This window comes from Coptis chinensis, chromosome 2 (assembly GCF_015680905.1).
Source record: "Coptis chinensis isolate HL-2020 chromosome 2, ASM1568090v1, whole genome shotgun sequence".
Taxonomy (NCBI): Eukaryota; Viridiplantae; Streptophyta; class Magnoliopsida; order Ranunculales; family Ranunculaceae; genus Coptis; species Coptis chinensis.
Window position 1 is genome coordinate 21103689 of NC_141457.1, and position 72089 is coordinate 21175777.

A 72089-nucleotide genomic window follows, 5' to 3' on the forward strand; every position below is an offset into this window, starting at 1 on the left:
CAGGGGAGTGAGACAGTGGCTCTAAAACACGAGATGGGTCGGTACAAGAGGGGATGGCAGGTTATGGAGGTGTATTGAGGGATAGAGATGGGGAAGTGCTATAAAGCGCACGATGGCAGTTCAAAGAAGAAATCGGTGATCTATCGAGGAACCGCTAGCTGTTAAAAAGTTTTGGAATGTGAGGAGCGGTGAGGATAAAACGAAGTTAAAGTGCAATCGGACTCTATGCGGGGGTATAGATTTTAACAAAGCAAGGTAAGCCACCGTGAAATCTTGTAGGAACACCGTAGCACGATTCAAATAGTGAGCTCAAAGTTTGACATAGTATCCTTTGTCCATGTCTTCAGGGAAGGTAATCAAGTAGCTGACTACTTATCGAAATTAAATAGAGACGAGTGTAATGGATTGGTACTCTTTATTCCCCCGATGGATCAAAAAATGCATGTACTGATCACGAGGGATAAGGAAGGCACTATGTACTTGAGAAGTTGAAGTTAATAAAGTTTGGGGGCTAACCCCTAGTTAGTTAAAAAAAAAAACTTTGGATAGACCGATAACCTTAGAAAATGCTAATTCTAAAGAACTAGGAGTGGAACGAATTCTCTACTCCAAGGCAAGGCAAAGTACGAGCACCCCCAGCGCTAAAGCGCTTGGAACTTGAGTTTCACCTGAGCGCGACCTGCGCCCTCCCAAGGCTTAACCAGAGCGCGACCCGCGCCCTATTATGAACTGCCCGATTTCCACAGGTTAGTTCAAACTACCATTACTTCAAGTTATTCAGTGTTCTAACTTTTTAAATACACAGAGCTCGCATATACAAGACGTTATTCATAAGCGAAGCAATGAGGCATTCAGGTACTTCTTTCTTCTGCTCCTCGCAACTCTTGTTAGAGGTTTATACTAGCATATCAGGATTGTTTTGAGTGTTATCGTGTTTAGTTAAGATTGGTCTTAGCCTTGCATGAGATTAAGGTCAGGCCAAAGAAAAACGCCTAACCTAATCAACCAGCAATGTCAAGAAACACACCTTTCTGGTATACCACTCACTACACCTCTAGCTAATATACCACACACCACACCTGAAATAATGGCTGAAGAAAGAGAGTCTCCTCTCTCTGACTTTTACAAAGCCTTGAACGATAGCCCAAAATCTTGCATCGTTCTATCAGACCCAATGGGGGATTTCCGAATCCCCCCAAATATATTTAATTTGTTACCCGTTTTTCAGGGGTTAAACCATGAAAAAGCTTATCAACATATGCGTAGGATTGACCAAGTCCTTATTACATTCCACCATCCTACGGTTGGTGCTGAACAAATTAAACTGAGGGTATTTCCTTTCACCTTAGCTGATAAGGCGGCGTCTTGGTTAAGCGCCCAAAGCCCTAATTTAATGCTAAATGGACTCGTGGGCCAAACTTGTTCAACTATTTATGGAACATTTTTACCTACCACTGAAGACCGATGAAATGCTTTCCAAGATTCATTTTTTTCGATAGAATCCTCATAAATCATTTTCAGAGGCTTGGAATCGTTTCACCGATCTTCTTATAGAGTGTCAACATCATAACCTCGCGCAAGACACGTTAGTTCGTGCCTTTTTCAAGGGACTGTTACACTACCACAAAGAGGTGCTTGACATAATGAATGGGGGTAGTTTCCTCAGTAAAGGAGCCTCAGAGGCTTATAAATTTTTAGAAGATCAAACAAAGCGGAATAATAACTGGGGGGTAGTGACGATATCTCCCGTTCTGCTAGTTCTTCTACAACAGTTAAGGCCGCCGGTATGTTTGAGATGAAACCCGATTCTGAACTTAAAAATTTAATCGAATCTCTCACTAAAAAGTTAGAAGCTATTTCTGTTCAACAAAAGCCTATCCCCGTCATGAATGTCAACTCTAATCCATGTAATTTTTGTTTGAGTCCAGAGCATCCTGACTCCTATTGTCCTCTCGCCTATGAACAACAAACATCACAACAAGATAACGTTTGCTCAATTAATAGTTATCCTATTCCTAACGCCCCTTGGAGAAATAATCAATAAGTAACACCTCCAAGGTTTAATAGCCAAAATGTTAGGCCATCAAACAATTATAACCAAGCTCCACTGTGGCAAGGACAAGGAGAAGAGAATTATAATAATTATAACAATAATATTTATAATGCTAATAGAGGAATCGTGCCGGTAAATAATAACTATCAAAATCCACCCATTAATAATCAACGTGACATAGTTCCTGTCACACAACCTCTAACAAACACTCTTCCACAACCGGATCGTTTCGACGCCTTTATGCAAACCCAACAACAAATTTTACAAGCCATCCAACTTTCCTTACAGCAATTAGCACAAGAGAAAGTACAACCCAAAGGTGTGTTTCCAGGTCAGGCAATCCTAAAACAACAAACACAACCTTTGAGGTCAACGGTAATAATAGTAAGGACAATGAAAACGTAGGTGAGCTAAATTCTATCACCACTCTCTGTTCTGGCAGAGTGGTTGATAACAACGTAACTATGCTTATAATTACCCCACCAGTAGTCCCTACACTTGATATTTTACTAGATACAGAACTAGAAACTGAAGATCCTACCCCTGTAAAGGTACCAGTTAAATCACAACCTAAGAAATAGAAAGCCAATGTTAAAACCACAACCTATAATCTTCTTGTTGTGTTATTTCTTCCTCTTTGTGCCCCTCGTATTCTCAAAAACATATGGGTATAGCTGATAAAGATTTTGGCTATACTCCTTGTCTGGAGTTGGGTAAAGGGTAAAGGGTTTTATGAAAGAAAATGGCTTATTATAAGGCTCAAAAGGGTTTAACATGATGGTCCTACTAGATGGGATAAAGGCTGAATGGGTTCACTACTTGACTTATCAGTATGATACTCTGTTTTGAATAGACTACAAGACCTAATGGCTATCTCCCCAGTTGATGTCACTTCGTGATTAACCAAATCAATGAATAATGAGACTATATTATAACGACATAAAGAACTGAAAGATGTTGAGTCATTAAGACTCGAATTTTTCGTAAGACTCTCCAAAGAATGGGTATAAAGCTCAAGTCTCACGGGCTAAGTCTAAAAATTCTACTTCCAGTTTACTAGGGGTTTAAATCTCTCTTATAGCAAAAGTACACAAAACCGACCAAGTATTATGGTGGTGCCTTGATAAAGAATTCTATCAACAAGAACTATGTCCGAGCATAATAAATAGTCTAAGCGGTAATGAAATCAATAATATCAACTATCTATCAAACTCAACATTAAGCAATATAGAATATATATCCCATACTCATCATTAAAATTCATTTTTCTCATGCTATTGATATAGAAACAAAAATATTTTTGTTTTTGAAAACTAATTTTTGAAATTCATTTCTCAAGTACACCCTCCCCATACTTATGCATGCATTGACCTCAATGTATAAAGAAGTAAATGAAATGGATGAGAAAAAGGTAGGATATTACCATTGATGTCGAATATCAAGAATTAGTTCAAGAAACAAATTTTTAGGTCTTTTTATGTCAGATCCCCAAGATGTCATGTGAGTCTTTTAAAGTCAGATCCTCAAGACTAGTATTCCCACCTCAAAACTGATCTCTCAACAACATGCTTACTTCCTGTAGACATTTTATACTCGGTCTACTAGAGTTATGAGACTTTGACTCCGGCACTTGCAACTCTTCTCAGTAAAGGATAAAGTTATGAAAATCTAAGGGGCTGGCTATTGGTGGCACTTATACTAATGAGATCCTAAGGAGTCAAGCTAACGACGCTTGGCTTCCTCATGCAAAAAACTTAAACTAGACAGAGTAACAGGTTCAGCAAGACATAGAATGTAATATTTAAGGCGTATAGGTAACTTACCACAATTTTCTGCTTCAACAGTGGTCTGATAAACTGGATCCTTGAGAAAAACGACCTCCACATCTCCAGTAGGTAACTCCAGAAAAGGATTCAGTCGATGAGCGTTGACTTTGAAACGAGTCTTTCTCTTTATGTCTTCTACTTCAATAGCTCCAAAAGGTGTGACATGTCTTACTACAAATGGTCCCGTCCATCTAGATCTCAACTTTCTAGGGAAAATTTCTAGACGAGAGTTGTATACCAGAACCTTCTATCCAGGTTCAAATTCTCTCTTCAGAATTCTTCTGTAATGTAATGCTTTAGTCTTATCCTTGTAAATCCTTGACTTATCATAAGCATCACTTCTCAATTCCTCTAATTCACTGATATGAAGCTTCCTCCTTTCTCCTGCTTGATCTAGGCAGAAATTCATCTCTTTCACTGCCCAGTAGGCTTTATGTTCTAACTCAACAGGTAGATGACACGCTTTTCCATATATCAAGCGATAGGGCGACATCCCTATGGGTGTTTTGAATGCTGTTATGTATGCCCATAGTGCATCTTGGAGTTTAAGAGACCAGTCTTTCCTAGAAGGATTAATTGTCTTCTCCAAAATACTCTTGATTTCCCTATTCAAAACTTCTGCTTGACCATTAGTCTGAGGATGATATGGTAAAGCTAGCTTGTGAATTACTCCATACTTTGCCATAAGATTCCCAAATACATGGTTACAGAACTGAGAACCGTTATCACTAATGATGGCCCTCGGAGTTCCAAATCTTGGTAGAATGTTCTTCTTCAGAAAGTCCACAACGACTTTATGATTGGCGGTTGATAAATGATAAAAATTGAATAGTTTACCTACGAAATGAACAATGAAACTCAAAACGTAAGTAAACTAAAACTATTTATGTGTCTATATTTATCAAAGTTTCTACTCTCAATTCTATCGAAATAGAGTGGAGTAACAAATTCGTTCCACTCCTAGTCCTTCCGCATGCTGTGTTCTCTACGTATAAGTATTCTTAACTCTAAAGTCTAATGAGAGATTTACGAAGTGGCAACTAGACTACGATGCAACTACCCACAAGATGCAACTAGTCGACTATTAGAACAACTATGGGAATGCTACGTTGATTCTATGATAAGGAGTTAGAGGGGATTGATTCCACCTTAACTTCGACTTAATCCTACTAACGGCATTTAATCGTCATAATCTGAATTAAACGCCCTCAACAAATATGGTTACTCCTAATCCCTAATTACACATGGCATTTCTACCAATTTATAACTAGTATGTGAACGATTAAACCCATTCTCATGGTGAACTAATCGTTTCTAGATTGGAAAGGAAATTACGACGACTCTACGATAATCGGAATCAAGCTTTCATCAAGGCTTCTCAACCCCCTCAATGGAGGTTTAGCCGAGAATCATCACGCTATCATTCCCAATGGAATTCAAACAAGACATGATAGAAAGATTGAAACTTTGCTTGTTTAAACCCAATTCAAAACTACTAATGCAATAATTGAATTAAACTAATAATGACAATTACTTAAATCTACAAATTGAAACTAAACAATTAATGGAAATGAAACTAACTTATGGAGAACACTATTTTATTAATCTAATGAATAATAAAACAATGATCCAAATACTAAATTAATAATCTAACTAATCTAAGTCTAGCTATCTACGTAATAAGGGAATTTAGATCTACACAATTGTAATGACAAAAATCGAAATTGATAGAAATAACTATTTTATTTATCTAATCAATCAAGAACAATGATTCAAGACTTAATCTAAAACAAGAATTGAAATTGGAACTTAAACTTAATTACTCTACTGAAACTAGATCTAGAATTATATATATCTTTTAGGTCTAACTAGCTACCATTAACTATCTACCATTAACAAAGAGTGAAGCTTTGGTTTTTATACATTCAGATCCAAAAATCGTGCATGGGCTTGGAGCCATGTTTTGGGCCAGAGAATCAGGCCCAAAACCCAATTCTTTCAGTCCAAAAAAGCCTCTTCAGCTGCAGTTGGCTTCAACAGACTTTTCGTCCACTTTTGCTCCTCTGATTGGGTCAAAGCTTGGACCATTGGAAATCTCTTTCCGAGCTGGTCGTTTTGACATAAGGTAGGCCCTATTCCGAGGTCTGAGTCCAAAGATACGGCCTTTGGAAGTTCTCACGACTTGTGTGTCAATTTTACGCTCGGCGTCGACTTTTTCAGCTTTTGACCGGGCTTTAGAAAGGCTTTATCTTCTTGAATCTTGGCCTTTAATCACGGAACTCCTTAGTAACCGACCTTTGCTCCTTTATCTCGCTAAAGTGGCACATTTTTCTGCACATAATGGACTTTGAAGCCCGAAATGCATAAAACACGAATCGATGTTAACTCTTAATTATTACTCACATAATTGGTCTAAATAGTATGACTGTTACAGGGTTAAAACTACAGTTTTGGGCTCTTATCAAACCACCCCAAACAGCATTTTGCTTGTCCTCAAGCAAAGATGAGAAATTAGAATAAGTGACCAAAATGGAGTTCTAACTACTCGTTTATTTGAAAGTGCGATTGCATTGACCATATGCAACAAGGCCTTAAACCACTAGGAATTCCCTAGTGGACGAAGTTATAGCCCTCGTGAGAGTTTTCCAAGATGAAGGTACTCACAAACTTCATCTATACTACAACGACTAAGAAATAAAACTATTGGTTCCTTATTCATGCTCTAAATTAACTATACCTCTCACTAGCAATGCATATAGAGTAATCAAGTCGAAAACCTAAGCTAATATACATAATAATCAATCATCTACAATAAACATATATACAATGAGTAATACTATGAAATGCTAGCAGTGTTCGTTTCTCAAACTCCGGGATAGCGTCTTTAAGTAGGTTCTCACAATAATAGTCAAGATAAAACACTCGATTTTTCCACTCAAGTTTCAGCATACTCCAATGCGGTGGGCACACTTTACCTTACAATCTCAATGACAACAAGGAAGCGGAGTCGATCAAACACATCTGCCACTTACTATCACACTAACCTATTCCTAATTGAGCTAGAGGTCTTTATTAGGTGTCATGGGATTAGGAGATGGTTTAAGAAGGAAAGAAATGGATATTCAAAATGGACAAGTCTGAGATAATAGAGTCTTCATATTATGTAACTTAGAGAAAACCTTGTTATTTTCTTTTACTTCTATACTTTGTTTCCATCCTAGCCTTTTTTTTTTTTTTTTTTTTTTTTTTTTTTTTGGCTTTTTGACTCTTTTTTTATTCTATTTTTTGGAGTTTTTATTTTATTTCTATTTTTATTTTTCTTTGGATGGAAACTTATTTTCTTTATTTTCTCAAGCAATTAACTAACTTTTGTATACGTGTTTTTTTCTTCTTCTTTCTTCCTCCTTCTATTCTCGGACTTATCTAAATTGGGTAGGTTGAATTTTTTATTTTGTTTTGTTTTGTAACGGGGGTAAAGGATTTGTGGTTTATGAAAGGCTAAAGAAAGGTTCAGAGGGGCTTACTAGCGAAAAATAATTCATAGGTTTGAATTTCTGGCTATATCGATCCAAAGAGGGCCTAAATTCTCGCTTTTTAGGATATGGCATAGTGATCAAGCAAGTGCACGCGTGTGATTTCTCTATCCCGATTTTACTTTCCCTTGTGTCATTTCTCAAATGTTTCGGGCTTCATATAAGGCTTTAGGCTATATTCTCACAGGATTTTGTAGAATAAGTACTCTAGCCTAGAGTTCATAAACTTACTGCTAACAATCATAGATACTCATGTAATATATTTATAGATAGATGCAAAGATTATTACCTACATATTAACCTAAGTTTCTAAGAATTATTCTAATGCAAAAGCTACGTGAGACTTCTAGATTATTAAGAGCATAGAGAAGGAAAACAATACCACTATTCCTAAGTGTATAGCATGAACTTATTTATTTATATTTTTGAAATTTTAACTAGAAAACAAATGCATATTATACATATCTATATCCTAACAGATGCCTTAATTACACGTGTTTCTATGCCCCCAAACAAGAAGCATACTTTGTCCTCAAAGTATTGTAAATAAAGAGGGTAGAAAAAATACCATTGAAACGTGTGAAATTCAGGAACATCTGCAAAACAAAGTTAGAACGTACTAATATAGGAAATAAAACCGACGCTAACTCTATAATGAAGTTCTACCCATTATGGAGTTAACAAGAATGAAATTGCTTGGGACATAAGCGCACACTAACTAGAATGAAAACTTACCTTATCTCCCCGATTACTTATCATCTTCCTCATCCTCTTCTTCCATAAAGAAGTGAGGTTCCTTCAAGGCCCCCGCCATGCCATGATAATTTGCCGGGCTTCCCGCCATTTATCATCTATTATTGCTAACCTATTAAGAGCCACTTTGGTCCGACGGGTGTAGGGTGCAACCGATGAGGTTGTATCCTCCACCCTTGCCAAGTCATTACACGGAAAGATCGAATAATACTATTGGTGGGTCGCATGCGATGTAATCGAAGCCGTAATCCAATCCGTGAACGCGTGTACAAAAAATAGGAAAGAAACATAGCATAATACGGGAAATTAGAACAGGCATAAGAAGGTACTTATGCTTCATGCTATGGGATCGAGCTAAACTAGACATCAAGGTTCGAGGAAGGTCATGACACATACGTCCCGTGGCTAAAGCAAGGAAAATACTGCAAGTGGCATCATTAACAGAAGAAAAACGCCATTCCCCTAAAATGTTTAGCATGATCCAAAACATAACAGTTCCTATGTTCATGGACAGGCTACCAAAGGCGACGTTATAGTCCCCTTGGTCCTCGATACGGAAAATGTCTGCCCCATAGGACTCATGCAAAAACTCATAAGTGTAGACATACATATTATCTACCCATAGCACCATGGGTCTTGTATTTCAGCGGGCATAGCAAGTCCAAGAACAAATGCTAGCAAGAACCTGGTAATTTCCATTGGTTCATTATCAATGTTGATGGAGAACACTTGTTCTCCATCTGGTCTTTCAAAGAAAATGCAGTTATCGTAAAAATAAGATGCTAGTGTTGGAGAATAAAGTGCATCAGGTCTTACCATAAGCGGTTCCCAACCTACATATGTGATCGCTTCGCGAAACCAAGCACCGTAAGTAGTGCTTTGGAACAAATCTTCGAAAGACTGTTCCGGTATCAATGTAGGAGATGTCATCTCAAAATTATGCTCTGAAATAGCTGCGAATGATCAGGAACACCCCACGTAAAAACTGGAATTTTTTCTGGTCCACGGAAGTCGTAGCTGAAAGCGCTCTGCTTGAAGCCATGCTGGCGCTCAAGATTTTGGAATTCCAGTGTTTGTTTGGTGGTCGTCACCTTGGCTGAAGCGCTCTAACAAAAAATCTGAAAATTGCAGAAGCTGAAAAGCTCCTCTTGCAGCTTCGACTCTGAGGTGTCGAATCTTGAAACTCGGAAATTGAGACGAAACGTGGGAATCGTGGGAGTGAAAGGTGAGTGATGGATGTTAGGTGTAGTGTGAGTTGTGAGTGTAGAATGTATGAAGTTTATATAGGTTTTAAGTTGCTAAAACGGATCGGGAAGTTGCCAAAAAGTTTTTACGGCAGTTTCCGGAAATACCAAGATTTCCAAACCCGAAAACGTAAACAACTCATTTTCTTGATTCTAAAACAAACCTAGTATCTTTTAGGTTGAATTTATGATAGAATCTACCTATTTAATCGATATTTCATCCTACCATGATACTTATTCATAGATATGCCTAAACGGCCATATTTTCACCTTGACTCCAAGAATAAATTCTAAGACGAGGGTCATATAAAAATCATCTTTGGAATAGATAACACCACCCCAAACAATTTGGGAAGGTGGGATCAATATTAAACAACCACGCACAATGAAAATAACCTCATTTTATTAAAATTTTCATTCAAGTACATTTCACTACAAAATTCAAATTACGTAAATAAAACTTACATTAAAATAAATGGCAATAATGAAACTACAAATAAAAAAATAGAAACATCAAACGATACTATCCCTAACCACTCTGGGTATTGGTAGAGGAGGGCACACGGTCGGAGATGGCTCCCCGAGCTCTCCGATGGGCCAGCACCATTCGCTTTTTCGGCGACGCCACGCCTCGATGGTGTGTCCTCGGAAGGAGAATCCCCGTGAGGTGGGAATCGTGCAAGCATGCCGCCCGAATCGGGCGCCGAAGCTTCTAGCTCGCCCTCATCTCTTCCCACTTTCGTCCTCCGCTGGGATCGGATCTCGGTTATGATGGATAGTAGCCTGTCGAGTCCGGAGGTCTTCGCAGAGATAGTGTTGAGTGAACGATGCCACGATGAATTACGGCCATGCATTCTCATCGATCCGACCAACACCGCCGTGGCATCCGTGATCAAAACAAGTCAAGTCCTCCTCATCCTCCGAGGCATTCTCATTTCCCCATCCTCCTTGTCTTCTTCTCTATCCTCGGGCAACCTCCAAACTCGTTGGACACAATCCTTATAGATCCGGAGGATTTCGTGCAGTGGTGATGTAAGACCTAGCAGACCCGGAGTCGCTCCTCAACTTCAAAGATGATCTTGGTTATTAAAAACAGGAGAGGTGCCATCGACTTTCCCACTCCCCTAATCATGCTAAGCAAAACTCCAAGATACGTAACTCGCACTTACGCTCCTCGAGTATCCATAAAATGTGGAGGCAGATTCGGACCAATGTCGCCGACCTTCTCCTTCCCCGGGACGCCCGACCAATCCATCGAGCCGCGGCACCTGGTTGGTTCGAGGGATGCTGGCGAACACAACGCGATCTCAAGATTATAGTTCCTTTTCGTAATCGCCACGCATCAACAGCTCTACCCCATTATATTGGGACTCCCGCAACGCGTGACATCGGATGGATTCTAGGCGGAATGCCTAGAATCTCAGCCAACAACCCAGTAGTTACTTCTTTCCTCCTCTTCGCCACCATAACAAAAATTCTAGTCCCCTAGCCTCCACCTCCTTCGTGTTGTAAAACCGTCGAACTAAGTCTTCGTGGTAAAAGGCTTCAGTCGAGTACCACAAACTATTCCGGTCTCTACTGATCATTTCGTCACCATAAAACGGCGCGAAGTGGTCGCCAGTAAAAGCTTGCTCTGGCAAAATTCGACGTTGTTGAGCCATTTTAGTGTTTGGAATGTAGTGGGGGTTTAAATAGGATGTGGTGTTGGAATTTGAATCGACGGACTGAAACAAACTGTGGTGGTGGCGCGGCAGTTCAAAATTTGAAATTTTTGGTGGTTTTTGGTCATTTAATTTGGTGGAGGTGGTGGTGGAAAACTTTTAGATTAGATTGGAAGTAGATTTGAACTGTGGGCGTGGGTTAATTTGGTTTTCTTTTTCTTTTTATTTTTTTTAGGTTTTTGGAGCTTTGGTGGGCGTTAATGGCGGTTTTGAGAAGATGAACGCGACTGTTGGGCAAAGGCAAGGGTGCGGGTCTTGTTTGTCGGTGGTGAAGCGGGCCCAAGCCAAGCCCAATTCGAAATTTTGAATTTTTCGATTTTTCACGAAACTTCAAATCACAATTGCCGCTTCGTTACCGGTCCGATTTTTGGGAATGAGATATGGAAATGATCAGGAGAGAATTTCCAATCCAATGATCCATAAAACACTCTATTCCGACCGTGGATGACATATAAGATAGTGGAAAACGCCTCGAAGTGCGTGCATGACGTACGTTATGCGAAGGACTGAACTTTAAATTCATGATTATGTCAACCCGGATCGAAATACAATTAAACGGCCTAAGCAACTGTAATGGGACATAAACATTCTAGGACGGAAACACGAACACCCCACCCCCAAACAAATTTTTTTTACAACGAAGCTTAGAAAATTTGTTTTTTAGTAAAATGGGTCTTTTTAAAGTCGATTCGAGACTTCCTAGATTACTATGTTTATTCATTAATATATATATATATATATATATATATATATATATATATATATATATTTCTTTTTAATGAAAAACAATAAACAAGAAAGACATAATTCACCCCCCATAGAGAAACATGACTCAAAAATCCGAGAAAACATGCAAGAGTGGAAAACATGAATTATGTTAAATGTGAACTTAGGATCCGTACTTACAGCCACACACTCGTAGGAGGAGGGCCCGGTTACCTTAATGGTGCACTCACCAATATATGGAAATGAAAGGAAATGCACCAAACACAAAAGTTGAGTCGTTTATCGCCGATACTCGGAGACTTTATCTAAACATATGTATGAACATGCAGGTTTATCATATATCAACAACGAAATAGTTGTGGATCATTCCATAAATAAATATCACAGAAAACATATCCAAACACAATCAAGCACCAAGATTACCTATGACGCAACCTAGTGAAATGAAGCGAAAGATCGGATATATATATATATATATATATATATATATATATATATATATATATATATATATATATATATTTTTTTTTTTTTTTTTTTGAAAAACAATAAACAAAGAAAGACATAATTCACCCCATAGAGAAACATGACTCAAAAATCCGAGAAAACATGCAAGAGTGGAAAACACGAATTATGTTAAATGTGAACTTAGGATCCGGTACTTACAGCCACACACCCGTAGGGGGCCCGTTACCTTAATGGTGCACTCACCAATATATGGAAATGAAAGAAAATGTACCAAACACAAAAGTTGAGTCGTTTATCGTCAGATACTCGAGACTTTATCTAAACATATGTATGAACATGCAGTTTATCATATATCAACAACCGAAATAGTTGTGGATTATTCCATAAATAAATATCACAGAAAACATATCCAAACACAATCAAGCACCAAGATTTCCTATGACGCAACCTAGTGAAATGAAAGCGAAGTCGGATAACCCTATTACGTAACCTAGCATGCACCTTCTTTTTCATTTTTGAACGAGTGGGTGTTCTAGTAAATAAGTGTGGAAAAGTGAATGGTTGTGGAGAATATGGTGGATATGGATAAGTTGTAGAAGGACAGCATGTAAACAATGAGGATGTGGGTTTAGCACAAAACTCATTCATGGTGTGTGTAGGGACTGTTTCAAGTCTGAAAATGAAGGTGTCAAATGCTTTTGTCTTCTTCAGTATTTGTTTACTAAGTGGATTTAAAAAATTATGAAACACAGAAGAAACAAAAGGATCGAGTGCAAACTCGAGATTCCTTTGAAAGGGTGGAAGGAGAGAAGTCGAGGTGGATGTTGTGGAAAGTAGTTCTTGATAGGGTGAATCATCACCTGCTCTAAGAAACTCATCCAATTGCTCATCTAGATTGGTCATATCCTCATTACTATGATAGTCCTCTACATCTTTGAGAAAGTCATCTATCTCATCCTCATCCGTAATATGTGTATCTACTAGTGTAGGGATGGAAATGTTGGAGTCTGAACTTCCAAAGGAAAGAAATTTGGGCATATGATTATCAGGGAACGTGTTGTTGAAATAATCTCGAGCAAAGCTCTCGATCATGCTAACCTCTCCATCCATAATTTAATTGGGTAACTCAGATCTTTGTTTTAAAACATTGACTTCAACAAACAAGATGGCCAAAAGACATGGACATTGAACCATCGCGCGCAATTAATGAGCGCATTAGCAGTTGCCGGAAAGGACGCCTTTAAGATGATCGGACAGAGTCGTTAATCGACTTTCAGATCGAGGATGACAAAATCAGCCCGGATAGTAAAAAAATCTTGAACTTTTACCGTAATATTTTCGACCACACCCTTAGGATACTTAATAGACCGATCCGCTAATTGCAACGTCATTTTAGTAGGTTGCATCTCGTCTAGACCTATTTGTCTATACAAATAAAACGGGAGTAAGTTAACACTAGCCCCCAAGTCTAATAACGCAGTCGTCGTATAAGAATCTCCTAAGGTGCATTATGCAAGAGGATCGACCGTGGTCCTTGTACTTAACAATTCCATTATGTTCGGATAGAGTTGGGAATTGTTCTGTTAAAAAGGCGTCTTTTGGTATATTTGTCTTACGCCTAGTAGTACACAACTCCTTAAGAAACTTAGCATGGTGTGGTAGCTTTTTAATAGCTTCGAGGAAGGGAAGGTTTATAGTTAGATTCTTGAAAACGTCCTTAATCTCCTCATAATTAGTATCCCTAGTTAACACGGCTAATTTTTATGGAAATGGTGGTTTCTATCTATATTTATGAATGGTATCACCTAGATGTTTAACCGTGGCTTTCTGTTTCTTAGGTTGTGTTGTAACTGGTACATCTACAGTGATAGGCTCTTCAGTTTCTTTTTCGGTATCTAGTAAAATAACAGGTGTAGGGGCTACTGGTGGGGTAACTATAGGCATAGTTACTTTGTTATCAACCACTCTGCCCGGAATGGAAGTGGTGATGGCCTTTAGCTCACCTACATTTTCATATTCATTACTAGTATTATCGGTTACCTCAAAGGCTGTATTTGTTGTTTTAGGATTAGGTATTTCGTGACCTGGAAACACACCTTTGGGTTGGGTTTTATCTTGAGCCAACTGTTGGGTTAAATTATTAACGGATTGTAGAAGCTGTTGGTTAGATTGAGCCATGGTTTGGAAAAGTTTTTGGCTCACTTGTATGAAGGTGTCAAGACGATCCGGTTGTGTGGTTGTAGTAGTCACGGGTGGTGTGACTGGAACTATTTCACGTGAATTATTTATGGGTGGATTTTGATAATTATTATTTACCGGAACGATACCTCTATTAGCATTATAATTATTATAACTACCTTGACCTTGTGCTTGACCTTGTCGAGGTTGCACTTGGTTGTTATAATTATTAAAATTACCCTGACCCTATCCTTGACATGGTGGAGCTTGGTTAAAACTGTGCGTTGGCCTAACATATTGATTATTGTACCCTAGAGGTGTGACGTGTTGGTTATTTCTCCAACCGAAGTTGGGATTTTGTCTCCAAGGGGCGTTAGGTTCACTATTAATGGAACAAGCTTGTTCATAGGCTTTTGTTGAACAGAAATGGCCTCTACCTTTTTAGTGAGTGATTCGATTAGAGTTTTCAGCTCGGGATCGTGTTTAATTTCAAACATACTGGCGACCTTAACTGTATTAGAAGAACTAGCTGAGCGGTGGATAACGTCACTACCCCCCCCAGTTGTTATTACGCTTAGTTTGATCCTCTAAAAATTTATAAGCCTCCGATGCTCCTTTGCTTAAGAAACTACCCCCATTCATTATGTCTAGGACTTCTTTTTGGTGGTGTAGAAGTCCTTTGAAAAAGGCACGAACTAACGTGTCTTTCGCTAAGTTATGATGTGGACACTCTATAAGGAGATCGGTGAAACGATTCCAAGCCTCGAAAATGATTCATGAGGATTTGTCGAAAAGAAATGAATCTTGGAAAGCATCTCATCCGTCTTTAAGGGTGGGTAAAAATGTTCCATAAACAAGGTGAACAAGTTTAGCCCACGAGTCCACGTAATTTAGGCTTTGGGCGCTTAACAAGAAGCCGCCTTTATCGGCTAAGGTGAAAGGAAATACCCTTAGTTTAATTTGTTCCGCACCAACCGTAGGATGGTGGAATGTTGTTAGGACTTGTTCAATCCTACGTGTAGCCGATAAGGTTTTTCATGGTCTAATCCATGAAAAACAGGTAACAAATTAAAAATATTTGGGGGGATTCGAAAATCCCCCACAGAGTCTGCTAGAACGATGCAAGATTTGGGGCTATCACTCAAAGCTTTATACAAGTCCGTGAGAGGAGTCTCTCCTTCGTCGGGCATTGTGTCAAGTGGTGTGTGTGAAATAGTAGCTAGAGGTGGAGTGGGTGGTATACTAGATAGAATTGTTTGTTGACGTTGTTGTGTGATTACGTTTGGTGTTTTTGTTCGACCAGACCTTAATCTCATACAAGGCTAAGACCAAATTTAGCTAAACACATCAACACTCCAAACAATTCTGATATACTAGTATAAACCTCTAACAGGAGATGCGAGGTGTGGAAGAAAGGAATACCTGATTAAGGCCCTTGCTTCGCTTTATGAATAGCGTCTTGTTTACGGCGTGTTCAGTGTATATAACAAGTTAGAACACTGAAAAACTTGAAAAATCAAAGTTCGAATCAAACCGTGAAAAATCCGGAAAAATCTAGCTTTAGGCGCTGCGCAGGCTAGGCGCGTCGCTCCGTGTAATCATGAAATTACAGTGTTTTAGAGGGTCGCTCCACATGGGGCTGGTCGCTAGTGTTACAATCTTTTTGGCTGGTCGCCAGCCTTTAAGGTAGCGAGTGTAAAGTGCGCTTCCACTTTCATCGAAGTCGCCCGCGGCAAATTTTTTTCGGAAGTTTTCAATGCTGAAATGGACAATTACAGTATGAATCAAACAAGGGTGGGTGGGTGAAATGGGACTTTAAGAAAAGTACTTACACTACGAAAACAATGCGAAAGTGAAACTAAGATGGCAGCGGCGCCATTTGATAAATGATAAAATTTGAATAGTTTACCTACGAAATGAACGATGAAACTCAAAACGTAAGTAAACTAAAACTATTTATATGTCTATATTTATCAAAGTTTCTACTCTCAATTCTATCGAAATAGAGTGGAGTAACAAATTCGTTCTACTCCTAGTCCTTCCGCATGCTGTGTTCTCTACGTATAAGTATTCTTAACTCTAAAGTCTAATGAGAGATTTACGAAGTGGCAACTAGACTACGATGCAACTACCCACAAGATGCAACTAGTCGACTATTAGAACAACTATGGGAATGCTACGTTGATTCTATGATAAGGAGTTAGAGGGGGATTGATTCCACCTTAACTCGACTTAATCCTACTAACGATGAATCGTCATAATCGGAATTGAACTGCTTCGCAGAACAATATGGTTACTCCTAATCCCTAATTACACATGGCATTTCTACCAATTCATAACTAGTATGTGAACGATTAAACTCATTCTCATGGTGAACTAATCGTTTCTAGATTGGAAAGGAAATTACGACGACTCTACGATAATCGGAATCAAGCTTTCATCAAGGCTTCTCAACCCCCTCAATGGAGGTTTAGCCGAGAATCATCACGCTATCATTCCCAATGGAATTCAAACAAGACATGATAGAAAGATTGAAACTTTGCTTGTTTAAACCCAATTCAAAACTACTAATGCAATAATTGAATTAAACTAATAATGACAATTACTTAAATCTACGAATTGAAACTAAACAATTAATGGAAATGAAACTAACTTATGGAGAACACTATTTTATTAATCTAATGAATAATAAAACAATGATCCAAATACTAAATTAATAATCTAACTAATCTAAGTCTAGCTATCTACGTAATAAGGGAATTTAGATCTACATAATTGTAATGACAAAAATCGAAATTGATAGAAATAACTATTTTATTTATCTAATCAATCAAGAACAATGATTCAAGACTTAATCTAAAACAAGAATTGAAATTGGAACTTAAACTTAATTACTCTACTGAAACTAGATCTAGAATTATATATATTTTTTAGGTCTAACTAGCTACCATTAACTATCTACCATTAACAAAGAGTAAAGCATTGGTTTTTATACATTCAGATCCAAAAATCGTGCATGGGCTTGGAGCCATGTTTTGGGCCAGAGAATCAGGCCCAAAACCCAATTCTTTCAGTCCAAAAAGGCCTCTTCAGCTGCAGTTGGTTTCAACTGACTTTTCGTCCACTTCTGCTCCTCTGATTGGGTCAAGTCTTAGACCATTGGAAAGCTCTTTCCAAGCCGGTCGTTTTGACATAAGGTAGGCCCCATTCTGAGGTCTGAGTCCAAAGATACGGCCTTCGGAAGTTCTCACGACTTGTGTCTTTGTTTACGCCCGGCGTCGACTTTTCAGCTTTTGACTGGGCTTTAGAAAGGCTTTATCTTCTTGAATCTTGGCCTTTAATCACGGAACTCCTTAGTAACCGACCTTTTCTCCTTTATCTCGCTAAAGTGGCACATTTCTGCACATAATGGACTTTGAAGCCTGAAATGCATAAAAACACGTAATCAGTGTTAACTCTTAATTATTACTCACATAATTGGTCTAATAGTATGACTGTTATAGGGTTAAAACTACAGTTTTGGGCTCTTATCAGCGGTCTTTGTAGGAATTGCTTCAATCCACTTTGAAACATAGTCCACAGCCAGTAGAATGTAGGTGTAACCAAAAGAAGGTGGAAATGGTCCCATGAAATCTATACCCCATACATCAAAGATTTCTGAGATAAGGATTGGTTGTTGAGGCCACTCGAACCTTTTCGAGGTCTTACCCAAAAATTGGTATCTCGGACATGCTTTGCAATAAACATTTGCATATTTAAAAAGAGTAGGCCAATAGAATCCAGCTTGTAATACCATGTCTACAGTACGTTGCAGGCCAAAGTGTCCTCCATAAGGCTGATCGTGACAGAATGATAAAATGGATTCCTGTTCCGATTCTGGGATGCATCTTCGAATAATTTGATCCGAACACTTCTTGAATAAGTATGGATCATCCCAAAAATAATATCTAGCCTTTGAGTAGAATAAATCTTTTTCTTGCTTGCTCCAATGTGATGGTATCTTGTTGGTCACAAGATAATTTGCGATGTGGCCGTACCATGGTACTTCTGATATACTAAACAATTGTTCATCAAGAAAAGTCTCACAGATTTTTAAGCTGTCTTCCGCATTCTCCACTAGCAATCTAGAAAGGTGATCAGCAACGACATTCTCTGTTCCTTTCTTATCATGTATCTCCAAATCAAATTCTTGTAAAAGTAGTATCCATTGGATCAACCTAGGCTTGGCATCCTACTTAGCGAGTAAATGACGCAAGGCAGCATGGTCAGTATAGACAATCACCTTTGAACCTATCAGATATTGTCGGAATTTGTCAAGAGAATAGACGACGGCTAAGAGTTCCTTCTCAGTGGTAGAATAATTAATCTGAGCTCCATTTAGAGTCTTGCTAGTGTAATAGATTGCGTACGACACTTTCTTGTCTCTTTGTCCTAGAATGGCTCTTATAGCATAATTAGATGCATCACACATGATCTCAAATGGCTGGCTCAAGTCGGGAGCACGAATGATTGGTGCTGAAGTGAGTGCTTCATTTAACTTCATAAAAGCTTCGACACATGAGGTATCAAAATCAAAGACAATATCTTTCCCTAACAGATGTGACAGCGGTCTTGCAATTCTGCTAAAATCCTTGATAAATCGACGGTAGAATCCCGTGCGACCTAGGAAGGCACGGATATCTTTGACATTTCTCGGTTTGGGTAGATCCTTTATAATATCAATCTTCGCTCGATCTACTAGAATTCCTTCCTTTGAAACTTGGTGACCCAGCACTATCCCTTCCTTTACCATGAAGTGACACTTTTCCCAGTTCAGAACTAAGTTGGTATCGCAACAACGTTTAAGGACTAAGGAGAGATGGTGTAGGCAATCCTCAAAAACATGATCCAAAAACTGAAAAATCATCCATAAAAACTTCCATGTATTTCTCCACCATGTCGTAAAAAATATTCATCATGCATCGCTGAAAAGTGGTCGTTGCATTGCATAGACCAAAAGGCATACGACGGTAGGCGAATGTTCCGAACGGACATGTGAATGTGATCTTCTCTTGGTCCTCAGGGTGAATATGGATTTGAAAATATCCTGAGTAACCATCAAGAAAGCAGTAGTAAGCTTGTCCAGCTAATCTTTCTAACATCTGATCGATGAATGGTAATGGAAAATGGTCTTTCCTTGATGCGCTATTCAGCTTCCTGTAATCGATGCAAACTCTCCATCTAGTCTGAATCCTGGTTGGAATCAACTCATTGTTCTTGTTCTCGATCACTGTGGTTCTGGACTTCTTCGGCACAACTTGAATTGGACTAACCTATTGACTATCAGAAATAGGGTAGATAATGTCGGCGTCAAGGAGTTTGACGACCTCTTCTCGAACTACTTCCTTCATCTTTGGATTAAGCCTCCTCTATGGTTGCTTAGAAGTCTTTGAATCCTCTTCCAAATGAATCCAATGTTGAACTATCATAGGGCTGATCCCCTTGATATCATCAATTGTCCAACCTATAGCTAACTTGTGTTCCATTAAAGTGCTACTAACCTGGATTCCTGCTCCTCAGTCAAATCTAATGCAATGACTACTAGGTAGGTTCCCAAATCTCCCAAGAAAACATATTTGAGTGTAGACAGCAAAGGTTTCAATTCTAGCTTAGGCGCCTCCTTCTTAAGCTTTTTAGATGGTCCATCAGGCATAGGCGATTCAAACTTTTCCCTGAACTTGTTGTCATCCATGACAGGTGATGAATCCAAATTGCATTGATTGCCTTGACACTAAGTTCCTCACAATCTGAGTCTGTCAGAGCTTTTAACAACTCGTCAGCAGGATATGAATGAGTTAGATAATCCTGTGCTAACACTTCAATCATGCATACCTCATTCACAGCACACACCTCATGTGGTTGCTGTAACATGTGGAAAACATTGGTCTCGACTCTCATATTACCAAAGGATAACGTCATATTACCATTTCGACAGTTGATGAGTGCATTTGCAATGGCCAAGAATGGTCTGCCTAGAATGATTGGTATCTGCCTACCAGATGTAGGTTCTGTGTCGAGTACTATGAAATCAACAGGATAATATAAATCTTTGACCTTGACTATGACGTCTTCAATGATTCCTCTAGGTATCTTCACTGATCTATCTGCCAACTATAAAGTAACATCAGTCGGTTTTAGATCCTTCGAGCCTAACTTCTCGTAGACGAAATATGGTAGAAGATTCACACTGGCACCCAAATCTAATAAAACTTGCTCCTCCAAAGAATCTCCAATTCTGCATGTAGCAATTGGACTTCCAGGATCTTTCAGTTTCACAACCGCTAGATTCTGTAGGTACGATGAACATCTTTGAGTGATAAAAGCTTCTTTCAAAATGTTGGTCTTCTTCTTCAATAGATCTTTCACGAACTTGGCATACGAGGGAACTTGCTTGATGGCGGTCAGAAATGGGATATTAATATGCAAATTCTGAAATACGTCGCAAATCTCCTTGTACTGGTCATCCTTTATGGTATTCACTAGTTTCAAAGGAAACGGTGCTGGCAGATTCTTCAATATCGGTTCTCTTCTCTCGGCTTCGGTTGGCTTGGTAACAAATAGTGGAGTGACAGGTGGAGTCACTCATGATGGCTTATTCTTACTTACTTCCACAGTAGTTCCTTCAACTTTTTTTGCAACAGTTTCTTCCGCAAGTGGCACAACACTAGATATATCTGGAATGTTAGAACTGGGTGGGATGGTGCGGACATAAGTTACCTTAGGCTCCGCAGAATCTTTTCTTGGTTCATAGACAATCTTGTTATCAACTTTCTTGCCTGACCTCAAAGTGGTAACAGAATTAACTTGGGTATTCAACTGAGTAATCTCCAGGTTATCCACCTGCAGGACACCTCTTCCTTTCGGATTTGGCTCCAGCTGGCTTGGTAATACTCCTTTTGATCTTTTCGTCAAGGCGGCAGCGATTTGCCCTATTTGGCCTTGAATGACACTAAAGTTATTCTCCAACTTCTGGGCTCTTTGATTTGTCTGTTTTAGCTCATTGACAAGGGTGGTGATAGCTTCTTCCAGATGTAGGATAACTACTTTGCACGACTGAGGCGTAGGGGTAATATATCCACTCATAAGATCTGGTACTAACTCTCTATTTGTGGTGGCTTGGTATTGTTGGTTCTGGTATGACTGTTGATTTCTATATGGTTGCTGGAGGTTTTGGAACTGATACTGGTTATTCTGGAACTGATTTGACTGATTTTGGAATCTTGGAGGAAAATTCCTCTGATTTGTATTTTGTGGCTTCCAATAATTCTGTCCCTGATTGAACTGGTTATTTTTTCCTAAAGAGTTGATGCTACATGCCTCTACATTAGTATCCAGATAGTACGAACACTCTTCAATGGTGTGTCCTTCATCAGAACATAGCTCACAAATGGCATAACAAGGCTTGGTTAGCTGAGGTTTAGCTTGGAAATTGTTTGCTTTTGGAGGATTCATGGAGAGCTTATCAAACTTCTTGTTCAGAGTTTCAAGTCCTGTTGATAGGCTTGCAATAATTGATAGCATTGCTTGATTTGGGTCTTCTTGAATTTGGTTGCCAAATTGCTACTGCACCCCCTCCACTCTTGCTACGTCCTCGTTGCTAGTACTTCATTGTTGAGTGTCTTCAGCTAAATTCTCGAGAAAGTTGTAAGCTTCCTCTCTATCCAATGATGTAAACTTACCTTGATGAATTGACTGTATCATCTGCTTGTTCATAGTAGAAAGTCCTCGAAAGAAAAAATGAGCCAGTGTGCTCTATCATAACCATGATGTGGGCATGAGACTAGCATATTATTGAATTTCTCCCAGCTTTGATGATATTCTTCATCCACCTTCCCTTTGAAATTGTTGATGGCTGCTGGCGCATGGCATCTGTCTTACGGGGGTGGGTAGAACTTGTTCATAAACTTTGTTCTCAACTTCTCCCGGTTATTGATTGAATTGATCTACCGCGGCAGCGGTTAACCACTTGAATGCTTTACCTTCGGTGAGAGTGAAAAAGAATTAACTTGATACTCTCATCCCCGATATTTTGGTTCTTGAAAGTTCGAGGATCGATAGAAATTTGTTCATTTGAACATAAAGGTGAACATTAATCGAACCATTGAACTTTGGAAGCATAGAGATTATCGATGCTCTAAGTTCAAACCGGGTTAGCTTCGTTTTCGGAAAAACAATCTTGCTTGGTGGGTCTCCAATGATTAGTGAATAAAAATCACTCAGCTTCTTCCTCTGTTGTGCTTGCATGGGTGGGATAGCTTCAGGATTATTGGTGTCCACAACACCTCCATCATTACGTGCGACCATTGTATCAATCTTGTCTAGTATTCTTGTGAGTCAGTTGTTGAACCTTGTCCACTGTTGTGTTCTTACCAAACGATGATATGGACGACGGGGCATACACTAGAAAATGTTATGCAAAAATAACGAAAAACTATCCTACTATGCTTGAATGCAATTAAACTAATATGCAAATATTCTAAATTATACTAAAATGCAAAACTACTTTCCTTCAACTGGGTTGGGCTTTGCAACTAGTATCTCGCCCGTTGTCTAAAGTTGTCTCTTCTAGGGTTATGGTGAATCACTTGGATTGCTTATAGTTAATCGACCACGCACGATAGTCTGTTTGTCAAGATTCAGACAAGAAACACTAGAGTTTGATGTTTCGCTGTGTTGTCTTACAACTTCAATTGTTGAAAAGGTCCTAAATGCAATTATACTAGAAAGCAATAAAACTAAACTACGATGCAATTATACTAAGAATGAAATAAAAAGAATGAAGATTCGACTAACCTGGATGGTAGATCTTATCTTCGAGATGTCCTTCAAGCTTCTCTCTTTCTCAAAAGGATGGATGATGCGGCTAAAACTACCTCAAGATCCAAACTTCTAATCTTGAAAGAAAACGATAAACATAAACAACTTAAAACGGCAGCGGCGCCATTTTGACCTTACCTCTTTTTGTGTATGTAGATGGTATATGGATGATGTAGATAGATAATGTAGATGGATGATGGTCATTGAACAAAATAGAAGCGTATCAAAATCTAATTATCCCTCAATAAGTAAAGGATGAGTAGGGTATCGTTCCACTTTTAAGTGTATGTTATGTGAAGGACAGGACTGGAAAGGGGGTTTAAGGGATTAAAAACTATGATTGTAGATATTTTAGATTCTAATCCTAAACTAAACTAAATTAACTAAACTAATGAAAATTTATAAGAGAGGGAATTCAAGAGATTAGAATCCACCAATACTTATAATCTATGACCTTCTGCTTCATGGTTGTTCTTATAAGTAGACTACAATTAGGCAATCGAGCGAGTGGCAATGCCTTCTTGGACAAAACATCGTTAACAATTAACTCTACTTAAGGTTGTTCCAATGTTTATGCTATTAATATCTTCTTTCCTTTTATGTAAGCTCGGGTAGCCATTCAATGTATTACCGAGAGCAACATCAAGGAGTACTTCCTAATAGGGCGGCCATTCAATGAATCACCACTTAAGGCAAACACAAAGAATACTTCCCCTAGGTAGCCACTCCCTGAGCTACCCCTTCTAAGGGAACACAACGAATACTTCCCTAACTCTAAAAAACTATACTACTAGAAGAAAAGTAAAGAACACTAGCATGATATTAATATTGCAAAACATAAACCTTATTCTATACTTCCATCCCCTGGTGTGGGCAATGGAACTAATAACTAAAAACATAAAGAACTAACCTGATTGGAGAACACCATGAACCAGAAGAATCATTAAACCTTAAGCACTGGCTTCATCTCCTCCCTTGAAAGAGAAGATTAGCCTTCCATAAAGAAGGAAGAACACGAAGAACGAGAAGAAGAAGAGTCAAAGAACATAAGACTAGAAAGACTAATTTATTAAGACTCAGCTAGTTAAAACCAAATCTTTTATTATTAATCTCTCTCTGCCTCAAGTTCTGCAGACAAGAATATAAGTGAATTGGCAAATTACATGAGGCACTTAGGTTCTCTATTTATAGGGGTTACAATGAGTTCTAGAAATATTTCAAACCGCCATTTGTTTCCTAATACAAATAGACTTCTTTCAGAGTCCAACTTCGTCTCCAAAACTGAGATGGAATTGGCTACAATGTCGTTTCATTCATCTGGACACACAATACATGCGTCTCAGACACGAGCAATGCGTCTGGACGCGCGATCCATGCATCCCAGACGCGGAAGTCTATTTCGTCTCTTCTGCTCTATCCTTCTATCCTCTTTTGTGGGCTTTGGTCCAAGCAACGAATCCTTTGGCCTTGGGCTTCCAAATAGACTTTAAAATAGGTCCAAATAGCATATTTAATAGCTATAATTCCTTGGCCTTCTCCATGATTGTCCACGGGCTTCCCATGTGATCCTTAATGCTCCGAATTGCTCCATTTTACCCCTTTTTCTCTAATATTCCACAAAACTCTCTCTTTCACCTATAGAATCATAAAACATAACTTACAAACACTATTAGTCCACTAAGATGGCTAAACAAGAGGCATAATCGAGGGTTCAATTGCACTTTTTGAGCACTTATCAGCCTTTTTAACTGAACACAATGGAATCGTTAAGTACAAGGACCCTGGTCGTCTTACTGTACAATACACCTTAGGGGATACTCACACGACCACTGCTTTATTAGACCTGGGGGCAAGTGTTAACTTACTCCCTTATTATTTATATAAACAAATTGGTCTACAGGAGATGCAACCTACAAAAATGTCGTTGCAATTAGCTGATAGGTCTATCAAGTATCCTAAGGGTATAGTGGAAAACATGCTTGTTAAGGTTCAGGATTTCTACTATCCTGCTGATTTCGTTATCCTCAATACAGAAGTCGCTAACGACTCTGTTCCGATCATTTTAGGGCGTCCCTTCTTGGCTACCGCCAACGCGCTTATAAACTGCTGCGATGGTTCGATGTCCTTGTCCTTTGGCCATCTTTCTGTTGAGGTCAATGTTTTTAAAATGATGAAATAGTTTCTTGATATGAATATCGATGGAGAAGTTCGCATGATAGAGAGCTTAGCTCAAGAGCATTTTAACAACACGTTTCCTGAGAATCAGATGCACCAATTCATTTCCTTCGGAAGTTCTAATTTCAACAAGGACTCCTTGGATGTAGATGAAATTGAGGAAGATTTCCTTCAACTCTTTTGCAACTCTTCTTTGCCACCTCAGGAGTCCCCACTTATCAACATCCATTCATCCCTCGACGCCATGCCAGAAGAAGAATTTTTCACCCTTTATCCCAGTGATTCTTCTAACCCACCTATTGAGGAATGTCTTGCATATTTAAAAGATTCTGATGATCTAGAACTGAGAGCATTAGGTGAGCGCCATTTACCTACCTCATATCATCCTGTTACTAATTCACCTTCTATCAATGTTCCCCGCCCTCCACCTTTTCAACGGAACCTTGAGTTCGCGCTTGACCCTCTTGCTTCTTTTGTGCTTAATGATTTTCTAAATCTTCTTAATACGAAAATAACTTCCAGGGGAAAAGCACTTGACACCTTCATTTTCTGAATTGAGACAGTTCCCACCTACACCATCAATTAGTTTTGTGCTAAACCCACATTCTCATTTCTTCCATTCCTTACTTCTAAAACTTATCCATATCCAACATATCTTCCACAAACATCCATTTTCTCACGATCATTCACTTGGACACCCTCTCGTTCAAAGATGAAGAAGAAGGTGCATGCTCGGTTACGTTCTAGATCTATCAGACTTCGCTTTCCTTTCACTAAGTTGCGTCGTAGAAAATCTAGGTGCTTGATTCTGTTTGGGGGTGCATTCCATGTTAATTATTTATGGAACGATCCACAACTATTTTGGTTGTTGATATATGGTAAACTGCATGTTAACTATATACATATATTTTAAATATAGTCTTGAGTATCTGACTATAAAAGACTCATTTTCTTGTTTGGTGTACTTCCTTTCACGTCCATATCTTGGTAAGTACACCATTTAGATAACCGAACCCTCCCTATAGAGTGTGTGGCTATAAGTATCAGATCCTAAGTCCACATTTAACATAATTCACGTTTTTCACTCTTGCATGTTTTGAGTCATGTTTCTCTATGGTGTGAATTATGTCTTTATTGCCTTTCTTTTTTCTTATATATTAAATATTATTCATAAAAAGTACAAAATTTTTTAAATCATAAAAATAGTAATCTAGTAAGTCTCGGGAATCTGACTTTAAAAGACCTACGTTTAAAACAAATTTTCTAAACTCAGTTGTCTAAAATTTGTGTGGGGGTGGGGTGTTGGTTTTTTCCATCCTTGATTGTTCAACTTTCCATTTTTGTTACTTATGTCGTTTAATCATAATTTGATTCGGGTTGACATTATCTATGAATTTAGTTTTTATTCGTACGCATAACTTACATCATTCAAGCATTTTGAGGTGTTTATCACCTTTCTATATGTCATCCGCAGTTAGATTAGAATGTGGTATGGATCATTGGATCGGAAATTCTCTCCTGATCGTTTTCATATCTCATTCGCAAAAATCGGACCGGTAACGAGTCGAGAATTCCAATTTTAATTTTTGCATGCATGAGGACAAAATGGGTATTTCCAAATTTGATTGGGTTTGGGCCCAAGTCAACAGTACGAACCAAGAACGTATCGCGTTCTTCTTCTTCTTCACTCCATATTCCGCCATTAACAACTCAAAACCCTAACATAAAAAAAAATAAATAAATAAATAAAGAAAACCTAAATACAACCACGCCAAAAGTTTAAACCCACCCCAAACTTTCCCCACACCATCCCTACCACCTTCTCCATCAATTTCAACCACCAAAACAGTAGAAATTTTGGAAAAAAACGCGAACCACCGTGCAACCATCGGGCCACCGCCCAAACTTTAAGTGATTTTGATTTTAACTCCACCCCCACATTGCATTTAAACCCTTCAATCGTTTCAAAGCTTCAATGGCGCAAAGACGGAGAATTTTGCCAGAACAAGCTTTTACGGCCGACCGTTTCACACTGTTTTACAGTGACGAGGTGATTAGGAGGGATTGGAGGCATTTGTGGTATTCGATGAATGATTTTTATTACGAAGATTTGGTCTGACAATTTTATAGGACGATGGAGTTAGATGAGAATAGAATTTTTGTTAAGGTGGCCGGGACGAGGAGAGAAGTATTTACAAGGTTACTGGCTGAGATTTTAGGTATTCCGCCTAGACGCCATCTTGACGCCACATTGCAAGAATCCTAATTTGGTGGGATCGAGCCTTTGATGAATGCAACGATGTTGGAGGGAAACTACAATACGAGCTCGCATTGTGTTCGCCAGTCGTCTCTGCGAACCAACCAGCTAGTTGTAGCTCAGTGGATTGGTAGGAATGTCATCGGGAAGGAGAAGGTCAGTGACATCAGTCTAAACTATCTTCACGTTCTATGGATACTCCAAGAGCATAAGTATGAATTCTGTATTCTCGAGTTTTTTTATTAATATGATTAGGGGAATTGGGAAAAGTATTGCACCTCTCCCCGTTTTGATAACAAAGATCATGATGAGTTTGAGAGCAACTCCGAAAACTGAGCGTACTATGATTAAGTTGCATACGAATGTCATAGCATATACGGACTGTGTTTAGAAGGTTTGGAGGTTGCCTGGAGAAAGGGTAGTGGAAGAGACTAACTCGGAGGATGAGGAGGACACGACATGTTTTGATGCCGATGCCTTGGAGAGGTGTACGTCTGATACAGAATGTATGTCGGTGCTTCATCATGGCATGCGTTCTCTTAATACAATTTGTGAAGACCTTCGAACTCGCCAGACTGTCATACATCATAACCATGAGACTCGTGCCCAACGCGAGGATGAGCTTTGGGAACAGATGAAGACAGAGATGGATGCACAGCGCAAGTTCCGAGAAGATATGCTTGAACGCTTCCCACCAGGGGGGTTCTTCTGAGCAGGAGGCGTCTGTGAGGCACGAGCATCGTCGCCGAAGGACGGATGGCTCGGGCCCATCTTCATCTCATGCTCCATCTTCAACCAGTAGCGAGTGGTTTAGGGAGCTTATTGATTGATATGTTTTTATTGTTTTTATTAGTTCGGATGTTAAGTTTGAATTCAGTAGTTAGATTTGAATTCAGTAGTTAATTGTATTTGAATTTGAATTTTAATACAATTTGGTTCTTTTCAAATTATGCGTTGATTTTAGTGTTAATCTCACCTTCCCGAATTGTTTGGGGGTGGTATTATTTCTTTTAGCATGGTTTTTATATGATCCAAAATTTATTATATAAGTTTGCGATAATTGTTGGGAATATTGCCGATATTGGCATGGCTATGAGTAGATATTATGGTAAGATGAAATCTCAATGAGTTAGGCAGTTACTATCCTAAATTCCACCTAAAAGATATTAGGTTTGTTTTGGAATAGAGAATATGGGTTGTTTCCGTTTTCGGTTTTGGAAATATTTTGTTTCCGACGATTGCCTTAAAAATTTTTGGCAACTTGTCGATTCATTTTGGAAACTCAAAACCTATATAAACTTCCTTCATTCTACACTCACAACCCACACTACATCTCACTTTCATCTCTCACCTTTCACTCCCAAGTTTCCCTCTTTTCTTCTTCACTTCAGCACTTCAGTTGCACGGAGCGCGCCTGCACCTCAGTTGAGCGCCACCTGCGCTTGCCCACCTATAACTTGAAATTCACCTGAGCGCGACCCGTGCCCATCCCAAGCAAAAAGTGAGCGCGCCCTGCGCCTAAGTGCTTGTCACTCAATTTAGACCAGAGCGGCGCACGCGCCCCCAAGCTAAAATTGAGAGCCTGCGCCTCTAAGTGCCTAGAACTTCGATCATAACTCGAAGCACCGCCGGCCTACCGAGCATAGTTTGAGCCCCCCAAGGCCTCGACATCCGTAGGCACGAAAAATTCTAATTTTTTATGGGTTGTTCCAGGATCGTTTGCAGCTGTTCTAGAGAGTAGTTTTGTGATGACATCACCTATAGTCATACCGGAGTAGTCTTTCGAAGACTTGTTGGGAAGCGAGACTTATGGAGGTTGGTTCCACGACAGGATCTTGCAGGTAGGATGGAGGCATCTACTGGTAAGTGATGACGACTCGTATTCACCTCAACTTACTACATTTTTTTATAATAATATTACTTTCTATTGTAACCAAGATGGAGAAGAAAAATTTTCCCTTACAATTAATAACTCGACAATGGAATTCAGTAAGTCTTTGGTAGCGTTAGTTTTGGGATTGCCTTTGCCTGATCCTATGCACACGTGGGGATATATGACCAATAATGCATACCTCTATGACTATACATATTTCCATGAGTATTATGGGGGAGGGGCGTTTCGTATAATAGACCAAAGGCATTATAACATAGCCTTTGGTAGCCTATCCCTAAATGTAGGCACCACCATGTTATTCATCCTGATGAATATCTTAGGGGAGTGGCAGTTTACTTCTGTAAATAGTACCGCTGGTGACGTTGCCGATATGACATTCCCCAAGTATTAGTGGCTAGTTTTAAGAGAGCCCAAAGCATGAGGCATAAGTATCTTCTTCTGCCTGTTTTGGTTTGTTGCATCATGTGCGGTTGTTTACCTGAATTCTGTACCAAGTTCACGGATTGGAAAAAGGTTGAAGTCATGAGACCCACCAATTGGGTGGTTCGTTTATTTCGAGTTATGACTTGGCCGGGTTGGCAGGTGCAACCTCATTTGGTTGCCCCTTACACCCCATCAAACATAGTAACACTCGACAGGTTAGCACGAGTTGATGACACACAGCGACGGGCTTGGCAAATTATCATGGCATGGCAGGACGCGAAAGAACCTCATCTCTTTGAAGAGGATGAGGATGACGATTAAATGGGAGTTAAGGTAAGTTTTTATTTCATTTAGTGTCTGCTTATGTCCCAAGCAATTTAATTCTTGTTAACCCCATTACGGGTGGAACTCATATAGAGTTGGGTCTGTTTTTCTTTTTCTATATTAGTATGTTTTAACCTTGTTTTGCAAATGTTCCAGAATTTCATGTGTTTCCATGATATTTCTACCCTCTTTATTTATATACTTTGAGGACAAAGCATGCTTCTTGTTTGGGGGGGAGCATAGAAACACGTGTAATTAAGGTATCTGTTTGGATATAGATATGTACAGTATGCACTTGTTTTCTAGTAAAAATTCAAAAATTTCAAAAATATAAATAAAAAGTTTATGCTATACACTTAGGAATATTGATATTGTTTTCTTTCTCTATGCCCTTGATAATCTAGAAATCTCACGTAGCGTTGCATTAGAATAGTTTTGAGAAACTTAGGTTAATATGTAGATAATAATCTTTGCATCTTTCTATAAATATATTGCATGAGTATTGATAAGTGCTCAAAAAGTGCTATTTAACCCTCGATTATGCCTCTTGTTTAGCCATCTTAGTGGACTAATAGTGTTTGTAAGTTATGTTTTAAGATTCTACAAGTGAAAAAGATAGTTTTGTAGAATATTAGAGAAAAAGGGATAAACTGGAGCAAAAGGATCGCATTAAGGATCACATGAATAGAAGGATAAAGCAGAAGAGACAAAATAGGCTTATGCGTCTGGGACACATGTATCGAGCGTATAGACGCATTGATTGCGTCTGAGACACATGAATAGTGCATCCAGACGCATGGATCGACACTGTAGCCAATTTCTTCTCAGTTTTGGAGACGAAATTGGACTCTAAAAGAAGTATATTTGTATTAGGAAACAAATGACGGTTTGGAATGCTTCTAGAGCTCATTGTAACCTCTATAAATAGAGGACCTAAGTGCCTCATGTAATTGGCCAATTCACTTATATTCTTGTCTCCAGAACTTGAGGCAGAGAGAGATTAATAATAAAAGATCGGTTTTAACTAGCTGAGTCTTAATTAATTAGTCTTTCTAGTCTTATGTTCTTCGACTCTTCTTCTTTTTCTCGTTCTTCGTGTTCTTCCTTCTTTATGGAAGGCTAAGGCTAATCTTCCTTCAAGGGAGGAGATGAAGCCAGTGCTTAAGGTTTAATGATTCTTTTGGTTCATGGTGTTCTCCAATCAGGTTAGTTCTTTATGTTTTTAGTTATTAGTTCCATTGCCCACACCAGGGGATGGAAGTATAGAATAGGGTTTATGTTTTGCAATATTAATATCATGCTAGTGTTCTTTACTTTTCGTCTATTAGTATAATTCTTTAGAGTTAGAGAAGTATTCTTTGTGTTGCCTTAGAAGGGGTAGCTCAGGGAGTACCTGCCTAGGGGAAGTATTCTTTGTGTTTGCCTTAAGTGGTGATTTATTGAATGGTCGCCCTATTAGGAAGTACTCATTGATGTTGCTCTTGGTAATACATTGAATGGCTGCCCGAGCTTACATAAAAGGAAAGAAGATATTAATAGCATAAACATAGGAACAACTTTAAGTAGAGTTAATTGTTAACGATGTTTTAGTCAAGAGGGCATCGGCAAGACTTTCGATTGCCTAATTGTAGTCTACTTGTGAGAACAACCATGAAGCAAAAGGTCATTAAATCAAAAGTATTGGTGGATTCTAATCTCTTGAATTCCCTTTCTTATAAATTCTCAATATTTTAGTTTAGTTTAGTTTAGCATTAGAATCTATAATATCTATAATCATAGTTTTTAATCCCTCAAACCCCCTTTCTAGTCCTGTCCTTCATATAAACATACACTTAAAAGTGGAACGATGCCCTACTCATCCTTTACTTATTGAGGGATAATTAGGTTTTGATACGCTTCTATTTTGTTCAACGACCATCATCTATCTACATCATCCATATACCATCTCACACACAAAAAGAGCTGAGGCAAGGTCAAATGGCGCCGCTGCCATTTTAAGTTGTTTATGTTTAACGTTTTCTTTCAAGATTAGAATTTTGGATCTTGAGGTAATTTTAGCCGCATCATCCATCCTTTTGAGAAAGAAAGAAGCTTGAAGGACATCTCGAAGACAAGATCTACCATCCAGGTTAGTCGAATCTTCATTCTTTTTATTTCATTCTTAGTATAGTTACATCGTAGTTTAGTTTCATTGCTTTCTTAGTATAGTTGCATCATAGTTTAGTTTTATTGTTTTCTCGTATAATTGCATTTAGGACCTTTTCAACAATTGAAGTTGTAAGCCAACACAGCGAAACATCAAACTCTAGTGTTTCTTGTCTGAATCTTGACAAACGGACAATCGTCTATGGGTCGTGGTACTTGAGCAATCCAAGTGATTCACCATAACCCTAGAGGAGACAGCTTTAGACAATGGGCGAGATACTAGCTGCAAAGCCCAACCCAGTTGAAGGAAAGTAGTTTTGCATATTAGTATAATTTAGAATAGTTTCATATTAGTTTAATTGCATTCAAGCATAGTAGGATAGTTTTTATCATCTTCGCATAGCAAGAATACTAGACAGGATTGATACAATGGCCGCACACAATGACGGAGGTGTTGTGGACCTAAATAATCCATAAGATATCCCACACATGCAAGCACAACAGAGGAAGAAGCTGAGCGATTTCTATTCGCCAATCATTGGAGACCCACCAAGCAGTATTGTTTTTCCAGAGGCAGAAGCTAACCAGTTTGAACTTAGAGCATCAGTAATCTCTATGCTTCCAAAGTTCAATGGTTTAGATAATGTTCAGCCATATGTTCACATGAACAAATTTCTATCAGTCCTCAGAACTTTCAAGAACTAGAATATCAAAGATGAGAGTATCAAGTTGATTCTTTTTCCGCTCTCACTCGAAGGTAAAGCCTCTGAATGTTTAACTGCATAGCCGATCAATTCAATAGACAACTGGGAGAAGTTGAGAGCAAAGTTCATGAACAAGTTCTACCCACCCCAGAAGATAGATGTCATGCAGCAAGCTATCAGCAATTTCAAAGGAAAACTGACTGAAGAATATCATCAAAGCTGGGAGAAATTCAATAATTTGCTAGTCTCATGTCCACATCATGGATATGACCTTAAGTAGAGTTAATTCTTAACGATGTTTCATCCAAGAAGGCATCAGCACTCGCTCGATTGCCTAATTGTAGTCTACTTGTGAGAACAACCATGAAGCAAAAGGTCATTAAATCAAAAGTATTGGTGGATTCTAATCTCTTGAATTCCCTTTCTTATAAATTCTCAATAATTTAGTTTCGTTTAGTTTAGTTTAGCCTTAGAATCTATAATATCTATAATCATAGTTTTTAATCCCTCAAACCACCTTTACAGTCATGTCCTTCATATAAGCATACACTTAAAAGTGGAACGATACCCTACTCATCCTTTACTTATTGAGGGATAATTAGGTTTTGATACGCTTCTATTTTGTTCAACGACCATCATCTATCTACATCATCCATATACCATCTCACACACAAAAAAAGGCAAGGTCAAGTATCTATGATTGTTTGGCAGTAAGTTTCTGAAATCTAGGCTAGAGTACTTATTCTACAATTCCTGTGAGAATATAGCCTAAAGCCTTATATGAGTGAAACGTTTGAGAAATGACACAAGGGAGAAGTAAAAGCCGGATAGATAAATCACACGTCCACTTGCTTGATCACTATACCATATCCTAAGTGAGAATTTAGGCCCTCTTCGGATCGATATAGCCAGAAATTCAAACCTATGAATTATTTTCCGCTAGTCACCCCTCTGAGCCTTTCTTTAGCCTTTTATAAACGACAAATTCTTTAACCTTTTACAAAAACAAAACAAAATAAACATCAACCTACCCATTATAGAATGAGTCTGAGAATTGGATGAGTGAAGAAAAGAGAAGAGAAAAATCTATGTAAACAAAAATTAGTTAGTTGCTTCAAAAAAGAAAAAGAAAAGAAGTTTCCATCCAAAGAAAAGAAAAGAAAAATAAAAATAGAAACAAAATAAAACTCCGAAAAAATAGAATAAATGAGTCAAAAAGCCAAAAATAAAAAGGCTAAGGATGGAAACAAAGTGTAGAAGCAAAAGAACAAGGGTTTCTCTAGTTACGTAATATGAAGACCCTATTAACTCAGACTTGTCCTTTTTGAATATCCATTTCCTTCCTTCTTAAACCATCTCCTAATCCCTGTAACACCTAATAAAGACCTCTAGCTCAATTAGGAATATGTTAGTGTGATAGTAAGTGGCAGATGTGTTTGATTGACTCCGGCTTCCTTGTGTGTCATTGAGATTGTAAGGTAAAGTGTGCCCACTGCACACTGGAGTAGCGAAACTTGAGCGGAAAAATTAGAGTATTTTTGTCTTGACATTTATGTGAGGACCTACTTAAGGACGCTATTCTGAGTTTTCAAAAACGGACCTGCTAGTGCATTTCATAGTAGTACTCATTGTATATATGTTTATTCATAGATGATTGATTATTATGCATATATTAGTTTAGGTTTCGACTTGATTATTCTGTATTTATTGCTAGTGAGATGTATAGATAATTGAGACATAAATAAGGAAATAATAGTTTTATTTCTTAGTCATTGTAGTATAGATGAAGTTTGTGAGTACCTTCACTGGAAAACTCTCACGAGGCTATAACTCGTCCACTAGGGAATTCCTAGTGGTTTAAGGCCTTGTTGCATATGGTCAATGTAATCGCACTCGGCGAAACGAGAGTAGTTAGAACTCTATTTTTGGTCACTTATTCTAATTTCTCATATTTGCTTGAGGATAAGCAAAATGCTGTTTGGGGGTAGTTTGATAAGAGCCCAAAACTGTAGTTTTAACCCCCTAACAATAATACTTTTAGACCAATTATGCGAGTAATAACTAAGAGTTAATGTTGATTATATGTTTTTATGTATTTCAGGCAATGGAGTCAATTATGTACAGAAATGTCACTTTGGCGAGATAAAAGAGCAAGGGTTGGTTGCTAAGAAGTTCTGTGATTAAAGGTCAATATTCAAGGAGAAAAATCATTTTTAAAGCCCGGTCAAAGCTGAAAAGTCAAAGTCAACGCGAGCAGAAATAGCGCACAAAAGTCAGTAGAACATCCGAAGACCGTATCTTTGGACTCAAACTTTGGAATTAGGCCTACCTTATGTCAAAAGGACCAGCTCGGAAAGAGCTTTCCAATGGTCTAAGCCTTGACCCAATCAAAGGAGCAAAAGTGGATGAAAAGTTTGCTGAAGTCAAATCCAACTGAAAAGAGCTCTGTGGACTGAAGAGATTAGGTTTTGGGCTCGATTTTCCGGCGCAAAACATGGCTCCTCAACCCATGCACGAAAATGTGGATCTTACCTCCTCCATTTCAACACACAAGACTTAACTCTCAAGTTTTCTAGTTTGTAGGTAGCAATTAGCATAATTTTCTAGATCTAGTTTTAGACTCCATTAAATTAGTTCAATAGCTTGTTTTAGATCTAGATTTATTTCATTCAGCTAATTAGTTTTTCAATTCCAATAGATTAGTTAGAACAAGTTGATTGTTATTTTAGAATCGAATTTAGTATACAATAAAGTATTAGTTTTTCTATTCAATTTAATTTCATTAGATCAATAAAATTAGTTACTTATTCATAATCTAGTTTCATTCCATTAAATCATTGTAGTTTCAATTCATAGATTTAGTTATTTATCATTGTTAGTTTTAATTAAATCTTGCATGAGTAGATTTCCATTTAATTCAAATAAGCAAATTTAGAATCTTTATATCATGTCTTGCTTAAATTCATATGGAAATGATAGTTTGATGAATCAAGGCTAAACCTCCATTAGAGGGGTTTGATGAAGCCTTGATGAATTGAAAACTTGATTGTGTAGTGTAAAAATAGTTGTAAGAGTCTATTCTACTCTAGAAAGTAGTTGATTCGCCATGAGAATGGGTTGAACTTCCTCACATGCTAGTCATTAGTTGGTAGAGATTGTCATGAATGATTAGGGATTAGAATAACCAATTCTTATCGTAAGAACGTAAGAATTGGATTACAACAATCTATGCTAGGCTATTAAGTTGGATTCAAGGTGGAATCAAATTCCCCTAATTCTTTATCTATATTCAAACCTTAGCATTTCGTAGTTGAATTATCATATCTTGTTAGTATAATTTGCATCGTAGTATAATTCCCATCATTACTCTCATTAACTTTGGATAGACCGATAACCTTAGAAAACGCTAATTTTAAAGAACTAGGAATGGAACGAATTCTCTACTCCAACTCTATTGCGATAGCATCGAGAGTAGAAAAACTTTGATAACATCACACGTAAAGTCCAGTTTTAGTTTTACTTGCGTTAAGTTTTCGTAACTTATTCGTAGGTAAAATTACATTTTACTTATATCATGCTAAGACACAACTTTTACGATAAGTTTACGATAAGTGGTCTGAAATACTCCTTAACCTGAAAAAGACAATAAAAGCTATGAGTTGTCTTTTTGTTAAGCATAAGAGGGACTGTAATGCAGCAATATAAGGGTAATAAAACGCACATTTGGGAGCTGATCACCACCCCCAAATAGCATCTTGCTTGTCCTCAAGCAAGGATGAGAGAAAAAACTAAGATCACAAATGGGTGATTTATTATAAGTTATACTAATCTTGTTTCGCAGAGTGCGGTTGCATTGACCATATGCAACAAGACTTTAAACCACTAGAAATTCCCTAGTGAACGAGCTTTAAGCCTCATGAGAGTTTTCCATTGAAGGTACTCACAAACTTCTTCTATTTAATACAAATGGTATTGTTTCCTTATTTATTCTCAGAAGTTCATACATCTCATTAGCGGTGAATAAGGACAAGCTCATTTGAACTTAGAATAGCATATATACAGTAATTTAATTATCTAAAGATAAATGTCCAAAACATGAGCAATGAAATCCAAAAGCAAAGTTTTTTCCGAGGCTTTTAGAGAGCTTCCTTAAAGTGGGTTCTCACAGGGGTGTGAACGTTGCAATCATAACTCTCTGATAGATTCACTCAAGGTTCATTCTCTCAAGTGCAGCAGGCACTTATGTTCCTTGCATACTCAAATGACGTCCAAAGAAACCGGGGCCGATTGATCACGCTTGCCACTTACTATCACACCATCCTATTAATAATCGAGCTAGAGGTCTTTTATTAGGAGTAACGGGGCAAGGGTGATGGTTTAGAAAGAAGAAGGAAGGGAAAAACAATATCTGATAAGTCGAGAAACTGGGTCTTCAAGATACTTGTAACTAGAGAAGAACTCGTTTTGTTCTTTTGCTTCCGAATTGTGATACATTCTTTTAGCCTTTTGGCTTTGTGACTCTATTGGATTTTGGATTTTGAATTTTGGGAGTTCTAACTTTGCTTTTGTTTCCTTTTGTTTTTGATATCATTTCCTTTTGATTTTGGAACTTTTGGGAGATTCGATTGTTTTAACTTCTTTGATTTTTTTGGAGTTTTGGTTTTTGATGGGTCTTTCTTTTCTTTTCTTTTTTAAGCAAATAATTGTTCTATTTTTGTACAAGGTCTTCTCTTCTCTTATTCTGATATCCATCAATTTCTCAACTTTTCAGTTGGGTAAGTGATAAGAGACCAAAACTATAGTTTCAACCCCTTAATAGTATTATATTTAGGCCAATTATGTTTATAATAAATAAGAGTTAGTAATATTTGCTTGTTTTTGCTAGAGAAAGGAGTCAAATTTCTTGCTAGAGAAATTATATGATTAAAGCCCAATTTTCAAGGAGAAAAAGCATTTTTAAAGCCTAGTCAAAGCTAAAAAGTCAAAGTCAACGCGGGTAGAAAAAGAGCAAAAAAGTCAACAGAACTTCTGCAGGCCGTATCTTTGGACTAAGATCTCGGAATTGGGCCTATTATATGTCAAAATAACCGACTCAGAAAGAGCTTGCTAATGGTCTAAGTTTTGACCCAATCAGAGTAGTTAAATTGGACAAAAAGGGTATTGCAATAAATTCTCGTAGAGAAACCCTTTGTAGACTTAAGTAATTAGGTTTTGGGCATTATTTAGTAGTTCAAAACACAGCTCCAAATCTCATGCATGAAATTGTAAACCTAACCCTCTCCTATATAAAGCGAATAAAGGCAAAACTCTATTCTCTCTCCCTCCCATTAGTTAGAATAATTTAGCTCTCTTTCTCTCCTTTTATTTAGTTTAGTATAGTTTAAGTAATTAGGTTTTATAATTGTAGCCTCCATAAAACCTCCATTAAAATACCTTCAAGTTATTATTATTATTAAATTCAATTACTTCTCTTTCTATTATGTATTATTTTCATTCTTTTGTTCATGATAGTCCTATAAATCAAAGCTAAACTCCCATTAGAGGGAGTTTGAATGAAGCTTTAAGAGGACTTGATTTGTTAGTATAGATTTGTTGTTTAGGGTTTCAAGTTTAGGTTTTTCTTGATTTAGAGATAAGAATAGTTTAACCTAAACTAGAGAATAGTGAGTTTGCCATGAGAATGGGAACAAGCTTTCTCTCATGCTAATTAGTTTATGACTAGAGATCGTATAAAGTAATTAGGGATCATTAAAGGTCTAGTCTTTATATTTTAACCTTGTGTGAGAATATCTAGACTAGAGTTTTCTATACAAATCTATGCTAGGATGTTAAGAAATTAAAAAGTGGATTTCAATCTCTCTTTATTCTTCTCCATATTTTATTCAAGTCATATTCAGTTGCTTTAATTAAATTAGTATAAGTTAAATTCATATATTTAGTTTCATAGTATAAATTCACATCCATAAATATTGCTCTCACCATTGTTTCCTTGTGTTTGATTAGTTGAATTCGTTTAAGTCTATAAAGTTAAAAGTGGAACGATTCCGTACTCTATATATTGCATAAATATATATATGTGATACTAGGAAATAAATAATTGATAACATAAGAATAAATTAGAGAAATCTAGTATTAGTGTGTTTTTACTGTTTATCAAATGGCGCCACTGACATCTTAAACTCTTTCAAGACAAGAATTCAATTAGTTGAATCCAATGGGCAATCCCCCATTCTCTACCCACCCACCCTTTTAATTTTTCATTCTTGTTTCTCATATTTTTATTACTGTTCAAACTTGATATTCATTGTTTTAAACTAAGAGCGCCCGCCTTCCCGTTTGCCTTGCACAGAGCACGTACGCGCTCCCTTAAGACTATGGACTCACAGTGAAAAATACTGCAGTAAAGGTATTTTAAAATTTTTGAAAATTCTGAAAATTTTCAGGCATAATCTTTGAGGTGTTGTTGATTTACTGGAAGTTTTCAGATTTTTCCTAGTTGTTTTACGTAGTGAACTAATACCATCTTTACACTGCTATATTTCATCTTTCACACCGTAAGTTTCTGGAAAAACAAACGAGTATGGTTACTTAGGCAGTTCCAAAAATTCTAAACTTTTTACAGGAGTATCTTTCATAATTCAGGAGTTTGCAATAAAACTTTGAAGAGTTTTTTATTTGTTTTGACCACCTAACTAGTGGATTGTTTGAAGTGTGTTTCTGCAGTTTTGCAACATTTCATTTCTGGAACAACAGCCGATAAGGAGGGTTTTTAGAACTCCAATTGCTCTAAAAGTTTTATAAGAACACGCATGATCTGTAAGAAGTCTCCAGTAAAATTTTGACGATTTTTGGCTCTTTTTTTATTGGTTAACCATTTGGTTGTTTGCATTGTGTCTGAAAACTGTTTCACAAACTTTGCAGGGCAGTAGAAGGAATTTCATAACTCTGATTGTTCTTAAATTCTAGAAGCTACTTATTGGACATCTTAGAAAACTACTGTAAAAATTTCAAACTTTTTGGAGCATGCACGCACCCTGCCTTCCAGTAACATTGTTTTGCGTTTTCTTTCTAGTTTCAAGGCCCAGCCCATCAGAAAATCGAGTGAAAGCCTGTTTCTAAAAAATATTTAATAGAGCGCACACGCACCCTTGTTACTTTATAATTGAGCATGCCCGCGCCCCTCTGAAGAAAGCCCAATTTACACAGGTTAGTTACAATTCCTATTTTCGTTGGAAATAATTGCTGGTTAAGTGTTCCAAGTTTCTACAAGACAGTGAGTTCATATTGAAGACGCTATTCATAAGCGTAGCAAGGTGGCATTCAAGTTCTCCTTCTTTCACTCCTCGTTTCTTCTGTCATAGGAGTTTAATTCTAGTATAATCATTCTCTTATTTGACTGCTGTTCTTGTTCTTTCATATTGGACTTAGCCTTGCATGAGATTAAGGTTTGGTAAGAAAAAACCATCTAACGTTATATATCGTAAACGTTAACGCACAAGCCTATATAGAATATCACACACCACACCTGCAACAATAGCTAAAGAACTAGAGACTCCTCTCTCTGATTTTTACAAAGCCCTGATCGATAGACCTAAGTCGTGCATCATTCTTGCAGACCCAGTGGGGGATTTTCAAATTCCCCCGAATATATTTAACTTATTACCAGTTTTCCATGGTTTAGACCACGAGAAACATTATCAACACATGTGTAGGATAGAATAAGTTCTCACTATAGTCCATCATCCTAGCGTAAGTCCGGATCAAGTTAAACTTAGGGTGTTTCCATTCACCCTAGCCGACAAGGCGGCGTCTTGGTTAACTGCCCAAACGCCAAACTTCGTGGACTCATGGGCTAAACTTGTTCAATTGTTCATGAAACAGTTTTATCCACCACTGAAGACTGATAAAATGCTTCAAAAAATTCATTTCTTCCGTCATAATCCTCATGAATCCTTTCCAAAGGCCTGGAATCATTTCACTAATTTTCTCATTGAATGCCCGCATCATAATCTTGTGAAAGAAACGCTTATTCGTTCCTTCTTCAAGGGGCTTTCACATCATCATAAGGAGTCTCTAGATATCATGAATGGGGGTAGTTTTCTTAGTAAAGGAGCCTTGGAGGCTTATAAATTCTTAGAAGATCAATCTAAGAGAAACAACAATTGGGGAGGTAACGATGTCCCCCGCTCCACTCCTTCTTCTTTTGAGGTTAAACCTTATCCTGAACTTAGAACTTTTATCAAGGCCCTCACTAAAAAGGTAGATGCCATCTCTATTCAACAACAACCCACTTCAGTCATAAACATAAACTCTACTCGTTGTAATGTATATTTTAGTCTTGAACATTCCGACTTCTAATATCCTCTTGTCTATGAACAACCACCACCACAGCCAGAAAATGTCTGCGCTTTTAATAACAACCCTAACACACAATGGAGGTTTTAATCCACAACAATTATAATCCACAGCAACAACAATTATCAGTTTATTCATGAGCTACACCTCTAGGTTTTAATAGTGATATAAACCTCTAGGTCTAAAACACTAATTATAATCTACAACAACAAGCTACACCTCTAGGTTTTAATAATCAAAATATTAGGCCCACTACAAACTTTAACCAATTTATTCTGCATCAAGGACAAGGAAACTTAGGTGACCAGAACAGAGGTTTAGTGCCTGTGACCAGAACAGAGGTTTAGTGCCTATGACCCAGAACTATCAACATCCAGACATGAACGCTCAACAAGCCTTAATTCCAGTCACTCCTCCTATGACCACTCCACCAGTCAAACCATCTACAGACGAAGTAGTAGTGACCTTGTTGGAAAAACAAAATCAAATTATACAACAAAACTCTAACTTGATGAAAGATCAGCATGATCAAAACTCTAACATGCTACAACAAATTATGCAAATGATGCAGTCTTTTTGCAAAAAGGTTATTGACATGTCTCCTAACCAAAATAATAATCAAACAGGCGTGTTTTCAGGTCAAGCAGTGCCTAATCCTAAGTTAACAAACACTGTCTTCAAAGTAAATAGTATTCACTGTAATAGTGATATAAACCAAGGGGACCTACAGGTAGTCACTACCCTTCGTTCAGGTAGATAAGTTGCTAACAAAGTGACTATGTCTAAAGATCGCCCGCAAACGAAAGCTGAAAATGAAACCATACCGAATACTGTCATAGAAACTGAAAACCATACAACTGTAAAAGTTCCAGTCCAACCACCCAAAAGGTACAACCTTACTAAATACCACCATAGAAATTGATGATCCTACACCTGTAAAAGTTCCAATATGGACACCTAGATGGAAAACGGCTAAAGATAAAGCAAAGACTAATAATATTTTTGATCCTTATGCTAAATATAGAGATAAACCACCGTATCCCCAGAGACTAGTTGTGTCTAAAAAGGACGAGAATTTTGATGAGATTAGGGAAGTGTTTAAAAATCTAATTATAAACCTATATTTTCTAGATGCTATAAAAAGTCTACATGCACACGCTAAGTTTCTAAGAGAGTTGTGCGCCAGGAAAAGGAAAACCAACATACCCAACGAAACCTTCTTAACTGAACAATATCCCTCTTTATCTGAATATAACAGAATTGTTAAGTACAAAGACCCTAGTCGTCCTATTGTACAATGCACCTTGGGAGATTACTTCATAACAACTACGCTATTAGACCTGGGGGTGAGTGTTAACTTACTCCCGTTGTATTTATGTAAACAGCTAGGTCTCCATGAACTTCAACCAACCAAAATGACTTTGCAGTTAGCCGATCGTTCTATGAAATACCCAAAAGGCATAGTTGAAAACATTCTCGTTAAAGTTCAGTACTTTTACTATCCAGCCGACTTCGTTATTCTTGACACAGAAGTTGCTCATGATTCCATTCCTATCATCTTAGGGTGTCCTTTCTTGGCAACCGCCAATGCCCAAATCAATTGTCGGGATGGCTTAATGACTCTTTCCTTTGGAAATCTTTATGTGGAAGTTAACATATTTAGACTAAAGCAGGGACAACTAGGTTTGCCTATATAAGGAGAAGTGAAGTCCATAGAGAGTTTTGTATCTCACATTAGTACGGCCGATGCTTTCGTCCCTACACTAGTAGATACCCCTCTTATGGAAGAAGACAAAGATCACAATTTTGACTCCTTGGACGAGATTGATGACTTTCTCAAAGATTCAGATGAATACCATAATTATGTGGATACGACCAAGCTAGATGAAGAATTTTATAAGTTTCTAAGAGCCTGTGATGATCCACCCTCTCAAGCACTACCTAGAGCACCACCCGACTACCATCCACCTGAGCTAATCCCTCATATAATCCAATCATTCTTCTCACCCTTTCCTTCTAACACTTATCCACATTTCAAGTATTTTCCATAAATATTCATTTTCTCACGATCATTCACTTGGACACCCTTTCGTTCAAAAAAGAAGAGAGTGCATGCTCGGTTACGTTCTAGGTTTATCATGCTTCTCTCACATTTTACTAAGTTGCGTTGTAGAAAGTCTTGGTGCTTGATTCTATTTGGTGGTGCATTCCATATTAATTATTTATGGAAAGACCCACAACTTTTTCAGTTGTTGATATATGGTAAACTGCATGTTAATAGATGTTTTAGATAAAGTCTAGGGTATCTGACTTTAAAAGACCCAAGTTTTTGTAAGATACCACCTTTCTGGAGTATAGGTCACAAAAAATTTTAAACTTAAAAAGAGTTTTCAAATTTTGTTTGGGGGTGGCGTATTTTGGTATTTCATTTCAAAACTTTTTGCCACCCTTTGCTTGTCATGTTTACTCCAGTAGAGTTTGTATTAATTAGTACGTAACAGTTTAATTGTACTTCATGTTATCATATTATCTTTATAATATTTCTGTTACAGGTACCACCAATTTTTGCCATGTTTCTATGGTAAATTCTTTCCTTATCTCTTTACACTTTGAGGACAAAGCGTTCGATTGTTTGGGGGTGGGATAGAAACATTTGCAAAAATTAGGCACTTTTAGGATGTAAATTACGTACTTTTCTTTATAAAATATTAAAAATCATAAAAATTAGTTAGTTACATAATTTAATTGTGTTATTGAATTCCCAAATTGTTTGGGGGTGGTATATTTAATTTTAGCACATTTTACGTTCACGTATTAAAATTGCATATATAAATATCAAAATATATAATCCATAGGCCTTGTTGATTTTATTGGGATGCATAATGTAATTAGGTACCTTAATTTCATGAAATTCACTATTTCACGGAATTTTGGAAGCTAATCCGATAGGAGCCACGATAGGCGCATGCTTGATTTGTGAATGTATGGTATTATTTTATTTCTGTTAGAGTTCGCTTATGTCCCAAGTGCTATTTATTATTTCATGTTATCCCCATAACGGGAGGAACTCATATAGGAGTTGCGTATATTTTTATTTATCTATATCAGTATAGATTAACTTTCTTTTTCAGGTGCTCCCATTTATAAGCATGTTTCTATGGTACTCTCTATCCTTTATTTTCATTCCATACTTTGGGGACAAAGCATGATTCTGTTTTGGGGTGGTATAGAAATATATTGTAAATGTTTAAGCACATATTAGGTTGTATATTACGTATTATTTGTCTTATAAAAACTAGAAAAAAAAATCAAATCAAAAATATAGTTTATGCTATGCACTTTGAGATAATGGTATTGTTCCCTTCTCCATAATGATATTAGTCTAGAAATCTCACGTAGTACTTGAATTAGGATTTAATTTTTGAAACTTAGATTAATATATAGGTAATAGTCATTGCATCTTTCATAAACATCTTGCATGAGCATCTATGATTGTACTTGGCAATATTTTTCTGAGACTTAGGTTAGAGTACTTAATACATATCATGTGAGCATCTAGCCAAAAAGCCCATATGACTTAATATCTGAGTGATGACACAAGGGAGAAGTCAATTTCGAGTAGAGAAATCATACATCCACTTGCTTGTTCACCATACCATATCTTAAGCAAGAATTTAGGCCCTCTTTGGATCGATATAGCCAAAAATTCACACCTATATAAAATTTATTATCCGCTAGTCGCCCCACTGAGCCTTTCAGTAATCTTTTCACAAACCACAAATCCTTTACCCAATAAAACAAAATAGAAAATAAAATCAGCCTACCTATTTGGATGAGTCTGAGAAATAGGATGAGTGAAGAAAATATAAGAGAAAAACCTATGTAAACAAAAATTAGTTAGTTGCTTCGAAACAAAAATAAATAGAAAAAGAAAAGAAAAGAAAGCTTCCAAAAGAAAAGAAAAATAAAAGTTAGAACTCCAAAAATAGGATCAAAAGGAGTCAAAAGCCAAAACAAAAGAGCTAATAATTGAAACAAAGTGTAGAAGCAAAATAAGAACAAGGTTTTCTCTAGTTACATAATATGAAGACCCTATTTTCTCAGATTTGCCTTTTTAAATATCCATTTTCTTCCTTCTTTAACCAACACCTACGCCCCATATCACATAATAAAAACCTCTAGCTCAATTAGGAATAGGTTGGTGTGATAGTAAGTGGTAGATGTGTTTGCTCGACCTCGGCTTCCTTCGATTGTTATTGAGATTATGAGGAAACGTGTGCCATCTACACACTAGAGTTAGCAAATTTTAGTGGAAAAATCAGAGTGTTATGTGTCTTGACACATTCCTTATGAGAACCTACTTAGGCACACAACCCAAAAGTTTCAGAAAAAGATCTGCCATTGCATTACATAGCATAGTTCATTGTATAGTTGTTTATCTTAAGATAATTTGATTATTATGCATGTATTAATTTAGGAGTTAGATTGATGATCCTTGTTTAAATGCTAGTTAGATGTATAGATATCTGAGAAAAAATTAAAGGACAATTACTTTTATTTCTTAGTCGTTGTAGTATAAATAAAGTTTATGAGTACCTTCTCTAGAAAACTCTTACGAAGCTATAACTCGTCTACTAGGGAATTCTTAGTGGTTTAAGGCCTTATTGCATATGGTCAATGCAGTCGGACTCAGCAAAACGAGAGTAGTTAGGAATATATTTTTGGCCACTTATTTTAATTTAACATATTTGCTGGAGGCAAGCAAAATGTATTTTTGGGGTGGTTTGATAAGAGCCCAAAACTATAGTTTCAACCCCTTAATAGTATTATATTTAGGCCAATTATGTTTATAATAAATAAGAGTTAGTAATGTTTACGTATTTTGTGTATTTCAGGTCTTGGAATCAATTATGTGAAGAAATACTTCACTTTTGCAAGAGAAAGGAGTCAAATTGCTTGCTAGAGAAATTATATGATTAAAGCCCAAGTTTCAAAGAGAAAAAACATTTTTAAAGCCTAGTCAAAGCTGAAAAGTCAAAGTCAATCGGGTAGAAAAAAAGTATAAAAGTCAATAGAATTTCGTAGGCTGTATCTTTGGACCCAGACCTCGGAATTGGGACTATTATATGTTAAAACGACCGGCTCGGAAAGAGCTTTGTCATGGTCCAAGCATTGACCCAATAAGAGTAGTAAAAGAGGACAAAAAGGGTGTTTCAGTAAATTCCCATAGAAAAATTCTTTTTGGACTTAAGTAATTAAGTTTTGGTCTTGATTTAGTGGCCCAAAACACAGCTCCAAAGCCCATTCACGAAATTGTAAACCTAACCCTCTCATATATAAAGAGGATGAAGGCAAAACTCTATTCGCTCTCCCTCCCATTAGTTAGAATAATTTAGATCTCTCCCTCCCATTAGTTAGAATAATTTAGCTCTCTCTCTCTCCTTTATTTAGTTTAGTATAGCTTAAGTAATTAGGGTTTATAATTGTTGCCTCTATAAAACCTCCATTAAAATACTTTCAAGTTATTATTATTATTGAATTCAATTACTTCTCTTTCTATTATGTCTTCTTTTCATTCTTTTGTTCATGATAGTCCCATAAATCAAAGCTAAACTCCGATTAGAGGGAGTTTGAATAAAGCTTTGAGAGGACTTGATTTGTTAGTATAGATTTGTTGTTTAGGGTTTCAAGTTTAGGTTTTTCTTGACTTAGAGATAAGAAGAGTTTAACCTAAACTAGATAATAGTGAGTTTGCCATGAGAATAGGAACAAACTTTCTCTCATGCTATTAGTTTATGACTAGAGATAATATAAAGTAATTAGGGATCATTAAAGGTCTAGTCTTTATATTTTAACCTTATGTGATAATATCTAAAATAGGGGTTTCAATACAAATCTATGCTAGCATATTAATAAATTAAAAAGTGGACTTTAATCTCTCTCTATTCTTCTCCATATTTTATTCAAGTCATATTCAATTGCTTTAATTAAATTAGTATAAGTTAAATTCATATATTTAGTTTCGTAGTATAAATTCACACTATAAATATTGCTCTCACCATTGTTTCCTTGTGTTTGATTAGTTGAATTCGTTTAAGTCTAGAAAGTTAAGAGTGGAACGATTCCGTACTCTATATATTGCATAAATATATATGTGAGAGTAGGAAATAAATAATTGATAACGTAAAAATAGGTTAGAGAGAAAAGTAATGTTGTTTTTACATTTATCAGTTAGCTTTTTATTGTGTGTTGTAACGGGTTAAGAATTTTTGGTGAAGAATAGAAAGGCTTTTAGAAAGGGTGAAGGCTCAAGAGGGGTAACTAGAGGAAAACTACCTTTTTGGGTTTTTAACTTTTATTTGGTTATATCGATCCAAAAAGGGCCTAAATTCTCTCATAGGATATGGCGTGGTGATGTAGCAAGTGAACGTGCGGTCTTTGTATCCAGACATTCTATGTGTCATCACTTAATAATCATTCAGATGAGGCTTTTGGCTAGATTCTCACAGGATATGGAACTTAATTGTCCTAACTTTGGCTTCAGAAACTCACTGCTATATACAAACAAATACTGATGCATGTCATTCATGAAAAGATGCATTAACTATTGTACGTATATTAGTCTAAGTACGAAGAACAAGTCCTTACTCTATTGCTATAATAAGACTTCTAAACTTTTTATTCATCTTAAAAAAAGGAACAAGACATTTTAATACTAAACGAAAAAATATTTTTGGTCTTTTTCGAAAAAAAAATTTAGAAAGCAAGAAATATACTATTCTATATAGTATATAGATCGAAAATGCCTAGTTTTTGCAAATTGTTACTATACCAACTCCATGATAGAACTATGCTTGTCTTCAAAGTATGAAGAGATGAGGAAAGAGATTACCATAGAAACATGAGCAAAAATGGAAATACACCTGTATTCTGTTTTTCATGATGAAAATACGCCACCCCCAAATAAGTTTGGGGCGTGGATTATTTGATATAAAACGAGAAATACATGGTTTATTATACTAGGGATATTTTTTCTACTATAAAATCTTTTTAGGTTTTTGTATTTTTTTAAAGCATGCATTAATGATAAATGGAAAATGGAAAATTTTGGCATGATGTATCTGTTTTACCATCTACTCATAACCCAAATTCCACAAGGAAAACAAAATAAAGCAAGCAGATAATATTAAACATAAAATTAAACTTATACTATGTCATACACGTGAAAAAGAAATATAAAAATAAATAGATCCAACTATACGGACACTAGGAATCCTAGTCAGAATCCGTGTGTGACTCGTCTCGACGTCTAGAAGATCTTTCTCCTTGCTGACGTCAAGGCCTGTCTATATCACTACGCGGGAGCGCGTCTTTGATGCTCTACAGTGTTCTAGTGATATTATGCTAAAAATGGCGTTGCTCCTGCTGGAAGGATCGATGCTCCTCTCTAAGGGTATGATGTTCCGCTCTGATATTCCGTTGTTCCGCTATGATGTTACCCTAAGTTTCCCTGGCCTGGTGGAGATATGAGTGCAGAATACTTTGGCCTCCATGGAGGAAGTGAGTTTCGTCCATGGGCTGAGTGAACTGTCAAGTGGCATCTTCAGCAAAGTAATCCACCTTCTCAGTCAGGCGTGCTTGCTCAGCGGCTCTGGCTTCAGGTGGAAGCCATGACTTCTGGACGCAGTGGGCATAGATAGGACCTGTGGTAGCGTCCTTGACCTCCACTAGGGCATCTGGTGCTAGGAACCCCCAGTGCTGCATGATCTTGGTGACCAACACTGGTAGAGGGGCAGACGTCTTCTTCGGTTTGCAAAGTTGCTCGAAGATAAAGGAGACGATGCAGAAGCTGTTTTTCTTCTCTTGAAGAACCCATAAAAGATGAAGCATCACCTTACCTATATCTGAAGGCTTGGCCGAGCCTAGCAGGTTGTATGATATCCACTGAGATACTGCTAGTTGGTTCCTTCGTAGCGAACTCTGGTAAGCGCAGTGAGACTTGGGGTTTTTAACCCCTTCGAGAAGTGTCTCTACCATCATCATGTCGATGCTCTTTCTGTCTGGAGACTGTTCCATCTGAACATAGGCTTTCAGAGGAATCCCCAAAACAACACTCATCACGTCGATCCTTAACAGCCGTAATGTGGTCATCCTCCCCTCGAATCATGCAATTATAAAATGAAAAAGTAAGAGAGGGAGAATATACCACATCTTCTAACATAACAAAGGGTTCCCATCCTCTTCTTCTGATCTCAGCTCTAAAGTGCACTTCAAACAGATCGAAATAGATCGAAGAGGTCTTGAAAATTTTGCTCTGGCACGATTTTGAGAACTCGAGCCATTTAAAGTAGGGATTTGAAAATTTTGGGTTTTGAGTTGGAATGGGGGTTGAAAATGGGGAAGGCTGTGAAAAAATTGAATGGCGGTGTGTTGGGGTGATGTCAAGACCGTGAGTTAGGAGAGGGCGAGCACGAGCTAAGTGGGGCGGCTAGGGTTGGGAATTTTTGGGATGGAGAAGAAGGGAAGGGGTGATCGCGTGGGCTGAAGGGTTTGATGGCACATGCCTTGCACGTGCCTCTTTTAAGAGATTGAAATTTTATCCCAAGAAATGAATCAAGAAATTCCGATCTTGTCCTCGGTGCCTTGCCAACTTCTAGAGCCAATCCATGCTTTGTTACTTGTTCGATCTTGACCCGTGAGGTACCAGAACGATAAGCATCGAAAATACAACGTAACGATATAAGATACACTCACATCCAACGGTAGATGAGAAACAAATGATGGAAAGAACTGTACAGGAACTGTAGGAAAATATGTACATATAACAGAAAGAAAATTTTAATTAATTTTTTTGGGTTTTGAATAAGTTTGACAAAATTTTTAAAAAGGCGAGTCGTTTAAAGTTAGATCCCCAAGACTTGGAAGTTTTTGAAAACTTAAATTAATCCCAACCAGATGGCTGGATTACTCTCTTAGACCGAGCATAATGCACTAGGGGGATAATACATGTAGACTTTGTAAATAGAATTATTATGAGGTTGAAGACCGGGGCAAGTTGGTGTTTGACAATTCAAGAACCATCCTTCTCTCTTAGTTTGTCTCTTACGTGCGTTTGAACTCTTACCTAAACCAAGAATGATTTTTGATATATGTGTCCATATCTTAAGCTGCAGTTCTCTAGGAAGTGCTTGCACACGATCATTGAAACTGATCCATCTAGTCTTGCTAGGTGGAGGGTTTTTGTTTGATACAGAAGACACTTTTGAAAAGTTTTTCAGAAATGAGAGAGATTATAAGGGGAAATGATTTAAACGAAAGGGGAAAGATTTTTTAGAAATGAAATTTTTGAAATTTTTTGAAATTTTTTAGTCTGTTAACGTCAGATTCTCGAGACAAAATAGAGAGGTGGAGGCAGAAAGATAGAATTAAACAGAGAATAGTACCACTTTGGGTTACTCTATTTGTTTAATTCTCGTTTAGAGATGCCTCATCTCTTTTTTTTGTTTGTTTGTTTTATTATTCAAAATATATCTCTATCCATATAGAGGCTTTGTCAAGAAGATAAAATTATACGTTAACCCAGTATCATTTTGGTTACTCCTGACGTATAACTTTCATTTTTTATATCTTCTGGTCTTGAAAACTATGGAGAGATGTTTTAAGAAACTCGTACTCAAAAGTAGTGATTCTAGGTGTTACTACTTTAAAACAAATCATAACAGATATTCTTAGGCAACTTTCGTGTCGACTCTATGGCGAACCCAATCTAGACAGACAGAGCTTCAGCTACGCGAGTTGGGGGATTTACTGCGCAAGACATTGAATGTCCTGACCCGGGCGAATAGCTCGGTGATATAGACAACCCTTAGTAAGCAAAGCTGATCTCAAACCGCCCCTAGATTGCATAGTTCTAGGGGTTGGTCTGTGTAAAATCCATTGCCCGTTTTGAAAAATCACTCAAATATCGATGTATCGAGAATCTATCATTAATAGCACAAAGAAATCAAACATTTTTGAAAAAGAAGTGTAAAATAAAGAAAAGAAAAATTGTATACTCGCTCCACGGGTTCACACTTACTCCAACGATGAGTAAAAAGTGTTTTACAAAGAATATGCGAGATATACTGTGGACTAAGGCTCAGGCACTTACAACCACACCCTCCAAGTGCAAAGGTCCAGTTACCTTATTGATGTATCCCCTTAAACAAAAGATGGAATGGAAAGGAAACGAATACATCGGAAGAGAGGATTCAATCCTTATAGATGGGATCTTAGAGAAGGATTTCTTCAACATCCGTAGACTGTAACTCATGAAAATGCTTGAGGCACTGACCATTGACTTTAAAGGTATTGTTGTCCTTATGGTTTTTTAAAGTAATAGTCCCATAAGGGGTGACTTCAGTTATATTAAAAGGACCAGTCCATCGAGTATTCAGTTTTCCTGGAAAAAAATGCAATCTATAGTTAAAAGCATAACTTTTTGACCGACTTCGAAATGTTTTCATAAAATATGCTTGTCATGAATCCTTTTCATGTTGGTTTTGTAATCTTTTGAAAGGTCATAAGCATCATTTTGAATCTCTTTGAGCTCATTTATTTGTAGTTTACGCTTTTCACCTGCCGTATCGAGATTATAATTAAGGGTTTGTATTGCCCACATGGAACAATGCCCTATTTCAACTAGCAGATGACAAGGTTTTCCAAAGACAAGCCTATAGGGGGACATCCCTATAGGTGTTTTAAAAGCGGTTATGTATGCCCATAGTGCATCATTCAGACGGAGATACCAGTCTTTCCTATTTGGATTAACTATTTTCTCCAAGATACATTTAATCTCTTGATTAGAGACTTCAACTTGCCCACTTGTTTGAAGATGGTATGGAGTTGCAACCTTGTGGGTCACTCCATATTTTTTCATGATATGCTCAAAAACTCTATTACAGAAATGTGATCCACCATCACTGATGATGGCTTTTGGGACACCAAACCTTGAAAAAATGTTTTCTTTTATCAACTCGATGACTGTTTTGTTATTATTGTTACAACATGGTATGGCCTCAATCCATTTAGATACATAGTCTATAGCTACTAGGATGTAAATGAAAATATTAGAAGTTGGGAAGGGTCCCATGAAATCGATGCCTCAGACGTCGAAAATCTCCACTATGAGAATGAGATTTAAGGGCATCATGTTACGTGTAGAAATACGACCAAAATGTTGGCAACGAGCATATGCCTTGCAATGAGGGAATGCAGCACGAAAGAGTGTTGACCAGCAGAATCCACATTATAAGACCTTAGCAGTAGTTTTATTGGCACTAAAATGCCCTCCACAAGCCTGCTCGTGGCAGAAGGAAGAACGACAGATTGTTCCCATTCTGGAATGTAACATCGGATGATCTGATCTGGGCAGTACTTGAATAGATATGGGTCATCCCAATGATAGTACTTTACTTGAGCCAGGAACTTCTTCCTCTAATTTCTATTCCACAATGATGGGATCTCTTCAGTCACCAGATAATTCACAATATCAGTATACCAGGGTGTAGAAAGGATCGTGTAAAGTTGCTCATCAGGAAAAGAATCTAAAATGGGCTCAGAATCACTGTCACTATCATCAGTTAACCTAGACAGGTGGTCAGCCACTACATTTTCAACTCCTTTTTTAATCTTTTATCTCCAAGGTGAATTCTAGCAGGAGGAGAATCCATCAGATCAACCTCTCTTTAGCATCCTTCTTCACGAGAAGGTACATAAGTGCTGCATGATCAGTGTAGATTAAGATTTTTGAACCTATTAAATATGGACAAAATTTGTTTAAAGCATAGACAATGGCTAAAAATTCCTTCTTAGTGGTCGTATAATTCCGTTGAGCCTCATTTAGAGTTTTACTTGCATAGTTTTGTACCTAGAACAGCGCCAACAGCGTAGTCACTAGTGTCACACATAAGCTTAAATGATTTTGACCAATCATGAAGTTGAATTATATGTGCAGTTATTAAGGCATCTTTCAACTTTTCTAAAGCCTGCATGCATTCCGAGTAAAACTCAAAGGGTGCATCCTTTATAAGAAGATTAGTTAAAGGTTTAGCAATTTTCGAGAAATCTTGAATGAATCTTCTAGGTGTAGCTTGTTGTTGTGGATTATAATTAGTGTTTTGCCTCCATTGTGTGTTAGGGTTGTTATTAAAAGCGCAGACATTGTCTGGCTGTGGTGGTGGTTGTTCATAGACAAAAGGACAATAGAAGTCAGAATGCTCAAGACTAAAACATAAATTACAACGAGGAGAGGTAATGTTCATGAAAGGAGTGGGTTTTGCTTCTTGTTTATTTACAGAAAGGGCATCTACCTTACGAGTAAGGGATTCAATTAAAATTCTAAGTTCAGGATCTGGTTTAACCTCAAACATACTGGCTATCTTAGCTGTAAAAGAAGGAGTATTGGAACGGGAGTAATCGTTACCTCCCCAGTTACTAATTTTCTTAGATTGATTATCTAAGAAGTTATACGTATCTGTGGCTCCTTTACCTAAGAAAGTACTTCTGTTCATTATATCTAAAGTCTCCTTATGGTGTTGGGATAGGCCTTTGAAGAAGGCACGAACTAGTGTCTCTTTACCAAGATTATGATAGGGACATTCTACTAGAAGATCAGTGAAATGATTCCAAGCCTCAAAAAAGGATTCTTGAGGCTTTTGGCAAAAGAAATGAATATGTGATAGCATCTCATCAGTCTTTTGTGGTGGGTAAAATTGTTCTATAAATAATTCAACTAGTTTTTCTCATGTGTCGACAGAGTTTGGCTTTTGTGCTGTTAGCCCTTTGTCAGCTAGGGTGAAAGGAAACACCTTTAGCTTTATTTGTTCAAGTGTTACGTTAAGATGATGGAATGTAGTAATAACTTGTTGTATCATACGTAAGTGTTGATAAGGCTTCTCATGGTCTAACCTATGGAAAACAGGTAGTATATTAAATATATTGAGGGGGGGGGGGGGGATTCTAAAATCTCCCGTAGTATCTGCAAGAATTATGCTGGACTTAGGTCCATTGTTCAAAGCCTTATAAAAATCAGAGAGGGGTCTCTCTGCTATGTCTTCACCCATTGCTACAATTGTAGTTTGGGTGGGTGTAGGTGGTATGTGTGTGGTGATGTGTGAATTTCTAGATAGGAGATTATTTTTGCGTCTATGGTAAACTAATAAGACAGATTTATGCATACTAGATCTTAATCTCATGCAAGTTTTAAGTATAATATGCAATTCCTAATGAGCATGCAAAAATTAGCCTGATTATTACTAGAAATAGAATCCTCTGACAGTAAATTCGAGGATGTAAAGGTGTTACCTAGAGCGTCCTTGCTACGCGTACGAATAGCGCCTTCAACAGCCTTGAAGCACGTCTACTAAAAACTTTTCAAACTAATGGCCAGGTCACTTAAGAATTGAGGGAGGTTGTCCGTGCGTGTACATTTTTTAATTAGATAACCCCAATTCTTTGAGTTTTCTAGACACCGTAAACTATAAAAACAAATTTTATGCAATTACAGGAGCGGTTGGGCATACGAGTACTGTACTGTACTCGTGAGGTAATATTGCAATTAATATAAAAAAAATAAATTTAGTCTACTTAACCTAGGGCACGCGCGCTAAAAAATAGGCTAAAGTGGGAGCGGGTTGCGCTTTTATACTTTTTTTTTTGTAAATTTAAATGAGTGCGGGGGGCGCTTTAGAATAGGTCAAGTTGGGTACGGGTTGCGTGTAGGGTGTAATGCTCGGGGCACATTGTGTAAGGGCAAAATAAGGGCGTGTGCGCGCTCTCAAGTAAATATCGAAGGTTGAATTTTTTAGGGTCAGGTCACAGGAGTGTAGGGAGTTGGTTTCACAACTCGTATGCAGTCAAACAGTAGCATAAAAATTTGAAGAAATTGCGAACAATGTTTTCAATGTTTGTGTTTGTGAATAGTGAAAACATTTTTGCTAATCTAAACACGCAATATGTAACAAAGCAATATGGCAAGCGGCGCCATTTGATAACTGTGATTTGATAGGTATAAAAATAGTGTTTCTACAGTACTAAATCATGCTAATCAATCAATATATTATACTCTCAAATTCATAGAATATTGTGAGTAATCGTGTTTTCCACTCTTGCTTGCACGTATTTGACACTGATTTAAAGTAAACTAACTATTAACTAATGAGAGTAATAATATAATATGATAAAAACAGTAAATTTATTATGCTAAAATAGTATATATAATGATGATAAAAAGAAAATAGATAGGGGCAATCCACCACACGATTTGATTGGCTATTAGTCATTGAATCGCTTGTTTTGATCCCTAGTTAACAACCTACATCTCTATAGTCATTGTTATACTAGTATGAGAGTTTAGCTCCACCACAAATCTCTTTGATGGTAATACTAACAAATCACTCTCACTTGGCTTCATAAACCCCCTCTAATAGAGGTTTAGCCTTGTGTCATCGGATTCATATTAAATAAATAATAATAATAAGACATAATTTAAAAGGCAATTGAATTGAATTGAAAAACTAAGGCTTTTTAATTAATAGGTTCTAATGGAGGCTACAATTTTAAAACTACTTCTAAACCTAAACTAATCTATACTAAAGAAATGGAAAGAGATACCTAAATTAAACTAAACTAAAGAAGGAGAAGCCAAGTTTTGTTTAGCCTTAACCCTCTTTATATAGGAGAGGGTTAGGGTTAAATTTTTGCGCATGAGCCAAAAATGGGGACTTTGGGCCTTTAATGTGATCCCAAAGTCCATTAGGTTAAGTCTAAAGAGGCCACAACTGCTGAAAATTACTTCAGTACTTTTTTGTCTACTTTTACAGCTTTTATTGGGAAAATTCTAGATCCATTGGAAATATTATTCCGAGCCGGTCATTTTGACATAAAGTAGGTCCAATTCTGAAGCTCGAATCCAAAGATACACCCATTTGAAGTTTTATTGACTTTTCTGTTCTTTTTCTACCCGAATTGACTTTGACTTCCTAGCTTTGACTGGGCTTGAAAAAGCTTTTTCTTCTTAATTTTTGGCCTTTAAATATAGAACTCTTCTAGCGATCTTCTTAACTCGTTTTCCATGCAAAATGGCGCATTTAAGTACATAAACAGCTTCAAGACCTGAAATACACAAAAATACATAAACAATACTAACTCTTATTTATTATAAACATAATTGGCATAAATGTAATACTATTAAGGGGTTTAAACTAATCTTTTGGGTGTTTATCACCTCCTAAAGTTGCAAAATCCTTGTTTCTCCTAGCATAAGGATTCCCTAGATTAGCATGTAGACCACTCTGAACAATTTGCACTAACTGAGTTAATATTGTTCCCAAATCAATGGGTATGGTATTATTTCCAGTACTAGTAATGTCATTGTCATCTCCAGCAATCACCTTAAAACAAAATAAACTTCTATTAGAACTTCAAACATCCTAAACTCAAACACACCCAATCACCACATTTCAGACTTTCCAAATCTAGGCTAACCTAAGCTCTGATACCAAACTGTCTTGCCCCAATTTTCAGACAATTGAATATTCAGATAAAAGAGCTCGATCCGAATATTTAACAATCTAATAAACCAAGATGCGAGCGGGTTTGACTCACATGAGTTCAAACTAGAACTAAAATATAAAACAACCTTTGAACATCGCATTCTAAAAAAATTCGGCAGAGTTTCCTCTGTATTTCCAACATTTCATAAATTTAAAACCTGTCATAACCTGAAAATCAAATAATATACTTCTATTCAATATATTAAAACCTCGGCCATAAACCCAACTACTAAAAGATATACTAATTCGTGGAACCAGCTACTTAACCATCTTGACAAATGTTAGGTAAATCAAGTAGCCAATCCTCGAATCAAAAGAAACGATTTATATATGAACAACATCCCATATACCCTAATACATGTCTTATACAATACAAATAGAATCATAAACAATAAACCATTGTTCAAACAGAATATAACTTTCTCCATGTCCACTTTGGAAACCCGTAGTTTCTCTGGGTATCACCACCACTAGCAATATATAAACATTTTATGCTATGAAATGCAATGGCAAGTCCGTTTCTGAAACTTTTGGGTAGCGTGCTGATAAGAGCCCAAAACTGTAGTTTTAACCCCTTAATAATATTACATTTAGACCAATTGTGTTTATAATAAATAAGAGTTAGTACTGTTTACGTACTTTTGTGTATTTCAGGTTTTGGAGTCAACTATGTGAAGAAATATGTCACTTTTGCAAGAGAAAATAGCAAAATTGGTTGCGAAAGAAGTTCTATTGTTAAAGCCTAAGTTTCAAGGAGAAAAAGCCTTTTTAAATCCCAGTCAAAGCAGAAAAGTCAAAGTCAACGCGGGCAGAAAAGTCAACAGAGCTTCCACAGGCTGTATCTTTGGACTCAGACCTTGGAATTAGGCCTATTGTATGTCAAAACGACCGACTCGAAAAGAGCTTTCTAATCGTCCTAGCCTCAACCCAATCAGGATAGTAAAATTAGATGAAAAGGGTGTTGTAGTAATTTCCAATAGAGAAACCTTTTTTGGACTTAAGTAATTAGGTTTTGGGGGGCTTGATTTAGTGGCCCAAAACATAGCTCCAAAGCCCATGCACAAAATTATAAACCTAGCCCTCTTCTATATAAAGAGGACTAAGGCAAAACTCTAAAACTCTCCTACGTCTTCTCTTTAGTTCAATATAGTTTTTAGGGTTTATGTTTATTAGCCTAGCCACCATTAAAACAATTCAAGTTATTTTTAATACGATTATTCATTTAATTATAGCTTCTTCTTCTCATTATTTATTTCATGTTAGTCTAATGAATCATAGCTAAAGCTCCATTAGAAGGGTTTGATTGAAGCTTTGATGAAGACTTGATGTTTTAGTATAAAGTAGTTGTATTAAAGAGCTTCAAGTCTAAGGTTTTCTATTTAGCAATAAGTAAAATAAACCTAAACTAGAGGGTACTTCATTCCCCATGAGAATGGGTTTCAACTTCCTCTCATGCTACTTATTAGTTGGCTAGAGATACCATGAATAATTAGGGATAATAAATACCTAACCTTTATGTTGAACTTTATGTAAAAACATAAAGATTAGGGTTGCAACAAACTCTATACTAGCATGTTATGGATTAATCAGGGTAGATTTTAAATCTCCCTATTTCCTTCTTCATATTCATATCTTAATATTTAATTGCCCTAGTTTAATTTAGAATATATTCAATATTAATTTTCACCATATTAGTTATATTTAGAATCATTACTCTCATGCTGTTTAATTGTTCATTATTAGTGGAATTAGTTAAATATCTAAGCAATTAGGAGTGGAACGAATTCTTACTCTAGTTTTATTACATGATAATTTGAGAGTACAACTTTGATATAAAAAGATAGAAATTATAATTTACTTCTTCCTTGTCTCTTTAGCTAAGTAGGAGTAAAAGTATATTTTTCATCTTATCACGTGCCTGGATAGGTTCTCACAAGGAATGTGTCAAGACACATAACACACTGATTTTTCCACTCAAGTTTGCTAACTCGAGTGTGCAGTGGCCACACATTTCCTCACAATCTCAATGACAATCCAAGGAAGCCGAAGTTGATCAAACACATCTACCACTTACTATCTGATAGAGATTTAACTAAGCTAAATTACTATGCTAATTAGATCCTATTTTAATTATAATAATACTCGCAAGCGCACGAGGCCTATTATAGTAGGTGTGCAAATACGAGGTCGGTTCCACAGAGAATGCGTGTTGGGTACAATTGAATATTAAAATACTACTTAACCTAATCCGAACAATGTTGTTTCAATGGAATATTAATTATTAACTAAAGCTAGTTAAACTATAGAAATAATAAAACTTATATTAAACCTATTAATGGAGAGAATACTAAAGCATTCGAATCCATCCTAGACCGTTGTAGATTATCTTAGTTCAACTAATTTAAAGTTCTCTTTTAATTATGAGTAGCACGAGGGAAAGGTAACCCTAGCTTGCTCGAAGATGTGAATGTTAAGCTCTTAAATAAATCTAGATATTGGTTTGATTGAATTTCAGCAAACGAGAATATAAACTCCTAGCAAAAATCGTCTTCTTACAGCACGACTTCTCACAAGTTTACGTAAACGATAAAATCAATGCTTTGATAAGAACGAAATATTTATCTAACGATTAACTAGTCAAGTCATGAACTTTTCACATGCAAGATATAATCAATGAATGTATTCTACTAATATCAGAGAAATCAATCAGTTATTCATTAAGTTGGAGAACAATAAACTCTTTAAACAGTAAAAACCTATGCAAGTCTAGGGCTTCATCTAAGCCCTAGCTTGGAACTTAGCTAAACATAATCATAAGTAAACATAAACTAGAGGAATGGATAGATGGACTCATGTAAACAGTGGGTTCGGTTCTTCCTTTCTTCCATTTTCTGTCTTCTTCTCTTGCTCCTGCACTGTTCCACTATTTCAACTCCCTAAGATATAACCTGTTCAAGCATGTGGTCTCTCTCTAGTTCTCTCCTTCTCTCACTCTCGAGCTCTCTCTACTCTTTTTCTCTTTCTTACTTCTCTTTTCTCGACTATTTCTTTTCTGCATTCATGTGTTATGTGTTCTGGAGAGGCTCCCTTTCAACTCTCTATCTCCTGTTCATATATCGGTTTTTCTTCCTTATGTGAGTATTCGGTTTTGATTTGAATGAAAAGTTCTAATTCAGTTTAGCACGCGCAAGATTTGAAATTCGATCGAAATTAGAAACCATTGTAAAGTGTCGGTCTCTTGTTTCCCTTCTTCGTTCCTGTTCGTGATAGGAGAGTTGAGATTGTGTTCAGGTGGTCTTGGGAGTATGAATAGGTAATAGGTTGTGTGGTTTGTGTTACAACCCAGTCACTATTTGTGAGCACTATTCACTAACTCTCACTGTTGGAAGTGTCACCACTTTCTTCCTCCTACCAGCCTCCTCCTCTCCTTGGACACTCTCCTTTCTTTTTTCCTCCTTTCTTTTCTCTTCCCTCCTTTCTCTTTTATCTCTCCCCTCTTCTTCATCTCAACCCTCCACCTGTCCCCTATCTCGCGGTCCCCTTCTTTCCATATGTAGGGTTTCCGTACCGCGACCACACGCTGTCACCCCGATCCGGTGGATCGCGGCCTTATATGTTATGCTGACCCAGCACATCTCACCATTGATATCCCGGTGCTGCATCCTGCCACTACATATGCCCCCTCTCGAGTCCGCGATAGTTTCTCGATTGGGGAGTCGAGAGTTCTCCACATTAAACTTTCCAACTGTAGTCTTCCGTCTTCCGTCTTCCTTTCACCGCTGGATTCACGAGTTTCCACGTGAGTACAACTAGCGCCCCCTCGTTTCTTGTGCATCCACGTGTCCTTCACTGTCTGGTTCCTTTTGGTGTCCCCTCGATTTCAGCTCCCCTCAAATTACTCTTTTACCCCCCCTCTTATAAAAAGCCCGCTCGATTTTTCCTCTCTCACTTAGCTTTTCTTTTGCCTTTCAGTTCCTCTCAACCTCTCCCTCTACCTTTCTTCTGGTTTTCCAGCACCGGTCGCTCACACGGTCGTCTTCTCCGGTTTCTTCTGCGGAAATTCTTGCTCCGGCTGCTTTCCTTTTACCTCAGGTTGGTCTCCTCTTCTCTCTAGCCCCATTTAATTGCTATATTGCGCATTTCTCCTTTGTCCATTGTGTTAGAATCTGTTCGTCTCCCCTTCTTTCTCCACCTTGTCGTGGCTGTGTGTCTTCCACCCTGAGCACGATGTCGGCTCCGAGATCCACCACCTCTTCCTCTTCCCCATCCCGTAGCCTTGCTTCCCCACCTCTCCCCGACCAGACCGAGGCCCCTTCAATCTCAGGGCAAGCTTTTGCCCTCCCGCCGCCCCCACCGCGCAGCCGTAGACCTAACCTTGAGGCTGTTAAAGCGGCTTACGGGATACCCGCTGATGTCATCTTAGAACATGTGCCTGACCTAACTCACTTCCCGCATCTGGTTCCCTACAGGTCGGGGTGCCTCGTAGCCACGGTAGGATAGATTGTTGCCGGCCTGTGTTTGCCCCTCACCCGTCTTGATGTCGAGGTGTGTAATCACTTTAACATCCCCCCTTGCCAAGGCATTGCCAATTTCTGGAGGGTCATGTATGCCGCGAACCACTACAACCGTTCCGAAGTACCCAAGATAACGGTTCGCGACATGACCGCTCACTTCTTCATCAAAAAGAGCACCAAGGATGTCAGTGTGGGCTATCACTCTTTTTGTGTCCGCCCTAGAAAATGGCATTTTATTCTTCGTGTCACTTCCTCAGATAAAGTGTGGCATCACTACCCTCTTTATATCTCAGGTAATTTCCTCTCCGCGGATCTTCCACCCGAACTGAATCTTAACCACTTGGCTTTTCTTCCCAGTGGTGAGTCTCCCTCTTTATCTACCCCCATTGATGTATATCTTTTGGTTTCTCATCTGACTTGACGGCTCTCTATTTCCGGTTGGCGCCCCGACTCAAAGTCGCGACCATACGACCACATTTCTTCCACCACTTTCCAGAAGATTCGCGACCTGGGACCTGCTCAAGCCGTGATACTTGGGATTGACCCTGCAACCGCTACTCCCCTACTGTCCGATCCTGAATTGAAATCCATAGGAAAATATTGCTCCCCATTTTTCCGTCCTCCTCCCCCCAAAGAGAGAAAGCCACGTGACACACCACCTCCTAAGAAAAAGCGCCATACCGCGAAACCCCCACTCCGCCCCAAGCCTGTTCGCAAGACCACTCCTCCCTCCACAGCCCCTACTCCATACCGATCCCTGACCACTTGGGAAGATCAATACTCATCCTCTCATTCCCCTTCCACCACTTCTCAAACTTCAGACATGGGCGCTAACAAACGCAAACTCTTCGACAGTGATTCGGATAAGGATGTCGTCCCCATTGCTGCCCCCCTCGCAGTCCTCATTCCTCTCCTCCCTCGGCCTCCAAACGTCCACGGCCCTTAGCTCCTGAAGAGGGTCCCCCAACTAGGACCACATCCCAACCTACCGCGCCTCCTCATACAGAACAGCGGCCCGGGAAGGAGATGGCACCACGATTTTGATAAAGGGGCATTTGGACCCATTCCTCCGTTTTGCCCGCCTTCAAGCTTCAAAACCGCGATTCTAAATGTCAACGACTTTGCCTTGGAAAATCCGCAGTGGCTTCTCTCCTGTTCTTGGTCTCATCTCCCCAACGATATGGCGTGACGTGCGAGGGGGCTCCTTTGAGTCTCACGGACTTCATTCTACACCGGTGGGAGAAGGTAACCTTTTCTTTGCATTCAAGTATCTTTCTTCCATCTCTCTGAGTATTCTAACTTCTGCTCCTTCTTCCAGATGAGTTTGGATATCTCCTTCATGATCCGCGGCCTCTTTGGTGCAAGGGCACGGATCGATGAGCTGGATAAGGAAGTCGCCCATCTAGAAAAGAAGAATGTGGCCGCTTGAACCTAGACACAAGCTCGGGGCCCAAGACGAGCTTAAAACTGTGGAGGCCGCCCACCTTGCTTATATGGACAAGGTTAATGACCGCTTGAGTAACCAGCGCGAGACCCTTCAAGAGAAGCACGCCGCCGCTCTGGACTCCCTCTGTCAGAAGCATCAAGAGGATGTATCGGCTCTCCTTAAACAACATGAGGCCGATATGGACGAGCTCCGGGATAGCTTTCGGGCCCAAGCCGAAAAGAGGGTGGCCAAGAAGGTCAAGGAGGAGTTTGACCGGCTCACCAAAGAAGGTCGTCTCCTTCCTGAAGCCCCTGTCGCTGTGCCAATCCAGGATTCCACTTATGAAGGGAAAGAGGTCGCTGCGTTGGTAGCCGGGGCGATAGACGTGGCTGCGGATGAAGTCCTAGAAGAAGCCGCCGAGTTCGTGATCTGCGAAAGTACTGTGTCTTGAAAATAGCTTGTTTATGCACTGGCTAGGCTTCTTTTGATGCTACTTTGTCATACTCTTTATGCTACATTTTGTCGTATTTTCACCCCCACCAGTTGGGATGTTCATATTATGTTTTGCCTGATTGTTTCTGTCGACACTCTTACTCGTATATGGATCCAGCAATAACTGGCCCCTATTAGTGTATTCACCCCCATTGGTTGGGAATATTTGATTTGCTTGCCCCACGCCCAGACCAGGCCTCCGCTACTCTCTCTGCCTCTGGCAGGCACTCTGCCCGTGGCGCGCGGAAGCCTCTTCGCTTCCGTTTGCCCCTATCTCACATAGGTCCAGGGCAACTCCTCTCACCCCGGCCCTGTGAGACCTCATCTTCGTGTGGCAACTCTTTTTGCCCCACTAAAGTTTGGACCTCTCGTCCTTGGAGGGCTCACCCCCTCCCTTCCCTTCACTCTGAGGGGCAATGAAAACTCATGCAATAATACTTAACTCAAAAGTGCTACAGTTTTATATATGTACAAATAGCTCATGCCGTTTTCAGTTTCTCTCATTACATTTACTCGTGAAATTTTTTCAGCAACCTTACATTCCACGGCTATATCCGCATTTGTGCCTCCCACGATTTGTAACTTTGTAGGTGCTGTTTCCCCACCTCGACCCCACGTAAGGCCCCTCCCATGTCGGACCCAACTTCCCCTCGCTTGCTTTCTTGGTGCTGGGGGTCACCCGCCGAAGCACCTTGTCTCCCACCTTAAATCTCCTCACTCTCAGCTTCTTGTTGTACTGCCTTTGCAGGCGGCGGTGATATTCTTCGGTTTGATCGCCTTTGTGTCTCTCCTTTCTTCTGCTAGGTTCATGTCTCTAGCCAGAATGCCCCAGTTTGACCCATCCTTGACAGCCAAGGTCCTAGTGGTTGCCGCCACCATTTCTGTCGGTATCACGGCCTCTACTTCATACGCCAATGAAAAAGGGGTCTCCTTGGTTTAGGTTCGTGGGGTTGTCCGATAGGCCCAAAGCACCCGATTTAGTTCGTCGACCCAGGACCCCTTCTTGCCCTCCAGTTTCCTCTTGAGATTGTTAAGTATGGTTTTGTTAGAGGACTCCGCCTGTCCATTTCCCTCGGGGTTGTATGGGGCCGAGAATCCCTGTTTGATGTGATACGCTTGCAGAAAACTCCTAACCCTTGATCCCGTGAACTGGCATATGATAGAATAGGGCAACCCAAAACGGCATATGATGTTTTCCCACAAGAACTTGATCACTTGCACCTCTTTCACCTGCTGCAATGGTACGGCTTCGATCCACTTTGTAAAATAGTCCGTCGCGGCCAATAAGAATCTCCTTTTACCGCGGGCCATGGGCAGCGGTCCCACTATGTCAAGGGCCCACATCGCGAATGGCCACGGGCTAGACACACTGTGCAGCGGCTCTGCTGGGGCCAATATTAACTGAGAAAACCTCTGACACTTCTCACATTTTTTGGCGAATTCCACGGCGTCTCTTTTCATGTGAGGCCAGAAGTAACCTTGTGTTAACAACCTGTGTACTGTTGTCCTGCCCGCCGAGTGGCTCCCACAATCCCCTTTGTGCAACTCACTGAGCACCTCTTGAGCCAGTTTCGGCCCCAAGCATCTTAACAAAGGCCCATTGAAATTCCTCCAATATAATTCACCTCCCACCGTGTACCGCCCGAGATGTCCGATTTCCAACCTTCGTCTTTCTCTGGGACAAATCCCCTCCCCCCCTGTCAAAAACTGCTTGATGGGCATCACCCATCCTTCGTCACCCTCCGCGGTATTCATTACTCCCAATGCTTCCTTGGTACTTGGCTTGTCCAACTTCCTTTCTTCGAGGGTCCTTTCTTCGGACCCTGGCATGGCAACGGTTACATAAGCCAGAGCATCTGCGTGGCGATTCTCCCCACGGTTTAAATGCACAAAGTGGATTTGCCATCGAACCGGCCTTGACAGCGGGACTCCCACATATCTTGCCATCCTGGGACATCTCGCCGCGAACCCTCCATTTGCCTGGCATACTACCAAATTGGAGTCAGAGTATACAGTGAGTTCCTTCATCCCCAGGCCTTCTGCCATTCTCATGCCGGCGATTACCGCCTCATACTCAAACCGTTGTTGGATGCCGCCAAAACCCAATTTCATTGTCGACTCTAGCTTTGTTGTTATGCGGCGTGACCAATACTACACCAACCCCGCCGCTAAAGATCCGTTCGCGACCCATCAAGAAACACTCTCCAACCGTTTCTTTCGTCCCATGGGTTCAAGCTATCCAGTTCCTCTTCCCTCTCCGGTTCCAAAACCATCTCCTCCCCCCATGTAGGGTCCTCTGCAGGGAACTCCGCCAAGAACTCCGCCACTTCCTGAGCCTTCTCCACTGTCCTAACCTGATATTGGATCTCATACGAACTTAGCATCACGGCCCATTTCAACATTCTTCCTGACTTCTCTGCTCTCAAAGCCTGCTTAAGAGGCAAGTTCGTGACCATGATCACTGCGTGGGCTTCAAAATAGGGCTTCAGCTTCAGAGCAGAAAATATCAAGGCGAGGGCGTACTTCTCCACCCGACTGTATCTGGTTTCTGCATCCAACAACGTCTTACTCTGAAAGTACACTGGTCTTTCTATCTTATCCACTACTCGAACGAAGACCGAGCTGATTGCATAATCTGTGACCCCTAGGTACAAATACAACTTTTCTCCCTCTTCGGGTCGCGACAACAACGGTGTACCCTCTAAATACCTTTTAAGCCCCTGGAATGCCTGTTCACATTCTGCCGTCCATGTGAAATCTGTGGTGTTTCCCAATAGTCTGTACAGCGGCCTACATTTGTCGGATGATTTCGAGATGAACCTGTTGAGAGCCGCGACCCTTCCAGCCAACCGCTGCACCTCCTTCACTGTCTTTGGTGATGGCATCTCCACCAATGATCTTATCTGCTCTGGGTTGGCCTTTATTCCTCGCTGTGTCACAATATACCCCAGAAATTTCCCTGTGGTGACTCCAAATGTGCACTTCTCGGGATTGAGTTTCAAATTGTGTGTTCGCAGTATCTGAAATGTTTCCTCCAACCCTTCCAAGTGCTCCTGTTCTGACATACTCTTCTCCACCATATCATCGATGTATATCTCAATGCCTTTTCGGATTTTGCCCTCGAACATCTTCTCTCCCAAGCGCTGGAATGTGGCTCCTGCATTTTTTAATCCAAATGACATTCTAGTATAGCAGTATGTGCCCCCTTCCACTATGAAGGAGGTTTTTTCCTGATCTGGTCCATACATTGCCACCTGATTGTACCCCATAGACGCATCCATAAATGAGAACATGCTGAACCCCGTAGTCCTGTCTACCAACTCATCCACTCGCGGCATCGGATAACTGTCCTTCGGACACTCTAGATTTACGTCCGTGAAGTCCACACATCCGGACCTTTCCATTTTTCTTCGGGACCGCGACCACGTTGGACAACCAGTCTGTGAATTCCACCTCTCTTATTATCCCCGCACCCTTTAGCCTAGCAACCTCTTCTCGGATTCCTTCTGCATATTTGGGTCTCATGCCTCTCATCTTCTGTCTCACTGGCTTCGCGTCCTCCCTCATGTGCATGCGATGACATGCAAACTCCGGATCTAAACCAGTGACATCCTCTATCCCCCACGCAAAGACATCTCTGTTCTTCACCAAGCATTGCACCAACTTATCCTTCCATTCTTCTGTAAGACTCGACCCTATCGATGTGAACTTCCCCTCTTCGCCCTCTCCCAAGTTTACTATTTCTATCTCGTCTAAAGTCTTTGGAACCGCCCGCGACCTCCTCCTCCCCCTCCCCCCAAGATTGTAGTTGCTATGCGGCCTCTTCCTAGAGCTCGTCGACTCCTCTTCCGGTCAGCGGGACATCCTTTTGATTGTATTCTGGTGACTGTTCTTGGATGCCACCTGATCTCCGCGGACCTCATATGTTCCCGTTGGGGTAGGGAATCGGATAACTTGATAGTAAGTCGACGGCACCGCCCTCATCTCATGTATCCATCTCCTCCCCAGGATCGCGTTGTATTGGGAGTTGGAGTCGACCACCATGAACCTTGAGAACACCATCCACGGGCCCGTTATTCGCGGGCGTGAAGTTCCCCATAGGCTCTGTAACACTTCCATTGAATCCATACAAACTTGTCCGCGAAGGTCTCAGTTGCCCCGGGTTGATCCCCATCTCCTCAAGAGCTCCTCTGAATAGCAAATCCACGGCGCTACCACAGTCTATCAGGACCCTTTTGACCACATAATTGCCCATTGCTACTGTAATAACCAACGCATCCTCGTGTGGCGTATCCACGCCTCGGAGGTCTGCCTTGGAGAATGTAATTTTCTCCTCCCCGCTCATTAACTCTGCTCTGTATCTCTGCCCTCTGTGGGACTCATTAACCTGCTGAATACTCGCCGCCCCTCCTCGACCTTATCCGGTGGGCATTGTGACTCAATGCTTAATGAAAATAACATTTATGGTTCCCAATATTCGATCATGGCAGGCCGGGCTCGGTGCGAGTTTCCCCTACGAATTCCCTCAGCATCCCCTTCTCTATTAATCTCTGGACTAACCATTTCAAGGCATAACAATCATTGGTTTCGTGATTGCCCACCTGGTGATACTCACAGTATGGCTTGTTGGGCATTTCGGCCGGAATGGTTCGCGGCCCTTCATATCCTTACACATTTTTAATCAGCGGCAGTATCTCACTCAACGGTCTCGCCAACGGGACATGTTCCACCTCGCGGTATGGCTTCCGCTCCCTTTGCTCTCTCCGCGCTATCTCCCTTCCTCTTTCCGGCCTTGAGGACTGTCCGCGGTACCTCTCCCCGCCTCGGTCACTTCCCTCTATCTTTCTGCGTTCACCCCCTTTCTCTACCGCCGATACTGTCTTGGCTCCCCTCTTCGACTCCTTCTGCATGGTGTCTTCATATCTAATATACTTCTCTACCCGCGGATATAACTCGTGCAATGTTGCGATCTCGTTCTTCGCCACGGACTGATGGACCGCCGTTCCAGGTCGCAGCCCCCTTTCGAATGCTATTACCGCTGTCCTCTCATCCAAATTCTCTACCTTTAGGGTCTCTGCCTTGAAGCGACATAGATACTCTCTGACCGATTCCGCGGATCTCTGTCTAACGTTAAATAAGGTCGCGATGTCCACAACCCTCCTCTTCTGATGTATAAAGTGGTCAACAAACGCCTGCTCTAACTCTTGGAAATTGGTTATGCTCTTTGAAGGCAACCGATAGTACCAGTCGGAAGCCCCCACCCTTTAAATCTGGCGGGGAACATCATGCACCGCGAACCATCATACCTCGCCTCTTTGCGAGAGGCATCTGCTATCTAAAGTGATGGATGTGATCTGCCGGGTCACCCGTTCCGTCATATCTCTCGAATCTCAGCTGATTGAAGTGTTTTGGTACCTCCGAAGTCCATATCGCATCTGCAAGCGGGTTGCAGTTCAGCCCCGCCACCACTTGACTGGCCGCGCCCGTTTGGACCCTTGTTTGTTGAAGATTCGCCACTCGGTCACTATTAATCATTTGTTGGACTTGTTCAACCGTTAACCCGGTCACCAGATTGTCCACTAGGGTCGGTCCCTGTTCCTCTTCGTCCTCCACCTTTTCATTCTCCGCTTCCTCCCCTGTTTCTTCCCCGGTCTCCTCCTCCATCCTCTCCCTCTCGTCTCAGCTCCTCATTTTCCTCCCTCAGCCTTCCAATCTCTTCCCGCATAAGCCGCGCTTCTTCTTCTGCTCTTCCCTCCTCTCTTCCTTCCCCTTCTTCTACCATAGCTTCCGGCATCTGTTCTGAGACCCTTATCTTTCAGGGCCTACCCGCCGCCTTCTTTGGTGCCATTTCTACTTCATTTTCCCCACAGACGGCGCCAAATGTTACAACCCAGTCACTATTTGCGAGCACTATTCACTAACTCTCACTGTTGGAAGTGTCACCATTTTCTTCCTCCTACCAGCCTCCTCCTCTCCTTGGACACTCTCCTTTCTTTTTTCCTCCTTTCTTTTCTCTTCCCTCCTTTCTCTTTTATCTCTCCCCTCTTCTTCATCTCAACCCTCCACCTGTACCCTATCTCGCGGTCCCCTTCTTTCCATGTGTAGGGTTTCCGTACCGCGACCACACGCTGTCACCCCGATCCGGTGAATCGCGGCCTTATGTGTTATGCTGACCCGGCACATCTCACCATTGATATCCCGGTGCTGCATCCTGCCACTACAGTTTGATTGGTTCGGGTGTTGATTTGTATCGCCGGAATTAGAGGGATCGATTTCTGGGTTTTTCTGCTCGTGCAAATTGGAGATGGAAAATAGAAGGTGGTGCTACGGTACTTCTCGGATGGACAGGAAATGGTGTGGCCATTAGTTTCACTAGTAAACACATGTGTTGGGTAGGACCACTTAGAGCATCTTTAGGTGAGATACTATCCTAGCATCAAACACCAAATTTCTAGTAATTTTGTGTTTTTTCATCTTCAGGAGAGACACATGTTGATGAAAACACCAAATCGGCCAAAATTTGGTCCCAGCTTTGGTGTTGTATCAAATCTCTCTCACGGTTTTGGAAAAACCGCGTGGTTTTTCTAACACTGCATGGGCTTGGGCTAAACAATGGGCTTTAATCACGCGGTTTTGCGAAAACTGTGCGAGAGATTGGGAAAGAAAATAAAGAAGAAAGTTGATATGCGACACATCCCGCGGTTTTGGGAAAACCGCGTGGGCTTGGGCTTCTAAGATGGGCTTCAGTGGCGCGGTTTTGAGAAAGTCCCGTGGGCTATATGGCGCGGTTTATCCAAAACCGCATCATTTGATGTCGAATATTTTGATGTTTCTCCTGAAGTTGGTTTGTGTTTTTTTGGTTTGGTGTTTGGTTTGGTTCAAAAATTTGGTGTTTTCTTGGTATCTCACCTAAAGATGCTCTTAGAAAGCTAAAAAGCTTTCCTACTAGTTGTTGTTTCACGTGCTCATCCATGCTTTTCTTATTGGGATTTAATTAATTCACATGACACAAGCCCATAATATGTCCATCGAATCACCATGAAGTCTTCACACTACCAGGCCCTATGCCACCAACTAACAATGCCCAACCAAATAAACCAAGCCATATCCAAATGCAAATAGTGAATTCACCAACGTTAGGCACCTGTACTGAAATGTAAAATCAATGAGCACACTAATATCCTAAATCTCTGGAGTTTCATCACTTTTAATTAAGTAATTCTAATTCCTACAAAATTACCAAAAACACACTAACTAAATTAAACAAATAAAGTAAACGGCCTAACTGATATAAAATTGGGCGTAAATAATGTAACATTTACGTGCTTATCAAATACCCCCAAACGTACATTTTGCTAGTCCTCAAACAAAACTAAAACTAAAAGAAAAAAAATCCTAACTCACTTTCATAGGAATCACGATTACACTTAGCATGTGTAACAAGCCTTTTAAACCCCTAGGTTTACCCTAGTGGACGAGTTTAGTCTCGTGAGAGTTTTCAAAGAAGATACTCACAAACTTCATCTATACTATAATGACTAAGAAATAACAGCAATGTTTCCTTAATTTAATCTTAGGTGCCTATACATCTCATTAGCAAGGAATAAAGAATACTCATTTTAAAACCTAAATTAATACATGCATAATAATCAAATCATCTATAAATAAACAAATATGCAATGAACTATACTATGAAATGCAATGGTAAGTCCGTTTTTGAACCTTCGGAATAGCGTTCCTAAGTAGGTCCTCACAAATGTGTAAGACAAAAATTACTCTGATTTTTCCGCTCAAGTTTCGCTAACTCTAGTATGTAGTGGGCACACTTTTCTTCTCAATCTCAAGGACATCCAAAGGAGCTGAGGTCGATCAAACACATCTGCCACTTACTATCACACCAACCTATTCCTAATTGAGCTAAAGGTCTTTATTTGGTGTTATTGATGGTTTAGGTAATGGTTTAAGAATAAATGGAATGAATAAAAAAATAGACAAGTCTGAGAAAATAAGGTCTTCAAATTATGTAACTAGAGAAAGTCTTGTTCTTAATTTGCTTCTACTCTTTGTTTCCATCCTTAGCCCTTTTGTTTTGGTTTTTGACTCCTTTGATTCTGTTTTTGGAGTTCTAACTTTTTATTTTATTTCTATTTATTTTTCTTTTATTTGGATGGAAACTTTCTTTTCTTTTCCATATTTTTCTTTTGGAGCAACTAATAAAAATCTGTTTTTGCACAGGTCTTTCTCTTCTCTTTTTTTTCATTTCATACTATTTCTCAAACTTATCCAATAGGTAGGATATTTTTATTTATTTTTATTTTGTTTTTATAAAGGGTAAGGAATTTGCGGTTTATGAAAAGGCTAATGAAAGGCTCAGTGGGGCGACTAGCGGAAAAAATATTCTTTAGGTTAGAATTTCTGGCTATATCGAT